Consider the following 72089-nt stretch of genomic DNA (forward strand, 5'->3'; position numbering starts at 1 on the left):
TTTACAGCAGCAATCGGGTGATAAATTAATCAAACTGCTGAGAAAGTCACTTTGATTCATTCAAATGGATGTTATCAAGAGTCAGGCTGTGAACTTCTTTAAACATCATTCACGCGATTTCCATTTAAATTGTTTAGATCCGTGGAAAATGTTAATTAGGTAAAAACAACATCTGAGAATAACATCATCATGAATCAAAACCATTGAACCGCTCCATTTGATTGACATCCAAATTCCTTAAGACATACCCTATATTAATTTATTTACAATGTCTATTACATAAATAGTGTACATATTTTTTTGTTAAATGATCAACCAAAACCACAGTGCCATGCAAATCAAGCTGCAAAAGACCAATGACATCTTGTCATGCATCATGATGCACCAACACCTCAGTTAACCACATTTTCGGAGGCAGTAAATTAAGCCCAACCTATGGGGAGGAGCTTCCCTTTGTTTTTCACATATGCTATATACGAATTATCATTTACACATGCAGATGCAAGCACATGCAATATATGAACAAGTATCTTGAATGAATGCCAAAATATGTTTCTGATTCCTGTGATGCTGCTTTTACAATTAGGATTCCAAGGTAATGTCACTGGAAATGCTATATATTATTTTTATGATAATGATTAAATTATCTATATCTAATGTGGTAAATCAGATATTTCCTTAAATTCTTATATATTCACTTAAATACTAATATAAGTGTAATTTCTAGTTGCTGTTAACTTTATGGCTCTTCACAGATGCTGTAAGAAGTACGAATTCTGAAATCCAGCGTGAAATTAAGAATGCAAGACTCCACGAACCGGTTACTTTAAATTGTACCTACAACTGTTCCAGTGGATTCGCTCGTGGTTACTGGAAATGGGAAGAAACTCCAGTATGTAGCAAGTGCCACTGGAAGGTTCATAAAACGTTAAAATTAGGAGACGTGTGCACTGAGAGCATATACACAGCTCATCTAATTATGGAGCAAACGCGATATAACTATTCTTGCTTTTCTGAAGAGAACGACAAACCGGGCATTCCTTTGAAAACAGAGCTTCTGGTAACGCTGCAAGTTATCGGTAAGATGCGTTTGAGTTTATCGTTTATGAATAACATGAATGAATTCATCCCAGGCCTTTTCTCACTTTATGTGCATTTATGCTTCATATAGATGAATCCAAAGAACAAGTAACACCTCCTAAAGGACTAGCTGGTGAGTCTGTAAGTTGTGTATCTGTAAGGATAGTTCTACTTACTGTGCTATTTTTAAGACTATTGGTTTATATTATTTTTGTGTCCTTGTGTCTTTCTGGTCTAGATCTGGGTCCATCTTTGAGAGTAAAGTCGTATAGGGGTCAGGCAGAGTCAGATGAAGTACTTACATCCTTTTCCACTATCGAAGTGATGGCAGGAGCCTCACTCATACTTCACTGTGTTGCCATTGACATCAAACACTGTGAGGTCCAGTGGGTCAGAGAAAACAGCACCCTCCCTTTGACCCCAAAAAATGACAGTGTAATCCAGTGGAGTGAAATCAAAGGAGAGGATGGTGGACGATACAGGTGCCAATCTAAAGGGACTTGCACACACCAGGCTTTCACTGTGGATATAGAGGTTAACACAATAGGTGAGTGTTTTACACTTCCAAAAATATATCAACACATTTTCAGATTCACATACAATACAGTCCATCAAGTCAGCATTTTGCCATACAGATGGATTCACCTGGGCCAAGGTCTTCGCAGCTTTTGCAGTGTCTGCAGTGGTTGTCCTGACGGCCCATCTGGTGTATCTGTGCTACAGAAGAGGGTGTAAGATAATGGATTCCACTAACATGGTCCATGAAAGGTAATGCACAATTGCATATGTAAAATTAATCTTTACGAAGTAGCAAAACATATCAAATCTCTTTAACCAGCAGTATCTGGTCTCTTGCAGGGATCCATCTAGAAATGCTGTGGTGATGAGGCCAATTGCTCAAGGTCTCTCTCAATTTATAAACATTAATAAATAAATAAAATACACATATATAATGTACACACATACATACACAACACTACCATTCAAAAATGTTATATAAGCTTTATAAATGAATACTTTTATTCAGCAAGGATGCATTAAAATGATCAAAAGTTACAGTAAAGAAAGATAAAAATAAATGCTTTTCTGATTTTCAATTCATCAAAGAATCCTGAAAAATCAGTTTAACAACTGTATTCAACATTGATAACAATAAAGAATGTTTCTTGGGCACCAAATCATCATATTCTAATAATTTCTGAAGGATCATGTGAGACTGAAGACTGGAGTAATGATGCTGAATCTTTCCATCACAGGAATAAATTACATTTTAAAATATATATTTAAATAGAAACAGTTGTTTTAAATTGTAATAATATTTCACAATATGACTTTATTTTTGTTCGAATAAATGCAGCCTTGGTGAGCAGAATTGACTTCTTTCATAAACATAAAATCTTACCAACCCCAAACTTACACTCATCTGGAGAAAGTTTGAACGGCAGTATGATTCTAAAGTTAACTTCTTTTTTTATTCCCAGACAGCCAGAGTGATCATGAAGTCCCTTACGCTGATATTGTGATCTCTGTGAGGGGATCCAGCAATCCGGATCTATCTGACACCTTTACCCAGAGCTCAAAAAACCAAAGACCGGTGACAAAAATATATTATAAATAAATACAATTATGTATAATTGCATGGTGCATGGGACCTGATGAGTGACAGTGTGAATGTGTTTTGCAGAGATGGAGAGATGAGGCCAGAGCAGGACTACTGCATGCTTCAGCTGACAGACTGCACATCCACTCTAAAGAGGTCACTAGAAAATTAAGCACAACGTCTGAATATGCTGTAATTACCTACTCCTCTGAGGCTCTTAGTTAGTTACTTCAAAACACTGCATCTCTAATAAAGAAGACAAAATGTGAAAATCTTGAATAGCTGTCTTCACAATTGATGTTAACTGCAATTAAAACCTATTAAGCTTTGAATGCTTGTGTAAACTTATTTGTGTTTCATGCATTTCAAAGCATGCTTTTATATTCTTGAAGGAAATTATTTTTGTATTACATTTGTTTTGTACGGTGACGCATTGCTGCCACATACATATTATTTTTCCATTAATTATGTCGTAATAACGAGATGTTATGTCGTTAAAACGGCATATTTTCTCGTAATAACGAGATGTTATGTCGTTAAAACGACATATTTTCTCGTAATAACGAGATCTAATGTTGTTAAAACGAAATATTTTTCTCGTAATAACGCGATGTTATGTCGTTTTAACGACAAATTTTCTCGTAATAACGCGATGTTATGTCGTTTTAACGAAAACTTTTCTCGTAATAACCAGATGTTATGTCGTTAAAACGACATCTTTTTCTCGTAATAACGAGATGTTATGTCGTTTTAACGAAAACTTTTCTCGTAATAACGAGATGTTATGTCTTTAAAACAACATCTTTTTCTCGTAATAACGAGATGTTATGTCGTTAAAACGACAAATGTTCCCCCAGCAAACACAGAACGTTGGCACAACGTAGCCAACCTTCTAACAACGTTTTATCAACATGGCCAAAAGGTTGCTATAAATACGTTGTGTGGTGAAGGTTGTTACAGCGGTGTCACAATGTTGACATTAAACCACCATTCAGGGCCATTGCTTAAGGTTGTGCCAACGGTGTCTTGACAACCACTGCATATGTACTCGTCACTGCCCTGAAGCGCGAAAATCAGCCTTTTGAATTTCAACCGCCCGTTTGGCTCATTGTGTTGTCTTGTTCTTCATCGAGCAAGGATACATGAGTATTGCGTTTTATTTACCTCAGCTAAATAAGATACGTAATTATTCAAACACGACCTAAACTTCATTTTCTAATGTGACTAATGCAGCCTCGCTTGCACTGTTTAGTTTTTCATTTCATTTGTCTGCTATTTAGTCTCATCCGTTTCTTTGCTTTCCTGGACTGATTCCGGTTACCGAACTTTATCGTCCGGCTTTCGACTACTGTCTGCCATGTACAGATCCGGTTTTGTTCATTAAATGTTCTGATCTTTGCTTTTTATGTTTTATTTATTATACTTAAAATACATTTATATATTCATTTATTTAGTTTTTTTCTTTTTTCACAAATGTATGAATTTTGGAAGTGCAATTTGATTACCATATATGCAGTTAGTTTTAATAAAGTTGAATTAATGTAACCTTCTGTCATTTTTACTCTTCAAAGTGTACACTTGCAGGTGTTGATTATAATTAATCTAATTTACTGATAGCCCCATTAAATAATAATAAGGATAAACAATATTTAAAAAAAACAATATAATTGTCTAACATCTGACTAATTAAAAATCAACCTCAAAACATAAAATGCTAAATGGGGGATATACTACACTGATTTAGAAAACACTAGTTTATTAATAAACAATTAAAATGCTTCGTTATTTTTTCAGACACATTTATTCTTATTCATCATTAGCCTACTTTTGCTGGTGCTTTGCGGCAAGTTTTATGCATGCACTTGAGCACGGAATATAGCCTATATGCACCCAGGATTGAATATTAACGTGCGATTAGTCCTAATTGCTTAAATGAATGACTACTAGTCTAGAAAAATCAGAGGTGGACAAAGTACACAACTTCCTTACTTGAGTGAAAGTACAGATACTACTGGTCAAATATTACTCCATTACAAGTAAAAGTTGTAAAGACCGATTTTTACTTAAGTAGGCCTACAGAAGTAGCCTGACTACGTCAGACTTTGATACTTCCACTCAATTTCAGTTCGCTTCTGTACTCAGTCTGAGATATTGACCTGTCTTTCAATTTTCATCCGGCCTCAAAACAGCCGGCCAATCAACGAACAGAGGGCGGGCTGAGAGCCGTGACGTAGACGCTGATTGTACCGTGGATGCGTAGTTTTTACTTCACATAATCTGCAAAAGTCGTTCACAGCCATGTTCAGTCCGGTATTTCGCTCGATGGTTTTGTTTTCGCATCATACATGTGTTTACAGTTGAAGTTCAATGCGGCTGAGTCGGCACATAACACACTTCTTAACCAAACGTTATGTGATTGGCTTACGGGTAACCAAGGCATAAAGGCATATTTTGTACATGACTACACATGTCCTTATAAGGCCAAGAAAATTTGTCGTTTTAAGGACATAGCATCTAGTTATTACGAGAAAAGGTGTCGTTAAAACGACATAAGATCTCGTTATTCCGAGAAAAATATGTAATTTTAACGACATAAGATCTCGTTATTACGAGAAAATATGTCGTTTTAACGACATAAGATCTCGTTATTACAACATAATTGAGGGGAAAAAATAATATGTATGTGGCAGCAATCCGTCACCGTAGTTTGTAACTTTGTAATTTTTTTTTGCTTTGTTGGCATCTTTGCCTTTTTTGACCAGGAAGATCTATATGACTTTAAGGCGAAATGAAATGGAAGTTGCGATAGCCTTAATTCACCCCACCGATTGTGACACAAGTAAAACAGCTTCTTGAACAAGAAAAAATGTAGGGCGGAACCATAGACGGTAAAAAAAATATGGACGTAGTGTCCGTGACGTCACCCGTAGGTTTCTGAAGACCGTTTTTGAAGCCTAAAGTGGGCGTGGCCGACCGTCTCCATCTTGGCAGCGCGTCACTCCCGAATTTATTTATTTTTACAGTCAGACAATGAGCTGAGGTAATGTGACGGCTAACAGACAGCAGACAAACGGCTAATGATGACTAATGACCACAGCAGCGGGAATCCACCTGTCACTCAAAAGTGGACACACCCTTAACTATGCAGAAATTTAAGGCATAATATAATTTAAACGAATGAGTTATAAAAAAATTCACCCCCCTCACGAGGGGCAAAATTAGCTGTATAGACCAAAGCCACTTTTTGCTCCAGGCTGTAAACATGTTTTTTTCTGCTGTAAAGTTGGGCATTTCAACATGGGGGATTTGACGCAGATTTGACTCACTTTTGCAGCCAGCCTCAAGCGGCCAGTTGATGAATTGCCGTTTAATTCACTTCCGTGTTGGTTTCAAGAGAGAGACAGGGGGTGCTTCTCAATTCTTATTTGTGCATCCTCGTTCCCTTTCCTCGCGTCTCAGCTCCACCCCCTGTAGGATGCGAGGAAAGGCTGCAAGGAAAAGACGCGAAGACGGAGGGATCGAATGAAAGCTTTTTTTAATACATTGGAATACTTGATCACTCGAGCGTCACTTCACCGCGTCATCAGCAGCGCTCAAAGGATCTGCCCTTATGTTGTTGAAGTTTGTTTATTTAAGAAATTCATAATAAATATTAATAAAGCAAGATACCCTGTTGAAACATGTGAGATGTGTGGTTTATAAACTGCAAAGGTAAAGTATAAATCAAAATTATTGTGACCGATGTGAAGGGGGAGGAGAATTTATATTGTTATATTTATATCATGTTTTAGTCAATAAAACTCTTCCGCATAGGATACACCCATCATGTATCCTCGCTTTTGACTCCTCAAGAAGCCTCCTCACTCCTTGATCCTCGCCTCCTCGCGGTGCAATTAGAGAATTGAGATGTCCTTCAAGATGGCTGTGATCGATCGGTTTCCGGGTCATAGGATGGAGGACGGAGGAGAGAGGAGACGAGGAGGGATATTGAGAAGCACCCAGGGAGGTTGCCGGCTTGCCGCTTGGGCGGGACTTAATTATGGTTGTGGTTCGCCCTCATGCCAGTAAACACATCATCAGAGAAGACAAGACAAGACAAGACACATGAATTAAAAAAATAATACTAATGATGTGCACAGATAAGTCATGTTTAATAAATACTAACATATACCATCATTTATATATATATATATATATATATAATTTTGATTTCATGGTGACTTCAAAAGAATGGTTAAAGTAATTTATAGTTTAAATTCCAATTACACAAATCTGTTTTTTTCCCCCAATAGTAGGCTACAAAAAAATAAATTGTGAATTCCAGGGGTAACGTGCCCCAAACCATCCTACACCCTATGGGTAGCCTTGTTGCAGGGAACTGTGCCCTACTAACGTTATTACCGATGAAGGAAAGGTTAGAAAACTTAGAAATGCCTTTGAATTCGTTCACACATTCAGCGGGGTTAGGACAATGAAAGGTGTTTGAGATATGGTCAAAAACATTAGCATATTAACTGTACTGTTAGCTATTGTATTGGAAAATGTCTTTACCTGCAGTATGCGTTGCTGCAAACGCTGCCAGGTGTTGAATTTCATGAACTTCATCGATGAACGACAGAATGCATTTGCAGTTTTGGTTTTAATTGATTTTTGGGAAATATCAACTTCAACCTTTGTTTTTGTTCTTTATAAGAAACCGCTTCTAACGGTGTTGGGAACTGTTTGAATGATTCAGACTGAATTGTGAATCGCTTTAGAAGTTAAGAACATTTAATTGACTCGCGATTCGCGAATCGAGCATGCAAGAGCAGACAGAAAATATGAGGCACATAGCTGAAATATTGTGAGGGGAAATGTTTCCCCCAAAAGGGGAAGTGACCTGAGTAGAATCACCTAGCTGTTACATTAATGCTACCGAATACCCAGCAATTCGATTCTTAAATTCTACTGAAAGCTTTTTAATGGTTTGTTTAATGTTTGGCAATAAATAAATGAATGTTTCTGTGGTTTTGTATAGTTGTTGTTGTATTTTATTGCTAAAATTGTATATGGCGTGTTTAAATATCTATATTGGTTTACTACTAATATTACTGACATTTTTAACATGAATACTAGGTTTAAATACTAAGCCTGCGTCCCAATGTGCATACTATCCATCCTAAATAGTATGTGACATTAGTAATTGTCAATACTATTTAGGGCAGATAGGGTGGATAGTATGCACATTGGGACGCAGGGCAGGTTTCTTGAATCTGAATCGTTTTGACCCTCTCCGCTTTCGGTAGTTGGAACCACGTGTTGGTTGCCGTTGCATAGCAACGGTTGACAACATTCAGCTCGTTTTAACTGGTAAGATACATCACGCCAGTCCACCTTGCAAAATTATTAAATATATAATTATTGTGACTATCGATTTAACCAAACAAGAAAATGTGGGTTTGACAGAACAATTGTTAGAATATGTCGTTCATTTTACTGATAAAAAACCCGCCTGTTTGTCTTTCATCTTGATGACTTTCAGCACAAATATGTCAGTGCCAATATGTGTATGTTATGCAGTAAAACTAAACATCTTGATGAAATTAAACTAAATAATTGTATTACATTATTTTGTGGGAAATTAATAGTAAATTAGCCTGTCAACAACATTAATGGTTAATGAATGTGTCTTTTCCCTATTTTTTTTTTTTACTTATTAATCAGACTTGAGGTGCTGTACAAGATGTCTGTTCCCTTCTCCAACACAAACCTGCGGATCCCTAAAGGTTTTGGGAATTTATTGGAGGGTCTGGCCAGAGAAGTGTTGAGAGACCAGCCTGGAGACATCCCTACCTTTGCTGCTCTCTACTTCGCAGAGCTTCTTAAAGCCAGAGAAGGTGACTGAGATGGTTTCCTTTGATCCTGATGTTTAATAGTGTTTGATAATATATGAGTTACTCATATACAGTATGAGTTAGTCATTGCTGGCTTACACAGTATGTCTTTGTCCTAGGCAGAAATAATTTTGTTTGCAATGGCTACTTTTATTAAATCTATATAGTCAATGCATGCTTGAACATAATGAATGTGTTTTGTTCCAGAAAGTGGCCTCGATCCAGCAGAGTGGGGTGCAAAGATGGAAGATAGGTTCTACAATAATCACTCGTTTAAGGTATCTAAAAAATAGGACAAAACAATGAACCTTTAGATTATTTTACTGTTATTCCTTCTAACATGCATGTGTTGTATGTTCCTCTCAAAACAGGGCACATCAATACAAGGAAACTCCATTTTACCTCAAATAAATACAAGGTGTGTGGATGAGAAAATGTGATTTCACTCTTTCACTCTCCCTAACAGTTATCCAGATGAGAGAAGAAACGAAATGAAGACAGACTTAAGTGAAGACAGAGTGAGATTTTAGATGAAAATTTAGACAGTAAAACTTGTAGTTTTGGTTTGATTTCCTTTATTCTGGTTGTACATTCTTGCAGTGCAGCAGGTTTAAAATATTTTATAGCAGGATGAAGCTCTGCGGGTGGCTCTCCATCTCTGAGGCAGGGCTTCGATCATTTGATCAAGCCGAGGGCGGCTTTCGGACGATTGATTGTAGTGTCAGAGCACAGATATGCATCTGGGTTGTACATAAGGATTCATTTATTACTCCTGTTGTACTTGTTTGTGCTTTTATTTACTTGTATTATTAATCACTGTTGCATATAAAATTACCTTCTTACATGTCAATTTTCAGAAACAACACTGGCCGTTCTGAAACTTTTGGAAACAATGAAACCCAACGTTCTGCATTAAAAGACCCCAACACGAATAATTCAGAGGACACTGAAGTAAAGCAAAAATATGAGTTAGAAAAGAAGCTCGATGAGGAATCCAGTGAGAGGGAACACAAACCTGCTGCAGATATTCCCTATGTGGGAACAGCAGATGTTGATATATGTGCTCAAGAGCTGAAGGACCCCAGCGGTATTCCAGAACAAACATCAGAGGTAGGCCTAATGAAAGATGAAGAGGTCGCAAAAGAAGCTGCAGGTATTGATATCTGCGGATCCGAACTTGAGCCTACACCTGGTCTAGCAAATGTGGATGTCTGTGCTGAAGAGATAAGCCACCCATCTGAATCTACTGAGGCCAACAGAGTCCTGGGAAGTCCAAATCCATCGCCTCCGAATGGAGAACAGTCGGAATCACAAGATGAATCTTTTGTTGAAACCCCTTCACATATTGAGCAAGATGTAGGCAAACCACCAAATGAAATGTCTGATGATGATGATGATGATGGTGGCCATATTGAAGATGCTGAACAGGGAGTCTCAGAAATGGTTGATACTTTATTAGAAGACACTGACTCTGAGAAAAAGAGCACTGAGCAGGTTTATGTAGAGGATTCATCAAAAAGTACACTTGAAAAAGATGTTACTGAAAGTGCAGCTGAAGCAGGGCAGGAATCAGAGGAACATATTGAAGAAAATGATGACTTACCAGACAATGAAGATCAGGAAGAGACCAATCATGAGTACAGCAGCACCAATGACTTTGTAGAAGATGTAGCTGATTCCACATCTGATATCAATAGTAAATCACTGATGGAAATGAAAGACGCATATATTGACTACGGTGATGAAACAAATGACAGTAAAAGTGAAGTCATAGATGTTCTAGATGAAGCTGACCATCAGGTTCCTGATGAACAGAGTGCATCTAAATATATTGATGCAATTGAGGAAGACCTTTTAGAAACCCCAAAGCCAGTTTCCCAACTAAACAACAGTGAATCGGAAGTAACAGAGGATATGACGAGCAATGAAATTTTAAACACTGATGTAATGGAAGCTTCTGAGAAAGATCTAAACACAGAGAATGTAAATGAAGGGAGTGATCTTGACAATGATGGCTGTGATGCTGAAGAGATGGATCCAGACATTTCAAACATACCTCAGCAAAATATGGTGAAAACTGAGGATGAGGAGGAGGATGGAACCCATGATACTGAACCAAAGAAAGCTGAAGAAGCTGAGCCCAGGCCTTTAGAGAGAGAAACGGAGGTTATCGGTGAAGAACATCCTACAGAGTTACAAGAACAGACTGAGAATGATGCAGATCAGGATGATCAGTTGGAGGAGCAAAGAGATAAAAGCCAGGAATCAACACTTGAAAGTGAGAACCTGGAGAATACTGACAGCAGTGAACCAAAGGTACGTTTTTTTTATTTTCTTTTACTCCCTTCCCATTTGATAAAAAAAAAAAAAATGGGTTGCATAATTTCAGAGCCGGACAGTAACGGAGTACATTTACTTGAGTACAGTACTTAAGTACAATTTTGAGGGATCTGTACTTTACTCGAGTATCATTTTTGGGGAGTACTCATGACTTTACTCAAGTACATTTGAGAGGCAAATATTGTACTCTTTACTCTTTACTCCACTACATTTCTATCCATAACCGTGAGTACCCGTTGCTTCTTCTAAAAAAAAAATTTTAAAAAGGAAAAAAGAAAATTCTCGGAAACCCTCAATTTGTTGTTTCCCTCTCAAACGTGATTGGATTGTGCAGGCGCCACTGATTGGGACAGCCTATCAGCAATCACCTTCAGCTTTCTGCCAAAGTCAACTCCATGGTCAGATTTAGATAAGAGATGAAACCATGGACGAAACAATGGATGAAGGTCCATCCCGGGAATGTGCCAACCCGTGGCCCCACCTCGCCAGACTATTTCAATTTTCTGAACAAGTTAATGATAGTTTTCGCTTCAAGTGTTTGCTGTGTTTACCAATGTAAGCACTGTGGCAGTAGTAATGCAATATTTAGAAAATGTACTCTTGTACTCTTGATACTCAAGTACTTTTAAAAACAAGTACTTCAGTACTTTTACTTAAGTAGACATCTGACTGTAGTACTTTTACTTGTACTTGAGTAAAATTTAGCAGTATCTGTACTTTTACTCAAGTAATGAAGCTGTGTACTCTGTCCGCCTCTGCATAATTTATATTTTATGTTGTGATAGAAGCCTCATCCTAAGGTTGGCCGAATAATTATACTTTATTTTGAATTACGTTTTTTGGCGTAAAACATCTGAGAGATACAACATTATTGTGCATTATTGTGCCACATTCCATTTTGCAATGATGCTCTCGATCTGTCTTGTTTAATAAATCCAGCACACCCCTTTGATTTACAGCTGTGTGCTTTCGCTCCTCCCTAAATGTTTAGTAGTTTTCAGTAGGCTGTGGAAGTGCACTCCAACAACAATGATCTTGTTTATTTTTATCTAATTTATTTTTATTTTATTCATTATTTTATTTCATTTTTACATTTTTTTTCTTCTGTTTTTCTGTTTTTCTAGATTTAAAGTTTGAGGAAAGCCACTCTCAATAAGACTTAAATAATACAATTAAAACTTTTTTTCCAATAAATGCAGGTTGTTTCAATCACTGAGTAATAGTGTTAAATCAACATGATCTTAAGGCTCCAAAAAGCGCATACATCCATCCATCCATACTATTCCAGCGGGTTAATAAATGCCTTCTGAAGTGAAGCAATGGGTTTTTGTAAGAAAAATATCCATATTTAAATCTTTATAAACTATAATCACTGTTTTTCGGCAAAGGCTTGGATTACTTTTATGATGGATGGATGGATGCGCTATTCAATGCCATTACAATGCTATAATATACCTCAGATAGTGTTTGGCTGAAAGAAGAAAGGCATATACACCTAGGAGCGCTTGAGAGTGAATAAAGTATGGGATAAATTTCATTTTTTGGTGAACTAGGCCTATTCCTTTAATATTTACCAAAATAATCATGATTATGATTTTTGCCACAATCAAACAGTCCTACGTCATCCTTAACTTGGATGCAGACTGTTCCTTTTATTGTCCCAAGTTAATAAGTAAAAATAAAATCTTCAAGGACATGTCTGATCAACAGCATGGCTCTGTTCCTCTCTGGAGAACAGTGATTGAAGATGTCCTGAAATAGTCCAGCTGGTGAGTACAAGACCGCAAGAGTAAAAAAAAAAGCTCAAACTATACATACATCATACATCATATAAACACTATGCATAAACTTAAAGAAATGTTTGCAACATTTCATAAAGAGATGTTCAAAAAGGAGTTTAGATCTTTTACCAAGAGGTCAGAACAAAATCCATATGCTTATTTAAAGGGGTTCGAAGGAGACAGATTTGGTGGTGTTTCCATGGAAACATTTTACCGACCAGTTATCTGAGGGAGAAACTGATCTAGATTTTGGAGTTGTGTGATATGTTTCCAAAGAAACATAATACTGTATGCACCCAATTAGCTGCTTCACTTTTCAATCCTCGGTCCGAAGTGCAATGTTTCAAGTTCTGTAGGGGTTAATTAGAGACACGCACTAAAGCAACGCTCTCTTCCGCTCACTCCAATGTAGGTCATCTAACCTGACCTATATCAACTCTTGTCCAATGACTTTATATGCTGTAGGAGGGGCAAGGGAATCATGTAGTTTCTATTTTCAGGAACAATATTCATGGCTATCATCAATCTCTGGCACGACTGTAAAGTCACCTCATCTTCTTCTAGGAAACTCTGTTTTAACACTTCCATGCTCTGTGAACCGACTTTATTAGCTCCCAGCCTTACACATCCAACAGATGCCAAGAAAAGAGAAGTGATACCATTACAGCGCAGAGCTGCATGTTCTCTCTTTAATCTTGGTAGGGTAGGAGGCAGGAGATGGAGCACTGTTCTAGAGAAATAAAGGGCAATGGATTTACTGTCTGTTTGTCTTACTCTACAGTAAATTGCCACAGGGTGGAGGAGGCACGGACTGTGTGGGACTGACTGAGATGTGGAGGGGCTGCTTCTAGCATTTTCTCAGTTTATGATGATAGCCCTCAGCAATATTTTGGACTGTGCATGTTAGAAGTAATGTAATAAAATTGGTGTAGACCATGGTGTGTCCCTTTTCTATCTCATTTTTCTCCACTGCAAGGCTAAACCAAGAATCTCTGATCCTTTTGGTAGCAGGTTACAGGAAAGTGAGAATAATGGCGCTGTAAACGTAAACATTAAACAAAATATTTGCAATGAGTAAAGACCGACCTGTCAGTGGTGTCAAAATGATGATGCTCGCGCGCTCTCTCGCTCTCTAGCGCGCGCACGCGTTATCTCTCTCTCTCTCTCTCTCTCTCTCTCTCTCTTTCCTCCCACCCTAAAAGACAAATTATAAGGATAGTTGGAGGAGAGGAGTATTCGACCAAGGTATTTTGCCCTGTGAGGAGGTTTACGCTCTGTTGCACTTGCACGAGACGAAAACACGTTTATCAGCGTCTGTAATTGCGCGTCATGGATTGTCATGTCGTAAGTACTGACAACTTTCTTTCTTTTTTTAAAAGTATTTAATAAATATTAAACATCCTTTTTTTAAAACTGAACCAGTTTGATAATGAATGAGTGGTACATTGAAACATCCTTTAACCTTTTCCGTGCTTGTTTTGGAAATAGTAACGTTAAACTTATTTTGCAGAGACTTGTTTGTTTTGGAACTTTATTCAATGGCGGTAAATTTCATGTCCAGTAAATTTATGAACGGTTTTGTGGGTTTATGTCTTTATGCATATTTTGTGCTCATTATCATTTCACATTTTTTAACCGTTTACATTTCATGCCTTGAAAAGTAGGCTATAAGCATATGAATAGCTCTATACAGTTTTATGCTTTAGCTATTAGGGTTCAAAAGATCCCAAATTTTCTCTGTTTTGTTATTATTATGGTGGCGCTATAGCTATCCATATTTATTTATTTCAATTTATTTTATTTCCAACGGCTCTATTGGATTTGCCATAAAAAAAAAGTAGTCGTATCACCAATATTAATCAAAACTATGTTGAACTTTCAATTAAACATGGTTGCCTAAAGCTAGTAAAGAACGTAGGGTGTGGCTATAATCTCATAATAGAGTAAGTCATTTTAATGAATTTTAGTAGGCTAAATGTATGTATAATTTTTCTTGTTTTGTATGCCATGTTTGGTCGTGACTCGTGAGTGACTACATTTGCATATTTTAAAATGTGTCTGTCATCTGCTGCCAATCAGCTTTCAGCAGCCTTTAATGAGGCTAACTGCCAATTGTCACAAAAGTTTATTAATCCTATTTAAGCATGCAAAGTTTTATCCTGTTTAGACAGAAAGTGGCATTAGTGCCATTATTATAATAGTGAAAAACAAAATTAATTTAGTTATTGTGCATGGATTGGTGTCAACAATTAACAAATATGTGATCTCATGGGCTTAAGAGGTCCTTGTGCTGAGACCTCAATAATTTCTGCTTGCTGTTTAAGCATATGACAAATCTTTCATCATATCATTTAAACGGACTGGTATAGACATGGGAAAGGCTTGTGACTGCACAGTTTCATTAGAGGTGATCCAGGGTAATCATACACAGTCATGAGGAAGCAGTAAAATGAACAGATGCTTATTTATAGGGGATTGCGGAACGCCTCTGCATGTGGCCATGTAAGAGCATTTTGGCAAAATGCTTGGTTAATATGAAAAGAGGCTGATTCTTAGTTCAAAAGTGGGTGGACAGGGTTTTACAATGGACTTCTGCTCATCTTCTTCACACAAGCTGTTTAAAGACTGCCAACCAGCCTCTGCTGAGCCATTTTACATATGCTATGTTGGTTGTTGTGGGAGAAAGCATGTGGTTTCACAGCTTCAGGAAGACATAAAGAGACAAATAACATCACAACCCACCACACACTCTTTAATGATGTGTGATTACATGCTTCACAGAGCGCAGGAAGCTGGTCACAGTTGGTCTTTGCGTCAAGGTGGTTAGGTTTTAGTACATTTCTGTTCATTTTATTTTCATTAGGTACAGGTAATAGGTTTCTCACAGGTTCTTTGTTGGCATCTGTATGGTTCCATGAACAACTTTCTGTTTAACAAAAATGTATGGACCCTTTCCGTTTCACAAAAGGTGCTTTATAGTGGAAGAGGGTTCTTCAGATTATTAAAATGTTCTTCTCATTAAGAAAAAAAATGGTTCTTTTAAAAACTGGTCACTGGAAGGTTATTTTGATAATCCAACATGATCATTCAGTTGGTGATTGTAGATGTGCAGGAGAAGCTGGTCCTAAAAAAGTTTAGAGCTGATGGATAGTGATTCATTGCAAGGGGGCTTAGATGGGCATGAGATACATCATGCTAAACCCACTAGGGTGGTATATAAGATCTCAGTGGATTCTGATTCATATTATGAAAGAGCAAAATCAATATGCAATACACCCCTGCTGAAATTATTGTTCATCCCTGGTAGGAGGAATGCAGCCAGCCACAAGAGGAAGAGGACATCATGGACATCCCATTGGATGACCCAGAGGCCAATAAGGCGGCCGCCAAAATCCAGGCCGGCTTCCGTGGTCATATGACCCGGAAGAAGATGAAACCTGGGGAAAAGCCCAATGAGGAGGTGAGCAGCAGTGGTGAGGCCCTCAACGGCAGCCAAGGGGACTCAGGTCAGTCCCCAACAGTCAAAGAGCCATCCCACCATCCCACATGGTGCAGAGGTCGCCAGCTATCTTGATCCAACTCAGCTTGGCAAAACACATAAAAACCCACACAGATCCTTGCAGAATTTGGCTTTGAGATCTGAAGTAAACAATTAGAGCTTTGAACTTTAATGAGAGTTCAAGAGTATGTTGGTTAACCCTTTTACTGTAATGTGTACCAAAGATTTAGAATAAAAAAAGATGAAAATATTGTGACCAGACCACTAGCATATGAAAAAAAGAAGAAAAAAAAAACATCAAATCAAAAATGAAATGAAAAATCCATCAGTTATGTTTAATGAGTCATATCTTTATACGAAGTAAATATAAGACATGCACAAGTGTGCTTTTTAATTACCCTCTGAGTGCTTTGGATAATAATTTTCTTAGTCAAGTAATTATTAATGAGCACATCTATCATTTTCCGTGAGTGTTAAAAGATTGCGGCCGTTTCACCGATTTACAGACGGCCAATAGAGTCCACAGAGTCACTCTGTATTCTCTATTATCTCAGTTTGTTGAGACAGATCTTTCAAATCTAATTTCTTTTGTGGGTGGCTTAAGCCTCCACAATTCCAGGACTCAATATTAAAGCCTTGTGCAGATTTATCCCCCTTTCAATTTTCTTTCGGGTAATGTGTTTTGTTCTGCACAAAATGTTTCCCTCCGCTCAGTAAATATGCAAATAGTTCTCGATTGGTTGATCCCCAGAGATGTGTTGAGATTCTAATTTGAAGCAACAAATAGGCCAGCGCTGATGGAAAGACCGTTGATATTCTCACACCAAAGCTTCCATCTGAACTATCATCATCTGCGTCATCCTTTGAGGAGGAACCAAGCAAATCTGGTCATTTGATGAAAAAAGTGGGGCAAGCAATGAGAATGAAGGTGTCCTTCCAAACTCCAGCCGGGCCCAAATATCTCTCCTTCAGCTGTGCCGCTCCACTCTACCCCACCTCTGTGCCGAATTTAGGCCTTTCCCGAGCAACATCAACCCAGTTCTCGGTTGCTAAGCATTTTATGTATGGAAGTGTTATTTATATCCTCAGGTGCATCTGCATCGCCGAAATGAGGCTGTGCTCTGTTTTACTCCGACAAAAAGACCGGCTAAGATCCACTCATATTCTGGCAAAAATAAATCAATAAGTAAAGCTTTGTCACATATATTTTGTGATGAATGGCAAGCTATCATTTTGTCTTGTTTTCCAGTATTGATATCTAAACATTCTTAAATCAAGATACATTTACTTGAGAAGCAAAATGACTTACGATATTAAATCTTGCTTTCTTCTCAAAATTAACTGAGTTTATGCTCAAAACAAGAAAAACATCTTTTAAGATCTGTTCACTGAAAGGTTCTTTGGGGAAGCGAAAATGGTTCTTCTGTGCCATCACTGCGTAAACCCCTCTTTTGGAACCTTTATAGTTATGAGTGTATTCTTTTAGATACTTATTTTTTTTAGATATTTGTAATGGAAATCTACAAAAAAAATATTGCAGCGAGTGATGTTACATCATCACCCTGTTACTTCACAGTTGACTAGACAGCTGTTTGTTGACAAACTGAAATATTCAAGTACTGTAAACCTAATAAAAGTGTGTGTTTTGCAAGCAGGGGGAACAGACGGAGTAGAGACAGATGCCACATCTGGTCCAGAGCAATGAAGACCTTTCTCAAGGTGGATGACATATAGGACGCTTTCTCCAGGGAATTTTTTTTTTTTTTTTGTCGACAAAAGTAGTGAAATTAGGCTGGATATGTCTGATGTGTGAACTCTTTCTCTATTTTCTGCTTCTTATCCAGTCTGGGTGAATTTCTGCTCTAGCATGATTTTGCATCCCACAAAAGGCATCTGTATACTGTATATCTGATATTTGTACGAGAATTTAACACAGGCTTCTTCAGTCAGACAGTCAAGTAGACTTAAAATAATGCATCATGATTGAGTTTTGTCATTTTTTGTTACTTGATATTCCTTTTCTGTGGTAGTATGTTTATGATTGCCTTGATTTGACCATGTAGCCACTATCACGATAAGTTATGTCACGATAAGTTCAATTAGTTTATTGTCATGAAATGGAATGTTATCGGTTGTTTATAACTGTGTTGACTGTTTGTTTGGTTTGCACCCTGTAATATGTTGAAATCAGAGCTTCCAAAGCAGCATATGGCATGGCTAGATCGACTTATTTCAATTTACTTTCATTTGTAAAATGATTTATTCTTCCTTTAAGGTAGTGCATATCATTAGAAGTATAGAAATTGAGTTAACAGCTTAATGAGTGATAGCTAAGATCACCTTGCATGTTGACATCAGCATCGAGCTCTGTATCAGTTGAAAAGCGAATAAAAGCTCAGAAATGTGTGTTGCATGCATTGAAAATGATTTGCAGTCAGGGGCTGATCATTAGTCTTTTGAGGAGTCTGATAACAAACAGACAGTTATATATAAACAGCAGAAATTGAAATATGAACCTACACATCAGTCTCATTAGTCCTGCTGGAGCATCTCGCTGGAGGGCTCACAGCTGGAAGGCTGTGCTAATGAGACCTGGACAGTCATTTATCAAGGTCAAAATGCCACATTCCCAAGCAAATCAGCATTTAGTCTTATAGCTATAATAGCATTAACTTTACATTAACATTGCAGTATACTTTTATCTTCTGATAAATGTGCATGTAGCAAAGCTATAACGAAAGAACTCTCAAAGAAATATTGTTTGATAACATCATTTGATATATATAATAAGTAAACAGTAAGATATGTGAGATGGTGCTATAGTAGCCTATGTTGTGATTATACTCGCGACTAAAGGCCATCTCGATAAAATGTTTAGTTACAAAAATATTTATAATACACATTTTCTTTAAAGCATTATTTTAGTAAGAAAATAATACAAAAAGGTCAAAAAAAAAAAAAGGTTAATACTAAAAATGAATCAGTGTCAGAATGAATCAGAATCAGTGGATATGCAATTTGGTCAGTTTCTCTCACGAATTGTGCATTTCTATACTTAAGAATCAACCATACAATATTAGGGTGTTTTTTTTTTTTGAATAATCTTATATTTTTTGGTCTGTTATTTTTATTATTCTTCATATTTTTAGTTTTAGTAATTTTACTACTTCAGTGTAAACCTATTTTATTTCAGTTAGTTTAGGAGGCAACTTTACATGTAAGATTATATTTGATCTAATATTTATCATTTTCAGTTTAGTTTTATTTCAATCAACAACAAAAAATTATTTATTTTATTTTGTAAGTTTATGAAAAAATATCTTATTTTGTGTCACACAGAATTAACTCATACAGTTATAAAATGACATAAGGGTGAGTAAATGACCACATTTGAATTTAAGGTGAACAATCCCTTTAAGATTAAGAGGTTTGAGAACATAAATAGTGAATCTATTTCTCCATGACAATGTTAATCACTCAGCCATTACATAAAGAGCTGCACTTAATTAGACTGTGTACTGCGCTTCATAATTAAAGACACCGTTAATCTTGTGTCTCAGCTGATGTGGACATTTATCACACACAAGTGACTTCATAAATCTTGCTTTGAATGTTTTAAAGGGGGACCTGTTATGCCCCTTTTTACAATATGTAGGCTAATATAAGTCTCAGGTGTCCCCAGAATGTGTCTGAAGTTTCAGCTCAAAATACCCCATAGATTATTTATTATACCATGTTGTAAATGCCCATTTTTGAGTGGGAAAGAAAAACATGTTGTTTTCGTGCATGTATCTTTAAATGCAAATGAGCTGCGGCTTCCACCCTGCTTTCCAGAATTGTGCTGTGCCTTTAGCTCGTGCCTTGGATACTCTGCCAACAACAAAAAAAAACATCTGTTTGGTTTTGATTATTATTTATATTGTAGAATAATTATCTCTATCGCGGTCACGCTCATGTGACATTGCAGTTCTTCAATATCATGAAAGTTTATTATCTGCATGCGCTTTAAAGCCATATCAGTCTAACTTCTGATATATGGTTTCCTGAAGCACGCTCACAGAAAGCTAGATGTTAAACTAAGTTCTCTTTCACGTCTTATTGCTCTTAAACTGTCAAATACACACAAGGTTGTGTCAAAAACACACAAAGTTCACATAAACAGTTATGTCTGTGAACGTTGACGTAAACAGCAAGTAAAGAAATCACATGTGTAGCCTATATTAGATCTGTGTATTAAAGTGAAAGTGGCGTAATATACAGTACCTTCTGCTTATATATGCTGTTAATGTAAATAAAACAACAAAAGAAAAACAGAAAATCACTCAGTGCTCTTGATTGAATAACTTTAGTAGCTTTAATGAGAATACATTTCTTACTTAAATGCTGCTGTTTAATGCTCCGGCAAGCAGATAAACATGGCATACTGTGTACAGCTCACTCAATCATGTGTGGGACCTGTGTAATGTGACGTCACATTGCAAAGAAACTGCAAACGGCTTATTCGGAGACACTGCTTATGATTTATGTGGATTAAAAAAGGAGTGGGTGGATTTTTCCCATAATATGGTGGTTGTGCACACACACTGGGGACAGACATTTATGTTCAAGCACCATGTAAAAGTGAATTTTGCATAATAGGTCCCCTCCCCTTTAATATTTCACAGTGACTGATTACATTATGTTGTGTGGCCTAACTTAATGAAGTTGATTTCCTCAAATCAAGTGGCTTTCGATAAATGTTCGTAGGCTACTGACTTTTAACATTTCTAAACTTGGATAGGCAGGAGGAAAAACTGGACAAGATGTCCTCCGCACAGCAACAAAGACCTGCCATAATTGTCATTTCTTTGTGTGGCTCAACTTTTCTTCCTCCCCGAGTGAGAAATGATCGCTTGAACTCAGTCGCCCACATTCCCTCCTCCGCGCGCAGGCCTCAGCTTTATGGGGCTCCAATGTAACCTCCCCAGAATTAATTCTGTCACTGGCTCCAGGACTTACAGTCTCCTAACAGGATTTTTACAGGTTGCCTATGGCAACACAAAGTGCCATAAGACAGTTCTCTCTCAGACTGCTGCTGTGTGTCCCATGATTCCTGCCCTCAACAGACTGCTGCTGACAACGCCGACCTGACAGCTGCCATACCGCCAAAAACTTTCAGCTAACCTGCACAACACACACATATTATGTATTTATAGCCTGTGAAAGATCGAATTACACTTGAAAATGTGTGCGTGTGTGTTTTAACACAAAAAAGGAGAGTGGATTTGCATAATTGTTAAAGCCAGTTACTGTTTTGCCTCACAGAAACATTCTCAGTTAGCATTAGCACCGGCTGGCTGCTACATCTGTAGAATCTCATAGCATATCAGTCGTGGATTGACGCTGAAATTAGACTACTCTCCACATCTGAAAAATCTGTTTTAATCTCAAAACTCTTTGAACGGTTCGGTTTTCGTGGCTCTTTTGTATTTCACAGTAGCATTACATTCAAACCTCCAGTAGAGGGAGCCTGTGTATAACAAGTTTACCATGCAGCAACAAACGCATATAAATGCTTAATCTACTGTATCTATATATATATATATATATATATTTTTTTTTTTTTACTTAACTGAAAATTATCTCCTGGTTTCACAGACAAGACTTAAGCCTATTCCTGGACTAAAATGCATGTTTGAGCTGTTTTAACTGAAAGCAACTTGCACTGATATATCTTAAAAAATGTCACTGCCATTGTTTTGTCTCAAGAATTGTTTTTTTTTTTTTTCTAAGGCACATTTATAAAAGCTACTGAAATGTCCTAATTGAACTAAAGCCTAATCCTGGCTTAATCTAAGCCCTGTCTGTGAAACCAGGCTTATAAATATTAGATCAAATATCATCTTAAATGTAAAGTTGCCTTCCAAAATAAGTTGAAGCCCTAAAATTATTCAAATGCAAACTGAAATAAGAATAATAAAAATACAAAAGCACATACAATTACTAAAAGGAACTAAAATTAAAATTAAAATGAAAACTGAAAATATAAAAATAAAAGCTAATTATTAATAAATACCATAATAGTATATAATATAATATAATATAATATAATAAAAAAACACTTGTGATTATTCTTAACAGGAAATGATACAGAAATAGTTAAAACTTATAATTGAGTAATAATTAAAACTTTTGTCATCATTTACTGACCCTTTTGCACAAAATTAGATGTAGCTTAATGCTGTTTTTTCTTTTTTTATAACAAAAGCATATGGTCCAGGAGGTGGCAAGCATCAAAAAGCACCACAAATATCTCATTAAAATTTGCAAATGTTTTACGAGTGAATGCAAAGTTTCTCGGGGGAACTTAAAAGTTATTTTCTCGTTAAATGTTCTCATGTGTCATGAAGTCCAGTGCATGTGCACTATAGCTTCAAGAGGATATTCTCCAGCGGAGACGTGTGCGAGGATCTTTCATGCTTTCCGTGCACTATTGACCTTGGATGTTCCCACTGACTCTACTTGACAGATTTCCTCACAAGATGAGAGAGTCCGGGAAAGACTTTTATCCTCTAGAGGACAAAGGCTAATTCCAAGCTTTGTGTGAGTATGTTTGTGTCTCAGAGGCGTACTAAAGCTTTGATCACCAAGAACAGAGGAGGCCCTTGAGGATAACAGACTGTATGTTCCATTAAAAAGCTTTTTCGTTCTGACATTCTTTGCCATTTTGCATACATAATGTGCTCTTCTTCTTTTTGCTACGTGGGAGGCTAACATTTCAAATACCCAGTTTGGATCATCAATTTTAGCTCTCCTATTATCAGAAACGCCATCTGTTGTAATTGAAATGTTTTCATTGTGTGCTATACAATAGCTGTGTTTGCTACTAGCATCACTATTGCTCATAATCGGCATTAACAAGCTCCTTTTAAAACTTTAAGCATTCATACTAAAGCCTTTCATTTTTTCTATATTTATGTAGGCTGCTACTCTCATTGTGAATATTTCTTTCTGTCTGTGGGGTCTGTGACCACCGCAGCTGCTGACCTCTGCAAGACATGACATCAGCTCCCAGACAGACATGTGATGGCTAGGCCACAGTTCCTGGCACATTTTTTCTTTTCAGCAGTGGAAATAATCTATTGTTACAACGAAGAGTTAAACCACAAACAAATACAATTATTAAATAAATAAAAATAATTAAGTTTAAACGGTTAGAATTCACCCAAAATGAAAACTCTGCAAATACTCACCCTCATGTCATTCCAAACCCTATCTGAGCTGTCTCCCCTTCCACTTATAGTCATTTTCAAGGCACAGAAAGGTAGACATCAAAGTAATTCATGATGTCACTCCAGTGGTTTAGCCTCAATTTTATGTAGCGACGCAAGTGCTTTGTTTGCGAATATATATTATATATAATTTATTTTAATTTAATTTTTTTACTTTATTTACTAAATATTAATCTCTGTTCACGTGTCAACACAACACGCATGCGTCGTGATGCTCTCGTGAACACGTGTGCATGCGTTGTGTTGAGGCGAGACGAGAGTGCGTTGTAGATTAATATTTAGTAAATAAAGTGGTAAATTATGTTTTTGTGCGCAAACAAAGCATGTTTAGGATTTTACCTTTATGATGTCTTTACTACCTGATGTCTAATGATACAGCACTGATGTGGCAGTTGCGTAGCTGTCAATGGAGGGACAGAAAGCTAAATAAAAACTAAATAAAAAATATCTCCATGTGTTCCGATGATGAACGAATGTCTTACGCATTTGGAACGACACGAGGGTAATTAATCACAGAATTTTCTTATTAAGAAACTAACTAACCCTTTAAAATATACTTTTAATAAAATTAATTGAATATTGGAACATATTATTATATTGTATTGCTCTAATTATTTAATTATTAAAATAAATACATTTGAAACTGGCAATCTAGATCCATTTTGAAATGTCTCTAGGAATTGTTTTAAACAAAAAAACCATCCAACTCTTGTGCATAAAGCCCTTTTCGCTGAAGACTGATGCCTTAGCAACCTGTAGGTCCTCTTTTCATCCGTTATGGCCTGTGGTGGGTCAAAGATATATGGGGCTTACAATGTGCTCATGTGGGAGGGCCTGGTTAGGGGTTGGTGAAGTTTTTTTTTTTTTAAGTGCTCAATCTGAGCACTTGTCCTTGAGTAGTTGTATAGCAGCTTCAAAAAAGTTCTCCTTTAATTCATTTTGTAAACTATGCGTCAAGTGTTTGAATCAGCCCTCCTTGAACCCTCATTAAAATTAAGGACTGGAGACCATATCTTTGTTAAATTTTATATTGACTGATTTGACTTGTTGGCTGCCACTGAAATGTCTACTGAATTATCTACCAATGACTTGGACTTAACAGTTTTAAAATCTGATCATAGCTACATACATTTATTTTCTATTAAGTGGACACTGTATCTTTTTTATATTTCCCATTGAGTGCTTTTAGATGTATAAACCGGAATATAAATATAAATTAAAGGCCGTCAATAAAATAAACTTTTACACTCTTCTCCTAGCAGCTCCTTGCAGCTATTTTAAAATCCCCTGGTCTAAGAGCCCCAATTTCATTCGCAACTCAATTTTGACAAAATATGTCATTGCATCTTGCTTTTGAACGCCACTGTGGATGCTCATCATGTCACACAAATACGCTCTAATACTTGACTGCTCACGTAACAGATATAACTACAAAACACATGTCTCCAACCATCTCACACTCATCCTAGTGTCTTTACTGAGGAGACAAGCACACACATGCACAAATGCACAGACACAAAGGGGCCCTGAAAATAATCACTGTGGAGATTGAAGCTTATAAAGCGAGCAAAGCACACACACACACACACAAGATCACACATAGAGCTGTTGTTCAGGCTGGGGTCCTGAGAGTGGGGTTCAGAGCAGCCAGTGTCCCGTCTGGCAGGAAGCACTCTGCATTCTCAGCGACGTGCCTTGAGTGGACAAATCATGCTGATTGTGTGGGAGAGAAACCCAAGATGAAGGCAGAGAGGGAGGCATCATGCAAAAAGACAGCCGTTCCTTCACTGTTTCTTCTCATATGGCTTCTCATCTTTTCCGTGGCAGGTAAGACAACATCATGACTTTTCTACGGTTCATGTTGGGGGAAAACTTTCTAAAGAGAAAGAAGAAAAAAAGTGTACGCTGTTGTCAGTTTCACTTTTCAGTGTGTTTTGTTTGTGGGTGGCTGGGTGACACATATCGCAAATAGAGCGACCAGTCAAGTTAAATTAGGGCACTCAATCAAACTATATTTAAAATGTGTGTTTTGCTTTTTTTAGAAACATTGTCTAAAAGGTATGGATTGTAATAGTAAGGAAATTAAAAGACAAATTGAATTATTACAATATTACGCAAACGCTCAAAAATGAATATTGCGAAATTGTATTTTTTTTAAATGATCACATCACAGACCTGTTTTTTGCATTTTGGCAAAAAAAAGAAAAAGAAATCATGCTATCTTTCATCTCCATCCATGCATTAGATTCATTTTTAATGACGCATTTGTGCAAAAAGTTCAAACAGCAAGTTCAGAACAATCACAATGGCATGAGTGAGTTGACTATAGCTTGATGAAATCACATTCTCTTAAAATCAGGTAAAGATGTGCCAGGAAAGGGAACGAATGCAAGAACGTGTCCTAAACTAAAGCCTAGTCTTCCTCAGAGAGCTTTGATTAGCAGAATCACTGGGCCTCACTGTCTACATCCCCCCATCCACAAAAGAGCATGTCTCTTGCACAGCTGCCCCTGATTGGAGGAGAGCGAGCCCACAATCCAGACCTTTGTTAGCTCATCCTGGCAAGACCTCAGCACTGAGAATTGTTACCACAGCGATTGAGCCATGCCACGCTGACTCGCGCTGCCCTGGCAAAGCGGGCAAGGACATGTTGGCTCACACAGAAGCAATAAGCACAAAGATGTTTACCAGCAGGTATCTCACTGGAGAGTTCAGGCAATGTGTTTTTGCACTTCATGCTGCAAAAAAAAAAAAAATGCAGCCAAAAATAAGATGTTTTATAAATATTATAAATGAATATAGAAATAATTGTATAGAAGTATTTTATCAAATTTTAGTTAAATTGTATTTTATATATATATATATATAAATAAAATATTATAATTAATTAGATATTGATATATTTGATTCAATGTATATCCTATAAATATATAATATAAATATTTTATATATAGACACACACACATCGAATACTACTATAATTTATATGAAATAATTCTTTAAATTATTATTAAAAATCTATTTATATTTAAACCCTTGAGGTACCATTTCAAATGTATTAAATTATCATAAAATATTCAATATCTTAGTTTTAGACGGCATACTTCCATCTTCCACAACATAGCTACGCAATTTTAAATACTTAAAGGGATACTCCACTTTTTTTGGAAATAGGCTCATTTTACAACTCCCCCAGAGTTAAACAGTTGAGTTTTACCGTTTTCGAATCCATTCAGCCGATCTCCGGGTCTGGCGGTACCACTTTTAGCATAGCTTAGCATAGATCATTGAATCGGACAAGACCATTAGCATCTCTCTCAAAAAAGCCGTAATGATATGACGCAGCGCCTGAAAATAGGTCTAATAGGTTAGACAAACTTAGTCCCAGTCACGTTGGAAGTTACAGAGCTGGGGACTATTTTTAGGCGCTGCGTCATATCATTACGCCTGCTGGACTCATGGTATGGCAGCAAAGTTTCTTGATTATTACGGGGGAATGAGAGTATAGTTCCTAGCCATATCAGCCTAGAAAATCACAACTTTTCATTTTCCGTCGGTCTTAGTACACAATGTAACTACAGAAGAGTCAAGTTTTAAATAGGAAAAATATCGAAACTCTTTGGTCATTTTTTTTGAGAGAGATGCTAATGGTCTTGTCCGATTCAATGATCTATGCTAAGCTATGCTAAAAGTGGTACCGCCAGACCCGGAGATCGGCTGAATGGATTCGAAAACGGTAAAACTCAACTGTTTAACTCTGGGGGAGTTGTAAAATGAGCCTATTTCCAAAAAAAGTGGAGTATCCCTTTAAAACAATATTTTGACTTGAGTCAGAGAGACTCATTTTATTATCAATAATATTATTAATAAAGTAAGCATACTTAAATCAAATGTAGGCCTATATTTATTAATTTGTCAGAAATGTTCATCCAAAGCTACTTACAGTGCATTCAGGGTAATTTGTCAGTATGTAAGTGTATGTAGGGTAAACTGCGGGGCAACTTGTCACATGCTTTACTCTAGTGAATATTGTTTCAGAGTGGGTTTACAGGAATGTACAGTTCATTTAACACACACACTGACCTTTTCCGACAACGAGCTTTAGCTCCACTCTAATGTGTCTGTTTGTGGATGTATTTACAGGTGGGGTGAACATCAGCAGCCCGTCTCCTATAGTGCGAGGAACACTCGGAGGCTCAGCTCTTCTCTCTGTGACCTACACCAGCACCAGCTCTGACCAGCCCGTTATTAAGTGGCAGCTGAAGAAAGACAAACCCGTCACTGTGGTCCAGTCCATTGGCACGGAAATCATTGGGAACCTTAGGCCCGAGTACCGTGGTCGAATCCTCCTGTACGAGAACGGCTCCCTGCTCCTGCATAACCTGCAGCTGTCTGATGAGGGTGTGTATGAGGTGGAGATCTCCATCACTGATGATACCTTCACTGGGGAGCGATGCATCAACCTAACCGTGGATGGTAAGACAGGCATGGACATTTCATCTACAGTGTGTGAAGAGCAACTTTCCTTATTCATGTTGTCCTGTTCTATCACAGTTCCAGTGTCCAGGCCTTTTGTTCACATGGTGGCCTCATCCGTCCTGGAGCTGACTGAGTTCTTCATTCTCAACTGCACTCACGATAGTGGCACCAAACCCACTTATAGCTGGCTGAAGGGCGGGAAATCCTTGACCAATGACTCGCGTCTGCTCCTGTCACATGACCAGAAGGTCCTGACCATCTCCCGTGTTGTGATGTCAGATGATGACATCTACAGCTGCAGGGTGGAAAACCCCATTAGCAGTATGAAGAGCCTGACGGTCAAACTCACTGTTTACAGTAGGTGTTGAGACTGCAATGTCACATTCATGCATGAACCATGACCTGAAATGTCAAGTTAAATTTTGCTATGTTACATAAAGGATGAAAACACAAACAACTTGTAAAGGATTATAGAAAAAAAGTCATGGAGAGATGAAGAGCTGCATGGAATGTGTCACAATTACGCTGTGTAGTGTAAGCCACAAAAGAAAGAGATGAAGAATTAGAAAAAGAACACATTAAACACTGACGACAATGAACACAGAACTGGGGAAATTAAGGGCTTAAATACACAGTGAATGATAATTAACAAAACAAGGAACAGGTGTGAAACTACTTGGCAATAGTTACAAACAAGAATGGGAACTCTGCCAATCAGAACAGTGAAAATAAAACCAAAACAGAACATCACCTTTACAACATGATTTCTTTTTTCTTTCTTTTTTTTGTAACATTAATTATAAGCATTAGGTACAGTATGTGAACAATCTTTAAAGAAGTGCAGCCAAGAAGTGCACACATATTAGCCGAGCATGCCTGCTTAGTAAGGAAAAAAAATCATAATACAGTGCAATGCATAAGTGAATACACCCATGCTAAAGTTGACTAAAAAGAGGAATAAAAAATCATATTTTGGAAATTGAACTTAATGCCTTAATTTAAAAAATTAGGAAAAATCCAACCTTTAAAGACACCAATTTTCTTTGTGAATGAATAATGTATCGTAAATAAATAAATGTTCTTCCTTAAAATACATGGTGCATAAGTGAGTACACCCCTATGTTAAATTCCCATAGAGGCAGGCAGATTTTTATTTTTAAGTATTTTTTTTAATTTATTTTTTAGGATACTATGCATCCTGATAAAGTTCCCTTGGCCTTTGGAATTAAAATAGCCCCACATCATCACATAGCCTTCACCATACCTAGAGATTGGCATGATTTTATTTCAGTTAGCCTAAAAGCTAGTTTGATTTGCATTGAGAGATGATCTTATGGAAAGTACCCCATGCCAATCTCTAGGTATGGTGAAGGCTATGTGATGATGTGGGGCTATTTTAATTCCAAAGGCCAAGGGAACTTTATCAGGATGCATAGTATCCTAACAAAAAAAAATTTTTAAATACTTAAAAATAAAAATCTGCCTGCCTCTATGGGAATTTAACATAGGGGTGTACTCACTTATGCACCATGTATTTTAAGGAAGAACATTTATTTATTTACGATACATTATTCATTCACAAAGAAAATTGGTGTCCTTAAAGGTTGGATTTTTCCTAATTTTTTAAATTAAGGCATTAAGTTCAATTTCCAAAATATGATTTTTTATTCCTCTTTTTAGTCAACTTTAGCATGGGTGTATTCACTTATGCATTGCACTGTATATAAATATATTTGAAAAAGACATAAATAAATAAATAGAGGCGTTTCATCCTGTTCCAAAAAGGTTCTTTGGACCGCAAAGGAAAACCTTTGGAGAATCTTTTTGTAGCTCTTTTCCATACAACAATAGTTCACAGAGACTACAAGTGTCAAACGCCACATGGAACTAAAATAAATAAATAATTGAATAAATAAAATGGTCCATATGTCTTGTGCACTATTCCAAGTCTTGCGAAGCAGTGTTGATATTGTTAACTACAACTAAAAGTATAGGTTTCAGTAATTGAAATAAAGCTGAAATAAAATAAAGTATAACTAGAAAATGTACAGATAGAAATGTACTATTATTTAAGTACTAAAATTGCAAAACCTAAAATAAATTTCATAAATCTTTATTGAAATATTTCAATGAAAGGCAAAAATCACAATAACTAAATAATTCTAGTTTAAGTTTTAGTCATTTTGTTAAATTTAAATGAAAACTGAATATATATAAATCAAATCTATTATAAAATATAAATAAATATTACAGTAGTATATAAATCATACAAAAATAAAACAAACTACCAAAGTCACATGAGTCACTTTAATAGTGTTTTTGAAGACTGACCAGTCATAGTCACCATGAAAAAGAGCAACACATTTTTCACAAAAAAAAAGAAAAGAAACACAGACAAAAAGCAGCACACGGCTCTGAAACAACATGAGTGTATATGTAAATCATTCATTTTGGATGAACTGTCTGTTAATTCTGGCTGGTTGTGAGTGTTTTATGAAAAGGGCTGATGAAGGAGAGTGTTTACGAACAAGAGTTTTGCTCCACTGGAGCTCAGCTGATCCTTTCCTCCATCTACATCTCCGCTTGCACACATTTCTGTCAGAACACTGAGCTCAGCGGGGTCCTGCATTCCCTCTGCACAGTCTACCCTTTAAAAAAAGTCCCCAAGTTGCCCCATTCATTCTTGCACTTGGTATTCCTGGCAACCTGTGCAATCAATCTTCCATTTGAGGTCTCCTTAATTTGGACATTGTCTACAAAGTAGTTTGGTGTTTCAGAGCACTGTTGTTTTTTTTTTTTTTTTAGAGAGAGGGAGGAAAGATGTACTATGTCAACCTGTTTTCTCCTTTAAAATTTTGCAGGACGGAGTTCTCTATATATCATCCTCTCCATGGGAGGCATTTTCTTACTCATCACCTTGGTGACTGTTTGCGCCTGTTGGAAACCCTCCAAAAAGTACCAGCTCTACTATTCCTATATCCATTCTCTTTGATAAATCTAAAGCAAGCCACAATAAATCTCAGCAGCTCGTACTGTTCTTGTAAGAAAAGTCTTTGTGCTTCAAATGTTAGGAGGCCAAAGTTCCACAGATCAGATGAAAACAAAGACCAAAGCAACTGATTAAATTGGAAAGAACTCGTCTTATACACATTTCGGTTTCTGTTTGTGCACTAAGTTAACATGATATTGCATTTGATATTTCTAGATATTTTGATATTTCACAGTCAGATATGTTGCTAACAAAAATACATTGTTATTCTTTCTACAGAAAAAGGCAACAGCTTGCCAGACAGAGCAGACAAAATTTAGCAGAGCAGAGTAACGACAATCATGATGGTAATTTCGTTAATTGTTGCAGAATAACTCTGTTGCAGATAAATCTCCTATTTTAATATTTTAAAGGTGCACTCAGTAATTTTTCCCTCATTAATTTTTTTTTTCACTTATAATAGTAAAAATGTTTAAAATTATCTAAGTTATTTTATTTAGAGTATTTATTTATTATTTATTTATAGTATAATATTTTGAATTGGCTTTTTATTTGTATATTTTCAGTTTTCGTTTTAATTTTACTTTAAGTTTTAGTAATTTTGTTTCGAGCTATTGCTATTTGTATTCGTTATAAAAAAATAAATAAAAAAAATTAGCTTTAATGTATTTTTAAATTTAGTTTTGGTTTTAGTAATTTTAGTACTTTTTTTAAATTTACATTAATTGCCAAGGCAAGATCTCTTGCCAAGGCAAAGTTTCAGATTTTTTGTTTTTTAAGTTTAAGTTTTTCATTTAATATTCATATTTTATTTTATTTCAGATTTATTTTAATTACCAAAAACGATTTTATTCGTTTTAGTTTTAGTTAACATTAGCAACAATAGAGTAATATCAGTTGCCAAATACTTTTATTTTGGAGTGGGTCGCCTCATGGAGGCAGCTAGCCTGGCAAGCCAGACCTATATCAAGACATGTTAGGTCTGGCAACTCACTATTGGCAGGGCTCAATCCGAGGGGCGGGATAAACGGTTGTCTCTCAAAATCCCTCTGCACGCAATAGGATAGCGCTACAACCAATCAGAGCAACGAAGAAGGCTAGTTGGTATATTAAACTTTTGCCGTATCCAGTCGGCAAAACTCCGAACACATCTTCCTTTTTTTTAAATGACTTAAGTGCCGTTCTTTGCTCTTTTCTCTTTACTCCAAGTCCTCCAGCGTCGCGGCCAAAGCCGATTCGAAAGACCGCTGTTCGCCAGCAGGAGCAGCCATTCTTTGTTTTCAAGTAGCAGGGAACCGTCGCAACTCTGTCGTCATTATGTTAAGCCCGCCCCGCCGACTCTATACATGATGTGATTGGCCTGACCTGAGTTTGGTTTTTCCAGCTCAAAAGTCAACGGAGAGTTGCTAGACCACCCTGGCTGCCGCTAGGGTGCGTCTAGATTTCTAGGCTAGGAGGCAGCCATTTTGAGATCACATAACAGCAGAATAAAACTACTCTGTTTACCTCTGTAACCTCCGTAATTGAACATAAATGAATGTCGTGACTGACTGTAAATATTTAAATCCTACAATGGCATTAGTTATTAGTTACATCAAATACTTGCTTTATGCTGCATCCACACTAGGTGTCAGTCCAAGGCCACTTTCATATCAAACAGAGCAACATTAAAAGTTACTGAGTGCACTTTTACACTTATTTTTTCAAATCAGTGTATAATACAAAGGAATTATTTGCTTTTTTTAAATTATAAAAAAAATATATTTTTATTAAATATTGAGTGTTCTCTTTACTGTAGTTGATATCGTGCCTGCTAGAAACTACTATAACCGTCGGAACCCAGGTGGACTATATGTCCTCAAAGAAACGGTAAGACATTATTATTCATTTTATTATTGCTATTGTTGTTGTTTTAATTTTTTCATTATTTTTACTTTTTATTATTATTATTATTTCCAGGATTTCCCTGAGGGAACAGATGAGTCTTCCTGTAATTATATCAATCCTACTGATCCCATCAGCCCACCTTGTTATCCCAACATGGCTCCACCTTCTGCACACTCTCCAGATGCTTATATGCATTCAGGAAGAAGATACCCCCGTACGCCCGTCCCCTCTCCTCCATCAACCCCTCATCCGACTCTCACTCCACCCCTCCCCTGTCCCCAACACCTGGGCAGCCTAACACGCAAGCCCCGCCCTCCAAGACTAAGCCCCTCCCCTCCACACGCAGAAGAGCTTCCAGTTGAACCAGAAAACAATATGCACTACCACAGCCTTCCCCAATGAGCAGGATGGATGGATAGTTTTAATAAATAGCTGTGGTTTCAATAAATAGCTTAAACTAAACTAAACCAAAAAAATACTATAAATAGAAGAATATAGCGTTTAATTTCAGCTATAATTGAGCATTATTGTGATCTGTTAGGGGTTACTGTAAATATGATTTCTTTATGCCAGTATTAAAATGATTTTATTCTTTTTGTCTCTTTTTTAATTTATTTTTGTACTGAAAACAAAAGTAAATCTCTCAAATAATATAAAATTCTGTCTGAATGTCTAAAACGACATAAGGACATAAAGGCTGCATAAGTATGTTACTTAATTATCCCTAGTCTGAGTTTTATGCAACACTTAACGCTTTTTAAGGGATTACTTAAGTGAAAAAACAGCATTTAATGGAAATTCTAAGTGTTTATGACGTTTCACTTAAAGAAACCCTTAAATAACACTTAAGGGTTTTTTTCTGCAACACCCTTAGGTTTAAGGGAAACATAAGGGCGAACTTAAGGGAAAATTACACTTAAGGTGCTTTATGCAACCGGGCACTGGTTTCTTCTTGAGACAAAACAATGGCACTGGCATATTTTAAGATATGTCAGTGCAAGTTGCTTTCAGTTAAAACAGCTCAAACATGCATTTTAGTCTGGGATTAGGCTTCAGCCTTGTCTGTGAAACCAGGGTGAAAGACACCAGCATTTATGTACACACTTGTCAAATTACACGTTTCAACCACCAGAGGCTCCCACATTACTATCAATAAAACATCTGCGTCAGCCTAGACCACAAATAGCCAGAAAGTGTTGTTTAACTAGGCTACTCTTCAGCCTTTCTTTCCTTGCTTTTTTTTCTGTAGAACAATAGAAATAGTTTTTAACGGAGTCACTTCATCTTGATTTACCGAGTAGGCGACACAAATTTTGACATTTTCTCCTTAATGACAAACAGTTTTACTCAGGTTTTGTTAGCTAAATACAATTTAAAAGATAATTTAAATAAAGACGTTGAATTAGTCAGCTACATTATATCTTAATGTTTAATCCACATGTTTAGAAACGCTGGTGACGTCATGAGATAAACAGCGCGCCACACGAGTGATACGACACGATAGTTCGAGTTAAGGTTATAGGCTGCGTCCGAAATCACATACACTCTTGAGTAAGTGATTACTCAAATACTTGTACTGTTTGTACCCTGCCACATATAGTATATGTCATTTCAGCTAAAATGAATCTCGGGCATGAACATTTGTTTTGCTTAACCTATTTATGTACAATTTATTTCTAAAAAGTGTAAACCTGTGTTGTTTACCTTTAACGTTACTACCTCTATTACCCTTTACAGCCCAGTTTTCAAAATTCTCTGTAATATGTGTAATTAAGTGCCATATATTCTTTCTTTTTAGACTTTAATTGTACATAAAAAGGTTATGCGACACTATGTGGCACAGTGCAAATATTTTGAGTGTCCCTTATTTTTCTATAAAGAACCAAGATCTTACCTTCCTTTGGTGGAAGTTGAAAACCCTTTTTACCACTGTCCAGCATTTCATGGACAGGTGAGCTAAGATATAAAGTAGGCCTATTTAGATGTAACAATTGGATTGTATTTGTAACCAAGTTTTTTTGTACTTTTAAAATGTTTTATTATTATTATTATTATTACTACATGCTTTTTTATGGGGGAAGGGAGGATCATAAAAATGAAATTGATGGTTATAAACACAAAATATAATATATTTATTGTGTATGCCTGAAGTTACATATTTATATGGGATTAATGGTTTTGGTGACATTTTATGAAGTGATGAGTGTGTTATATCTTTTAGTCTGCTGTCACCAATGGAACATGTGCATTTGATAAAATTTACATTAGGGCATTTTACATTCGCTCTGGCTTCGATTTAAATATAGGATGTTGACAAATTTGAGAAACCATGAATACAATACAGCCAAATATAATAGTGAGCAATTTATGAGTTAATAATGAATTGTTAATTTGTTGAGCACGTCTAACATGCAGTTAGTCAACTAGTCACAGTGTCAAACATTAACTGTGTGATCAGTCAACAAATCAGATGTCAGGCTTTGTAATGCTTAAGACTTTCTTTTCACAATAACAAAACAGAAAATAGAATAGCTCCATAAATAGCACATTCACATTGTTTTCAAATGCATAAGGATGAGTATGAATGTGCAGCAGTTATCTGAGATACAGAATCTGTCACACCTCAGTATGATGTTATTAATATCTGAGTTATATTTTATTAACTCCACCAAAGCTCTTAACTGATTTATTTAAATGACTGGCATTCGATTTGCTTTATCTTACACTCAAGGGTTAGCAGCTCTAGCACTCTTCTTTTGCCTATGTACGCTAGTACTTGACTTGGTGAAAAGTGTTGTGTGTAAGTGGTGATTATGCAGAATGGTGCAATCAAAAGGCTCATGGGAACATTTTGGAGTAGATACTCTAATCAGACCAGAAAAAGAAAAAAATCAGAATGTCTGATTTTAAATGCAGTTGGATTAAAAAAAAAATATTTCCACTTACTCTTTAACCTTTTCTGTACTTAGTAAAGAATATTGTGAAATCATGTGCTTAAAACCAACAGGACCGACTTCAACATCATTAGGCAGCCGGCCTTTGGAGGAAAAATGCTTCACTCTGCTCAATTATTAGTCGTTCGTCATGTTTTGTGTGGATTTTGAGTCAGTACAGTGTGGGTTTGTTTTTCTCAGATAATATGAATCCTTCAAGAAGACTTTCCAGCAGTTCCAAAAACAGAGAGTGGGTGAAACATTAAGGATGCTGAAAAGCAAAAGGAGAAGATGAAAGGACCCTAATGGAGGAGTTTTCCATATTCCAGCCCAGATCTTCCCCGGACACACACATCCATAAACTGAACAACCGTAAAGCCTTTTATTATTAGGATAATGCCTTCCCCTTAGATCCTTTATTATTGAAATATGACTGGACTCCTCTCCTTTGTCCCATGATTAGCAGAGAGCCCATGCATTTCTGATTACCTGAGGTGTGATTTTCTTTCTCACCTAGTTGCGTAAGCTTTTAAATGCATGCCTTTTTGCGCAGGTCCCTTTTAACCTGCCTTTTGTAAAAGTTAGACATGAACTAACCCTAACCATAGGCCAAATGGTTTAGAAAAGCAATTTTGATTTCTTATCAACAACATTAGCCCTGTCCAGTCTCCTGTTCTGATCAAAATCGTGCCCCTGTGTCAGCAGTAAAACAGCCCCTCTGGGCGGCCCATGCTGCTAATCTGTTTCCGCTGTGGAGAGTAGTCAACGGCACATGAGACTCAGAGAATTAAGACGTTGGAAGCTTTTCTGGCCCCTCGGGGATGAGATCAAACAGCAAGGAGGCTGAGAACAGGTTTGCGCTTGTCTCTACTGTTCACACTTCCATCCCTAGTTTGTTAGGGCTGTTAATGATCCAACCACACATGCCAACAACGTCACTTCTTCATTGCAAACCTGACCGAGCCAGAAATTTTCATTGTGTTATGCGTGTTAAAAATGTCTGTCTTTAAGTGTTTCAAGTGATTACGTACAAGCCCTTTGTCCTTTCCTCAGCTGACCAGAACATATGTTGCTCTGAGTGGACACAGGAGGCTGTAAGGCACATTACGATGACAGAAATGTCATTGTATTCACCACCAGTTACGTCCGCACATTCTCGATTTTATAGTAATTGCTACAGCTTGACCTCAAAGATCTTAGTTTTCTATAAGCGTTTCCAATTTTTTTTCCACTAAAGACTCAGGCATCTCATCATGTTCAAGCGTTAAAGCTGGATTTTACACAATGGGCCATCATCAGACGTAAATATAGACTCTGGGGTGGGCTGCTAAATTAAGCGAGATGGACAATGAATGGACTAAATTAAATGATTACAACAGACATCAAGGGGGTTGGGCACTTTTTCGCCGTAGTAACTGTTCCCCCTGACAACAGTGAGAGTGACAATTATATTCAGGTCCTTCAATGCCCACAGGTTTCTCTTGCTCACTTGCTGTATTTGGCTCCATTGAGCACCTGGGACGTCTGGGAACGCTGCCTTGTACGCGGGGAGAAGCGGGAGCTGCTGACGGCGCACAGGCAAGAACATTCTATCTCAAACATTCTATCTGCAATGCTACAAATAGAACATTTCATTACGTACAGATGAATAAACGTGGCCTGCCATACTTCAAGAAAGTTTCCAAGAAAGTCTCAGGTGACACTATGTCTGTTCGCCATGATAATTGAGGTGTAGAGTAAATGTAAAATTGTATTTATGTACTGATGTGCACTATAAAGTGTGTTCTGTGAACTTTTTTAGTCAAAGAATATTAAATGGCTTTTAATTGGATAATTCCCCCCAAAATTAAAGTCCTGTCTTCATTTACTCATCCTCATGTTGCGCCAAACCAATTTTCTTTCTTCTGTTTCAGCATTTTTGGTCTATATTTTGAAAGTCAATGTTGGTCATAACAAATTTTTTTTTAATTGTTTGATCCTTGGTTAAGCAAAGTATCACACTGCTTTTTGACCCTGTAGCTCCTCACTAGAGGAGGGTTAGCACAATATGAAGGGTTAACTGATGCTTCGATCACTGTTTATTTGTTTGGTTGGAAGTACTAGACTAAAGGGGTAAAGACTTAAAAGACTCTTCTGTAGATGTGAAAGTCATTCTTTATATGTTTATTTGCAGAGGACATTTCGTTGTGGAACTTTTGAGAGCTTGGTCTTGGTGGTTCTGCTTCTGGTTAGGGGTACCCGGACAGGTGGATCTCACAGTTCATTCGGTCAGCATGGGGTCTGGATCCTCCTCCTACACTTCCAAAACCATCTATTTGGATGTAGATGGCAAAGTGCAGAAGGTGAGTGTCTTCAATGTTTTAAGGAACTCATGTTTATCTGAATTTAAACTCAAGGATGCAAGTTAGTGGTTGTCATGAGATTATGGATTAGGTGGCTGACCAATATGGGGTATATTCACTGACAACAGTAATACCAATATAGTGTTGACTATTCAGTGCTATTGAAATTTAATTCAATGAAATGTACACACAATTACTAAAATTAATGAACACTTATTTTATAAAATATTTACTAAATATTTTGTGAAAAAATACAGAAAAGAAAAATTGCTCGAAAAGGCCAAATGGGCCTGGCTGGTGTATCGGTCTGTCTCTATCTGTCTCTAAAATGCTGACTCTAGACCTTTAAACAAGATGTTTAGCAGTTTATCATGGTACTAGTTCATCTGTCAAGAGGAGTGCTGGGAGATCAGTGTGCACAGGTTAAAAATAAAGCTGAAGAGCTGTTCCGCAGGTGTGACTGACATTGCATGCTGTTGTGACACTTTGTTTTCTCCTGTTGTTTCCAAGAGAATGGCTGAAGTGCTGTTGTGTTTAAGTCCAATTTACAGAGTGTTGTTCCTCACAGATGGTCAATCATACTCTGAAGCATAGTTCGAATTACAGGGGGTACTGTACCCCCAAAGGGACAGAAATATCAGTTTTGGGGGGGTCAGATCATTTTTCTGATATTGTGAAAAAATATAATTACAGTTACAATACAAGTCAACTCCTATTTTCACTGTAGGAACATTTTAATGTAAAGCGATTTCAGACACCCCTATTGTGGACCGTACCATTTTTAACCACCGTGGCTATAAGCAACGGAGATAGAGAACTAATTCAACTTCTCAAGCAAGTGTCAACGTTGAATGACAAAACGCTAGTTTCATAAAGTATCATTCTTTTCAACATTCCTTATTTGTATATTCAAAAATATTTAAAATAATCTAATTTAATACAGTTATAATTTTTCAATGTAAATTATTTAATTTTATTGGTACTGTAACAGCCTAGTGTCTAATTATTTTAATTGAATATATTTATCAAATTTAAGAATTTGAAATGAAAGATGGAGCATACATTTAATAAAATTAGGGGAAAATGCCCTTTATAAAGGTACAAAAAATTATTCTGAGTGTTTTCAAATGAAACATTGACAATTTAAGCTTGAAGGGAGTAAAGCCTCTGTTTAGGCTATTAAGGAAATGTAATTTTGCCAAAAGAAGAACTTTTATTTTAAATAAATGTTCATTTTAAAGCAGCTTACTTCAGTGTGATATGTTACCATATTATCATGCTTAACAAGAATTTGAATAATTGTAATGTGATGATCAGATGCAGATATCTAAATATTTTTTTAGGGCGGTTTTGCGGGTGGATTATTTATTTTTAATAGTGGATTCGGGTGACTCAAAGTGCACCAGATTAATGAATTTATCTTTAAAATGTACAAAATTTTCTTCCTAGATCTAGAGATACCAAGCTCCACCAAAAAAAAAATTGAATGGTAGGCTATTTCAGTGCACTTAACTTCGAACTTTTGGGAGTTGATCAAAACAGTTCTCTTTTGTATATATAATAACAATGAGATATTCTGTAGCCTACTGATTATCAGTTTGTCGCATGCTTAGACCTTGTATGTGTGTTGCACAACACATGTTGCACTTGGCGATCACGGTGGGGATTGATATGGTAGTGGACCATGATGGTCATAGAAGAAGTGAAGGAGCAGTACCCCCCAATTATGGTGGGGTAATTCGCACTTTGCTCTGAAGTACTCACATTATTATCCATGATTGATGACATTTTTTTTTACATATTCTAGAAACTCATTAAGGTTATTTTTGTCACAAAATGCAGGAGGTTTGTACAGTATGAAAAGGGAATATGGCAGAAGATGCATGTTTCAGATTCAGCACTTCATTTTGAAGCTTATACAACCTCCTAAGAGCTCAGAGAGACCAAGTGGACATTGAGAACATTTAGAATGGCATGGTTTACTGTAATACAGGATTTATTGGGGATCTGAGCCTTCCTCTTTCACAATGTGTTATTCTCTTAGTCAAATTTCTGTTCAATAATAGATTCATTTAAATGAACCTATCAGTACCAAAAGCAAAAATTTTCAGTTATTTTTAGATGAATGTTTACACTACAGTTTTAGGGTCTGTAAAATATTTTAAAAATGTTTTTGAAATGAGTCTCTTATGCTCACGGAGGCTGCATTTATTTGTTCAAAAAGCGATTACTCAAGTCTTCGGTGTCACGTGATCCTTCAGAAATCATAATAATATATATTTGGTGCTCAAGAAACATTTCTTATTATTTACAGTGTTGAAAAAAGTTGTGCTGCTTAATGCTTTCGTATAAACCGAGATACATTTTTTCAGGATTCTTTTATTAAATATAACTAAATTAAATATTATTTCAAATGAAATTTTTTTGTAACATTATAAATGTCTTTTACTGCCACTTTTGATCAATTTAATGTGTCCTTTCTGAATAAAAATATTAATTTCTTTAAATAAAAGTCTTAATGACCCCAAACTGTTGAACGGCAGTGGGTAAATTCTAACATATATTTTAAATCTCTCATAATTTGTTTAACCCCAGAGGAACATTTCATTGCTCAGAGGTGGCTATACCATAGTTCGGGAGATTTGGAGTTCTGAATGAAGTTTTGTTTTAGTATTGACATAAAAAAAAGACTGATTATGATTATGTGGATAGCAAAATTGAAGCATATGATGTTTGATTATATTTTATAGGCTCTGACTTTTTATTGCAAACTGGTGTCTTTGCAAATCGAGGAGACGCGTGTCAGATTACTTACTTACTTACTTTCGCCAAAGTTTCAATTTATCTCATGCTGCCTATTAAGATTTTTTTCTTTCCAATGGGTTGACACCACACTTTTATTTTAAAGTTCTTTGCTTTAAAATCCCACAACATTTTCAATGACATTTCACAATTTTTATTTCAGGATACATATTAGAGTTGGGTTGCAGTGTTTCTCATTGTAGTACAGGTATGACGACAAATACAGACATAATATTGCTAATGCTAACACACCCTTATTTGTCCCTCATAGGTGCTTTTCAGTCGTCACTGCAGCCCATGTGATATCAAAGAACTGCTGTGTTCCTCCTCCAACATCCCTAGGTCTGTATATCACTGATATCACCACTAATCAACACCGCAATCCATTTTGCAAACCTGTAGTGGTTGAGAATGAAGTTCTCTGTAGTGGACAACATGTTCAGTGGTTAACATCATAAATCCATCTAATTTCACTTTTTATTTCTTCTATCTGTAGGAACACTGCTATAATGATGGTGAACCCTGAAGGTGCTTTCGTGTCTATCGATCCCACAATGCCCACCAACACCCCCAAGTAAAATGCAGCCTGGCCCTTGTTGTTTGTATATGCAGTTATGATAATTTTCAGTTTGATCTGTCAGTTAATGAGCCCATTTTGTCCTTTTAGCTCCCTGTACAAAGTCATTCCTTTGTCTACCGGCCAGCTGGGAGGTAACATGCATCATTTTTCACTGTTTGTCACAGTGTTTGACTCTTACTCGTATCCTAGATCTACATTCACTCATTATATATTATGTTTCGAGCCAAGATTTGTTCTGCCCTGATTTATAGCCTGTGTATTTAACTCCACAGAAAAGGAAGATATGTTTCAGAATGTGATCTCCCAGATAGCAGAGCAGTTCAGCAGGTAACGGACATGTTTGTTTTCCCATGGACTGGAGATGAGTCTCTATTAACGTAATGTTTCTGTACTAAAACCAGCCAAAACTTTTTGTTCTTCTCTCTACAGAGCGTTCAGGATTAACGAACTGAAAACGGAAGTGACCAACAGACTGGCTATGCTGGAGAAGAGAGTAGAACGTATGTAATGACAATGTTACGGTTTGCTGGCTGTCTTATTTTTTTATCTGGTTTTATTGTTGCTCAGATTTAGAGTTAAGTCTGGAATACACTACATGACTTTTAACATCTAAACAGATTTTAAAACACTAAGGGCCAGATTTACTAAGAGCTTGCGCCAGCGCAAATCCTCTTTTGGCATTAAAAAACTTGAACTTAAAAAACGTAAAAAAAAAATTAGCATTGAAAACGCATGGACATGGTTATTTTTGCGGCTGACCTTATTGCATATGGATTTGTAGGAGTTTCCCTTTCAGATTTCAGTATTTAAATGAATCATGCAAGGTGATTTACTAAGGTTTGCACTAGTCAATTTACTGGCATTTGCACCATTATTTACCGCCCCCAAAAAAGCATGTCTTAAACCAGACGCTAAGTTGCGCTGCTCTTGGTAGATTGCATTGGTCATTATGGAAATTATCCGACTGTATCTGTGTTCTTTAATTTGCGTGTCGCCAGTAGATCATGCACAGAACTTTCCACTCCCATGAGCGCTGTTTTGGAACTGCGTTCTCATGCTAATTTGCTCATGCTAATTTCAGGGAGAGCAGCAATAACCCCCCTTAGGGTAAACAGAACAGAACCAACATGAATGTATTGCAGATATCATGAATTAATTTTAATGTACAACATAATTAGAGAATTTTAGTCTGATTCAGGGGGAATCAGAATGCCAAATCCTGACTGACGAGAGGAGGAGCTGGGGATGGAGGAGGGTAATTGGCTCCTGAGAAACGCGATAGCTGTTGGTAATACTGAAGGAGCTTATATATGTATACAGTGATAGATGTTGCATTCCTATAGGTAGACGTGGAGACGTGAGAGTCAGCTGATGCGAGTTGACTAACGTGACCTGCCAGAACTGACGCTACGCTTAATATAGATGCCTCATTAGCGGCTGTTTCTTTGGGCAGCTATATGTACACTGTTAGACTTTTCAAGGGTTTTTTACAGTAACTTACTGGCAACACTGTTGCCAGTAAGTTACTGTAATTAAGAGTTACAGTACCAAACCGTATTTCAGTTTTGTGTAATACAGTGCATTACTGTAAAAACGAAGCTAATCAGTACAGTGCATTACTGTAAAAACTAAGCTAATCAGTACACTACTGTAATTATTTTTATTTGTACTAAATATAAATTAGATTTGATAATTTTGATATATGATTAATTTTATTTTTATCCTACATAAGTACTACTTTCATACAAACCAATTAGACAAAGTTATCACAAAATACCATTTTTTTATTTAAAACATTTCATATATATCACAAAATAAACATGCCAATGCTGAAAATGATGTGTGAAATTTGTACACATTAATGGGTGAGTTTAGAGACAACATTTTTTGTGTTAATTTGAACTCATTCATTGTGTTAATGATTTTAACAAAGTAAATATGTCAGAGAGGTTAGCACAAAGATGTGTAAACGTGTTAAATTAACACATTATGTGCTGTCCTTCATTGCAAACATTTTTGAAAACATACATAAAACCATAAACAAAACATTAGCATTTGACTAAATGAATGTAGAGTCATTGGCTGTTTATCTTATACAAGTATTATAATGAAATATCAACCATTACATTCATAAAACTGCAGAATATAAATACATTTTTAAGCATTCAAAAAGGAAATGTCCAAAACAGGACAAAACACAGTTCTTTTCACAATACAAGACACATAACCCCACCTTAAAAATAATTTCACTTATTTCCAAAAATGTGTTGGATTCATGTGCACTGGTGGCCAAAAGAAGTATTTAAGTGTCGTAATGTTTTTGAAAGAAGTCTCTTTGATGCTCAAGAAACATTTCTTATTATTATCAATGTCTGACTGTCTACTCCATCTTTTCTACAGCATAGGAGTAAAAGTCATCATCAAAATAATCTTTAAAAAGCCAACACAATGTTTTTGTCCACCTTTGTGAATAAATGAACTTCTCCAAAGATTGGTTCCTGTTCAGAACTTGATTGACAACATCAGAGTGTTCCCTGGTCTGCATGCGTGCCCACAAACACAAATGTACTCAGTCCTTCAGAGGAGATCCCGGTTCCAAAACTATATGAGAGAGAGAGAGAGAGAGAGAGAGAGAATATTAGTGTCACATTATTTTTAACCTCCATTTTTGTTAATTTTTATTATTATTTTCACAAAAACTTAAGAATATATATTTGTAAACAGCTTTTGTCAATAAATAGCATACAAAAGAACTAAATTAAATTATGCCAGATTAAATTTTAATACTTACAAATCCTAAATTCTGTCCAAAAATGCTGAGATCCATAGAAAGAACGACTGAAATAGATGATTTTAGCCCATTTCAGCTTGTCTGCAGTGAAGGAGTACCTGTTTGAGACAAATACACAGTAAGATACATGCAAGAAATCACTGTGTGATGATCGTTCTCCTTCCTACAGTAGTTAACCCACCTGTGCGCTGATATTAGGACCTTCCTAGTCAGGTGGAACTGCAATGGTAGAGTCTTCTGGCTAATAAAATATAAAAATAATGCAAAAATATAAACTTAAGTTGTTTAGAATGCTAGATTTGGTCTGGATGAATTAGTGAGAGTTTTACTGCAGTGCTTACCTGGATACATTTAATCTGGTGAGACTGAACAAAGACAATGGTCCATCTTCTGATTGGTTCATTTTCTGTGTAATAAATATAAAGTTAGACATGATGCAAAGGTCACTTATTTGATATAAAGTTAGCCAATTTTATAGAGATTTTATAAGATATTGTAAGCTACCTAGTCTGCACCAGTGGCTCAAAAGCAATTTTCACATAGCGTATGCAAATCATTTCAGCAAACTTATCTCAAAATATATCACAAATGGGCTGGCCTACCTCTGGAATCTTGCTAAGTCACTGGCGCGAATTGGCGCTTTGTTGCAGTTGCCTTTAAACACAAAAATGAAAGTAAATATTAAATTTCATTAAAAAAAAAAAAACTATAATATGGTATAGTTTGCAAACTAATGCTAAAACTATAAAGGTTCTCATCAGTAGGCCAACATTAGGCTATAAACAGAATTTCACATTAGTTTATTCACATTTATTGTTAATGTAAACGCGTTGCTCGTTGGCATATTTTAACTCGACAATTCAATAATCTAACAAAGTGTGTAAAATGAAACGTACGTTAGCTCAGTTTACCATGGTAAAGTTCGTTACCGCCATGTTGACGACGAGTAACATTAGGCTAACGTTAACGTTATAACATACGTTAAACTGGGCACAATCCTGTCAACACCCAGTCTATGGTCAACATACACAGAATGTTTTTTTTTTCTTGTTTTTTTACCTTGCTTGTTGATCTCTCTCTCGGTGAAGTGAATTCCGTCTCTTCCCCGGGCCAGACACGACCGTCGCGATCCAACAAAAGACAGACCCCATTACCTACACTGGATGTCTGTCTGACGCGACACACAAATCCCAGACAGTGTAGTGATGCGCCGCGGCCGTTATATTTCAGACGTAGTCCGATACGAGTCCAAGCACTCGCGCTAGTTCTTACAAGGGATAAACAGGTTTGCATTTAAAGGTCCGGTCGCTTCAATGTGTCCAATATGCCTCTGGCTATTATAGCGTTGTAGACAGGCGGTGAAAGGCAAAAATTAGGAAATAAAAAGCACGGTGGAATGGTGCCAGCCAGAGAGGCAGTTACGTCAAATACAGTAGTATACAGCAAATTTAAAAAATACAGTAAGTCTCTGTATGTGGTGTTGATTTTGCTAAAGTAACACAATACAACAAGACGAAGGCGAATTTAAATCTCTGCGGTTTCACAACCACAAGCTGTACAATGTTGTGGCATCATTGATTCTTACTGTGAGTGATGACATGCTGGCCGTTCCAAGAAATGGTCGAATGTGGCATACGTATACATATCTACAGTATGATAAAAACACCCAGAACACCCTAGCAACTGCATAGCAATGCAAAAAAAAAAAACAGCTTCGCTACAAACACTCAGAATACCATAGCAACACAATTAAAAAACACCATTTTGATTAATTTGATTTTCTATACAGTGGAAGGTTTGAAGGTCGTGGAGATTGAAAGGTGCAAAAACGACCTGAAGAAACTGAGAGATGAGATGACATCCAGAGCAGGAGGAAGGTAAATGAAAGAAAACATTTTCCAAAGAAAATCAAAGCAAGCGTGACAATCTATCTGCTTATCCATCTAGAGCCGCCATCATGCGGCTGTTTTCAAAACTAGAAACATAAATGTATCAAAATGACTAATCCACCACTCTCCTTTTAGAGTGAATTGTCCATGCAAATACAATTTCTTAGACGATGGAATGAAATTAACTCCTAGACGTGACGTCCCCAGCTACCCAAAGGTGCTTTAAAGTTTTAGGACATGCTTTGATTGAATAATGGGCCCTGCGGGAGAACATTTTGTCTCTCTTTATGTGAATTAATCTCTATTAGTCTTGATTTCCTCAGTACACACTTTCTCAGGAGACCATTGAAGCGCTGAAGAAACCAACCTTTGATGTTTGGCACTGGGAGCACAATGAAGTAAGTCTAACTTGGTGAGATATACAGTGCATTTAGAGATGAAATGTAGCATACATGCTCTTTTTTCATGGTTTACCGTTTATTCATCAGATGTTGAGCTGCCTGGAGTACATGTACCATGACTTAGGCCTTGTAAAGGAGTTTAATATGAACCCGATTACTCTCAAACGCTGGCTGGTAAGAAAATTAGTATAATTGTAGAAATTAAAATGATTTCCGCTGAATTTTCCAGTTTAACAGCTCTGATGTTCCCCAATCTTTTTATATGTTCTCAGCTGGGCATTCAGGAAAATTACCGTAGCAACCCGTTCCATAATTTCCGCCATTGTTTCTGCGTGAGTCAGATGATGTATGGCATGATCCACCTCTGCAACCTCCAGGTGAGTTACGTAAGTAGCAATTAGTACAGCAATTACTGTGGAAGAGTAAAAGTGGAAACCGTGTGTGTGTGTGGCCCACAGGAAAAGCTGACACTGACAGATCTGGGCATTTTAATGACTGCTGCCGTGTGTCACGACTTAGACCACCCTGGATACAACAACACGTAAGATCTTTGCTCCTGTATAATTAAGCTCTCGAGTCAGTTCTCATAAAAAACACACAGGTGTACCCAGGTATTTGCCTGCACGTTCGTGATGACAATTTTACAGTCCTATATCTGTGCTGTTTATCTTAGTAACCATTTCACATGACATATGAAGAGATAATCTAGCGCATTAATTTATTATGCAGGTATCAAATCAATGCTCGCACTGAGTTGGCAGTGCGCTACAATGACATCTCGCCTCTAGAGAATCACCATTGCGCCGTGGCCTTCCAGATACTCTCCTTGCCGGAGTGTAACATATTTGCCAACGTGGACCCAGAGGCCTTTAAACAGATCCGACAGGTATAGCATTAAAATATCAGCTCACATTTAAGGAATCTAAGGGTCAGTTCACACAGAATGCATTTTTTTTTTTTGCATTTAAAAATGTGAGACAGGGCAGTGAAATGAAGAGAGAAAAAAGTCTCAAGATTATTTTTTATTTAAAAAGAGGAACCTCTTTTAACTTGAGCTTTGTGTTTTTAGAACACCGGAAGATTAGTGCTGTCACAATATCAGATTTTTACTGCATGATTTTCGTAGTAAAAACAATTTGCAATAATGACATTATCGCAAAATTGAAAGAACATTTTGAAAAAAGGAAATAATATTATCGGTCAAATTCATCTTTAACTTTGTCTATTTTGTTTTTTCTCTTTTTTGGCCAATGATTCGCACTCAAAATTGTGTAGGGAGGTGGAAATAATTGTAACCAAAACTGTACATAAGCGTACAAAAATAACTTCCTGTTGATCTGCACTTCCTGCAGAAGACTGGGGAGTCTGGCATCCCGTCTTTTTTACAGAATCCAAAAAACTCCCATACTGGCGAGCTAACTTTTTTCCGGGCGGCTAGAGTGTCTCGCTTTCCTCTCATATCCTCCAACATGATTTTGTGTGACAGTAGCAGCCATACTGTGTTGTCGTCTTCTTTTTTAAATGTTATGATGGTATCATATTGTTAAGGTGCACTACTGCCACCTACTATGATAGATTGTCAACCAGATAATTACTGCCGTGGATTATCGTATGTGTAGTATTAACACAATATCAAAATATATATTTTTAAATATCATTGTTATCGTCAGTATCAATATATTGCGACTCCTCTACGCTAATTGTGCAAAAGACGTAAGCACAACCATCAAAGACGACTGTCTAGCACCTGTTAAAAGCACATAGAAAAAACAATGGAAAAGCATTGGAACACAAAAACACATTCTGCGTGAATGGCCCCAAGGTCATTGTTTTGCAGTAAACATTCTTATATTTTAAAGAAATTTCTATATATGTATATGTGTTTATTATATGACAATGTATTGGCAGGCTATCATCACACTGATTTTGGCCACGGATATGGCCAGGCATGGCGAGATTCTGGACTCGTTCAAGCTCAAAGTGGACAGTTTTGACTTCACCAATGAGGAGCATGTGACTTGTGTATGTACCGTACACCCTCCCTGCCAAAAACACATCTTAAACCAGTCTATGATGGTTTGCTGGTCTTTATATGGTCGGTTTAAGAGGGGTTTGGTGCACATTTTTGCTGTTTAGACTTTAGAGAGCTGCTTGTCAAAAAGTTACACCAGCATAACAGCAGTTTGGCAAGACTGGTAGACCCGTTTTAAAAAAGCTAAGACCAGCCTAGACCTGCTAAGACCAGTAGAAAAATGTGTTTTTCAGCAGGGATTTGGCATGAATTTGACAAGTTAAGTTTGACAAGTAAAGATTTGTTGTTTGTCACGTGTTCAGCTGAAGATGGTCCTTATCAAATGTTGTGACATTTCCAATGAAGTCCGGCCTACAGAGGTGGCAGAGCCGTGGGTGGATTGTCTGCTGGAGGAATACTTCATGCAGGTTTGCTGACTCTCCAACTTGTGTTGTAATTGCTCTACAGTGACAGGTGGGTTTGTTTATGCTGTCTTGTCTTTGTTCAGAGTGATAGAGAGAAATCTGAGGGGCTTCCTGTGGCAGCCTTCATGGACAGAGAAAAAGTCACCAAGCCCACAGCCCAGATTGGCTTCATTAAGTTTGTCCTCATCCCCATGTTTGAAACTGTCATGAAGGTGAGTGAAATAAGTCATCTTTGCTGTTCGTTCAAATGTTACTTTTACTTTTTACACCATTTACTCACCCTCATATGTTCCTCTCAGCTGTTCCCTCAGATTGAAGAGATTATGGTGCAGCCTCTCAGAGACTCGCGGGACCACTATGAGGAGCTGAAGCAAATTGATGACGCCATGACCGAGGTAAATGCTCCTCAGCTCATGGTCATAGTTTGTCATGTATTGTATGCAATTCAAATGTCATTTATTCCTTATACTCCAGTCTTCATAGTCACTTGACCCTTCATAAATCATTCTAATATGCTGCTTTGGTGCTCAAAAAAAAAAAAAATTTGTTATCAAAATTTTTTTTGATCAATTTAACGCAGTATTAGGTAACTTTTGAACATTAATCTGTGTGTTTGTGTGTGTGTGTGTGTGTGTGTGTGTGTGTGTGTGTGTGTGTGTGTGTACATCTATCTGAGATCATAGAGTCCCATCTTGCTAACATAAAGGTGTGTTTTTTGTTCAATGAGGCACAGAAGAAAAAAACAGAAAATATGTCATTAGGAGGGAAGAAGAAATAAGCACTTCTGCGATTGTAATGATACTGTGTAAGTATTTAATATAGTTTTGATGTATCTGACTTGATACATTATACACTGAGTGCGGTGTTTTGTCCTTTCCAAAAGCCATTCATTTTACTTTTATGCGCTTGAAGTTTTTTCCTTTACTTGCATCTTACTGGTATTTTCTTAATCTGTACTTTTTATAGTGGCACTTGATGCTATGTTTGATGTGTTTTCTTGTGTAATTTCAGGAGGCCTGTGCCCGTCTGCACTGTGTGGACAGAGTTCCGGTGTGAGGATCTGAAAGACACTGGGCTGGTGTTGACGACGGCTGGTTTGAATCCACTGAATCTAAAAGGTCACCTGATCAACTCATGAAATCACAAGTCGCTTCCTCTTACCAACAGGCTACTAGGCCAGTCTGATTCTTTCTTTTTGGCATCAATCAGTTAAAAAGCCTTTTCGGCTGATATGGGCATAGAGTCATCACTTCAGTTTTGATCTGCTTGTTTGGTTTTTTGTTCTATTTACAGTGTTCAACAACAAAAACATGCATTTCTATTGCATGTACGTAGTATGTAGTCATCTGAACGTTTTGTGGTCCCAAAGCAATTAAGATAACAGATTACAGCATGACGTATAACCATAACTAGAGCCTTTTAAAAATGTTTTGATGATTATTAAAAGGTCAGCATAATATGATGCTGTTCCTCTATCAACTATTTCTCTCCTGAGTTCCTTTTAGAACATATCAGTTCACATTTTAGGCGGTTTTGTGGTGAGCACAATACCACTGTAAACCATAATATCAGATTTTAAGGATACCCGAGAACTCCTTTTGCAGTGTTTTGGTTGGGTTTCCAAACTAGATGTGTTTTGCATTGTTTATTTGGTTATTGAGGTTTGAAATCAATGCATTTCCACTATAACATCCGGATAAATGATAGGATTAAACAGAAAATGTTATCATAATTTGCTTAATGTCACAACTTTCTTTTTTCTACATAACACAAAATAAGATGTTTTGAAAAATGCCTCAGAAAATGGGGTCTAATGTTTTTTTGGACCCTATTGACTTTTATTGTACGGACAAAAATAGTTGAAACCTTTTTCAAAATGTCTTCTTTTGTGTTCTGCAGAAGAAAAATGTCATACAGATTTGGAACGACATGAGGGGGAGTAAACTGCAGAAGTCATACCTTCTAACCACACTCAGTATTTCTACCCTGTGGCCCCATGTTCTCACCGTTCTCTGTATCCTATTTACTCTGGTTTGCTTCTAATACTTCCTCAAAATAAGATAATAAAGTCTGTGGGAGTTCTGCCTCCTGGCTGTTCTTTTCTCCTTTTATCAATGTGGTAATAAAAACTCTCGCCAGGAGGTCACATGTGTTTGCTATTATGACAAGGTTAGGCCTGTACGCATCATATCATTCATATGTTTTACTGTCAGTGTTTGGCGTCTTCCTCTATAGATCAGCAAATTTTGATTGATGAAGATCACGGCACATTTCCTTCGCTAAGGGCTCCGAAGGAACTTGTTGAAACAGGACTGGGGTGCAAAAGTTTGTCATTGCAAGCTATCAATTAAAGCGGATTTTAAGAGGTGAATGGAAAGTGGTATGTAAATAGGCTTGGTTTTGAGTCACATGACCCAAAACGCAGGGCTAAAGCACATGCACAAATTACATAGTGCTGTTCGTCTGTCATTGTTCCCGGTGCACAGACTGGAACATGTACGTCTGAACCTGTTCTTAAAGTCACGCTTTTTCCATCCTGGCTGGAGGAGACGCTGGATATGTTTGTGCCTTCGGCTTGTTTTCATGATAAATGGCATCATTTGATTTGAATTTCTTCCTCTTGTTCCCTCTATTAGATAATGAGCCTCAATTTAAGCTTTCAGTTATCCATCTGCTGGCATGTCTTGCTTTGTCTTCACTCGACTGTGACATATTGAGTTCACAGATTATCAAAGCCTGCTTCATCACCCACTTCAGAGAAATGAAAAAAAGTATTTGAATCAAAACAACGCTCATTCTGATTCCAATGCATCCAGAGTCTAGACACACCCTTGCTTTTAGCTAGATACGAGATATATTTTTACTTTGATTGCATTTTTTAACCGCTCTTGAGTGGAAGAGGTGTTCTTTACGTCTCTGAAGTGTTTCAAAAAGTCCCAACATTACTTTCATCCTTCCCATACTAATTAAGAATCAACAAAACGGGGTTTAAAATAATCTCAAGTTGTTTTGTACCCAGAAGGCACAGACTGACCTATTAAGATGTGTTTTTTTGTGTGTGTTCTGACACTTTCAGGTTCTGTGTCGCCTGTGCTTTACTGACTGGTCACAGGGTGGCAATATTTCTGTAAAGAGCTCTTTTGTGCTTTCCACTCAGAGGACTAAAAGAAGAGCAATTAGTTGACAAAAGAAAAATTCTCAAGAGTGGAAACTGAAAACGATAAAGAAAGTCACACCCAGACATATAAAAGCCTGGTTTTTGGTCATATTACAAACCTACCTGTACTTTGTTGGTATTGTAGAATTTGACACCATTTTCTACATTTACTGTCTTTTTTGACAGATCACTTTGAACTTTTTACTATCTTTGTATATTTTCAACATTTGAATTTACACCTGAAATGTACACTTCCTCAAAAGTATGAAGCAGTACAGCTGTTTTCAGCGTTGATGATAGTAAGAAATGTTTCTTGAGCACCAAATCAGCATATCAGAATGATTTCTGAAGGATCATGTGACACTGAAAACTGGAGTAATGATGCTGAAAATTCAGTTTTGCCATCACAGATATAAATTACATTTTAACTATAGAAAACAGTTATTTTAAATTGTACTGTTTTAACTGTAGCCTTGGTAAGCAAAATAAATTAAACCATTTCCAAACTTTTGAATGATAAATGTTCATTCATTAAATGTTGAAGAGAAATATATTTTGGTGACTGGTGCACATCAATTCTGGTTTTCTAGAGAAAACACAAGCACGATTGAAACCAGCACACATTATCTGTGTGAAGAACGGCCCCCTGGGTAATTTGACTCGAGTAAAATTCTCTCTGTACTCCTTATCAGTATAATTTATCAGTTCAGCGTCAAACTTGAAGCCATGTTTGTCAGTGAAAGTGTTTTGGAGATAAGTTCCCTGGAACGTTTCTCCAAAACAGATTAAATCTGCTTTGTGTCACTGCGGTCGATGTGGTGTAAACTGTAAAGTCAAATTAAAAGTGATTTGGAGGGCCACGCTGTTGTGCTTTCCTTTATTGTCATTACTTTCCAAAACCCTCTTGCTAATTAGGGGTATTTCCACCAATGAATCCCATTTGAAGTTTTATGTTTTTCAGGATAGTGTGACAACAACTATGTGTCATATTTCAAAAAGTTAATTTAAATGGAATCATTTTATGTCAATTTGTCATATGTGCAACAACTCAGAAGTATATGTATGTGTGTATGTGTATATATATAAACTAGCAATAAATCCAAATAAAATATAATTGCATACATTAGCAAAAATAAAAGATTTAAAAACTAAACGTGGTATGTCTATTTGTAATTTAGAAGCATAACTCAGTAATGGACAGCAGTGGAGCTTTAATGACATTCCTCATCCAGACTCTATTAAACTTCAAAGCTGCAGACCTCTTCCCTCTTACTGTATTTCCTCTCCAGATAGTATCTTTCTCTAAACACATATGTCTCCACCGGTCTGCGTCTCCTCTCTGTGTTTTCTTAGAGGGGCCCAGAGCTAAGGGTCAGTGTTTGGGCTGTCAGAGGCCTCTCCTTTGGAGGGGTGTCTAGATTTCAGTTCACCACAGATGCATGAATCATTTTCCTTTAGTGGAAGAAACAGTGCAGAGCAGAATGTTTCATTTCCTTTGTTCACAAACTTTTTCACCATCTTGAGACCCACCAAAAGCTTTGTACTGAAATTGAATGGGGAAAATGCATTTATTCTCTTTTAGTTAACTTTTATTTTTAATGCAGTAAAGATTCATTAACATGATGGAACTTGCAGTAAGTGAGTCATATGATGATTCAGTGAGTGCCATTCAATGAAGTGTTTGTCAGACTGATTCAAACCATTAACTCGTAAAGAGTTCAGTAAGTTGATTCACGAACTGTTTTGATGGATTCTGTCAGTTAATTCAGTGAAGGCTTTGTCGGAAGGAGTCGTCAGACTTATTCAAACCGCCGTTTGTGAGGATAATTCGTTAAAAGAACCGGCTCATTTGTTTGTGAGTTGGGTGGGACCCATTTATTCCCTAAAACCCGCAAAAAAATGCATTCAGGCTGTTCAGATTAACACCTTTTTATTCGCCTTGAACTAATGCAATTGAACTATAGCAGCCTGAATCACATGCTGATTCGTAAGCTCTCCTGGCAGATTCAGTGAGTTTGTCCAGTGAAAGGATTCAACAGGCTGATTCCTGAGTTTGTGAGTCGTTTGTAAGGATTAATTTAAAAAGCTGCTAATTTGGGTGGGACTACTTGTTCCCACATGACCCACAGCTTAAAAGCCACTGTTCTAAACTGGTAATAACTATGTTACTATAATTATGTTATATAATATAGAAATGTATTAAAGATAAGAATATCAGAAGGCAAAATGAGAATTCTCTTCCTGTGAGGTCCGCACGGCTTCAGGGGCATTCCTTAGATAAAGTCAAAGCGCAATCTCCTCGACAGACAGCTTTTACAGGACACCTCACACTTTCCAGACAGGGAACACCTGTAGTGCTCATCGGGTCATTTGCAGTCTAAACGGTGAAGCGTTCAGGATAGGCTAGCCATACTACAAAAACCAACTGTCCGTTTGCGAACCAGACTATGGATATCATGGGACAAGATCTGTGGATATCTCAAGACTCATCAACAACCCGACGGTTAAGTCCGGATAATATGTGGCGATAAATATTTTGTTTAAAAAAAAAAGAGGAAAAAACAACATGCCTCAGGGCCAGGGAGATGGAACAGACAAGCTAGTTTCCTTGAAAAGTCTGGAGGACTCCTCACAGGAACGACCCATAAGCCTCCCTTTGCATGAGATCATACTGCTCATAACATCACAAATTACACTGTGTCCATAATTTATGCCTGAGGAATCCTGCATAGCACCCACACATGCCTCGGCCATGATTTAGGAGAGCAAAGTTTATATTTTGGCAGCAATGTCCTTGGAGAATTGCCTTATCTCAGCATTTGACTGCTACATTTTTTTCACCCCTATCAACCTCGGCTGTTCTGTATTTTGAAGATGTTACTGTTTGAAGTGACTTCAGTAGACTATTCATCAGCATATTCAAAACAACTGGGTCAAGCTGATTTGGGATGAATTTGAAATCTTAGTATCATCTTAAAAACAATTGCACAATGATTGGTGTGTTTCTCAAGACAGCATTGTAGTCTCTGGCTAGTCTTTATTCTTTTCCCCTACATTAAAGTAGTTCTTTATACTGTGATGAAACATTTATTTTGCTTGCACGTGTCCCACAAGAGTTCATAACTTTTTATGTACAAGGTTCCAAAGGTTTTATTTGTCTGCTACCATGGACACTTTAATTGGTGGTTCTTTAAATAAACCAAAAAATAAAGGCTTCAATGGTTATTTTGCACCAGAAAAAAACCCCAACAACCAACCATGCACTTCTGTTTTTATATGAATCTAAAAATAGTATTTACTTTTAAAATATTTCTCTGACATAATAATCAAAACCCACCCTGTAGAGATGTTATTGAAGATTTAACCCTGAAAATGGCTTAACTTATTTTGATGAGTTGTGTAAAAGCACAGCCTATGTTGTCATAAATTATTGATAGTATTTTTTTTTTTTCAACAGTGTACTTTGCTCTTGTTTGGGTCAGTTTGAACCCAAAAGCACATTGGAAGAAATAAAACAACTAATACTATATATTCTATTAACAGGAAAGCCAATTTGATTCTTAAATCTTAAGTGTGATTTTGCTAATATTTGTATTTAGCATGCCTTGGGACCCCAAACAAACCTTGAGGGTTAAAAAAGTAAAAGAAAAACTCAAGTTGTCTGGGAGAGATTGGGCCAGATGTGTTTACCTCTCCCTATTCTGCATTTATCTCCAGAAGGCATCTTGATTGCAGTTTGGCAGCAGATCAACAGCTGTATGTTGGCTTCGTTTTAAGACAGCACATAGGACTGCGATTATCCACGCCTACTCTGAACATAGTGCTGATTTTTAACCCTAACTCTCTTTACTGATGTGCTAAAGAAGTCCTCCCAAGATCCATTGCATCGGAACACACACAGGTTTTTATTCAGCACATTGTTATCACCTGGGCTTCAGTTTGTTCTTTATTGCTTGGTAATAAAAAAATAAGTGTGGAAACAAAGAGGGTTGAGGGTTGCAGAGTGTAATCACCCACTGTAAAATAATATAGGTAAATTCTGTGTGATTTCCCAGGATTGTTGCAACCTAACGTGGAAATGCCATACTTTTTCCATCCATTTAATAAGATGCATCTTCTCTTGCCACAAATAGCCAGGGGTCTTGTGTCTCCAAAGGACTCAACAGCACCTGATCAGGACCCATGATCCTGCAGCACAAAAACCGCACCACTGGAAGAATTTTCCGAGGAATACATGGCAAATTGATGGTTGCAGCAATGACTTCACATGCCGCAGATGACTATTCCTTCAAACTCAGCAGGGAGTTCTTATTTATAACCAGAGTGTCAGTAGATATAATCATTTACAGACCAACGTGATAGAGCGCCAGCCAGATGTGTACGCACAGGCCTGCGACATTCAGTTCTGTAATTATGAAAAGACGAAGTCTCACTCATGGTATTGTAAAGACAGGCTTGGAGTGGAGCACCAGCCATTCCATTATGCAGTTTAAATGTGGATATTCTTTCATCTTTCATTTCGATCTGAGCTACTTCTGAGGTTCCTAATGCTTTCCTAGGATGAGTCCAAACATGTTTGTTTGTTTTGTCATCTAAAGACCCTCTTCTTGCTTCCCACACTTTGGGAATTTCCACAAAGAAGACTGTGTGGAAAGACCGTTTCCATTAGGAGAGGAGTTAAATAATCACACTAGCTGCTCAATGCTCTCTCTTCAAACAAGCTTTGGAACGTAACACAGGTTTTGCTGGAACAGTCCCATCTGGAAGCCACTCGTTTGGGTCAAGAGACAAATGAGAGCTGGGGGAGGGGCCTGTCACGTAGGTGAACCTTTGGGGTGTCCAAACAGACTAATAAATTCACCGCTATTTGTTTACCACAAGCGAGTGACTGCATGGTTGTCTTGTATAGTTTCTTGTATAATGTGTTTAATTAAATGTTTCATTTCCAGCTGTTATTGCACATTTTTATTTTTTAAAGTTTTAAAATAAATTATAATAATAATGGTTAATATTTATACTATATACAAAAATTAATTGATGATTTATATATAAAAAATATGCATAATACGAATATGCATAACATATAAAGGACACTGTATTAAAACTCCTGTAGGTGGTGCTGGGGAGGAAGAAGGGTAAACAGAAGTTTTTATTATCGCGCAGCAGGGCGATCACAGGCTACACTGAACAGTTGGATCAACTTAAAAAAATTACTTCAATTGGTAACACCTAAAGAAATTAAGTTTTCTTGTGAAAAACATGATAATTTAAGTTGAGAAAACTTAATTTCTTTAGGTGTTACCAATTGAAGTAATTTTTTTAAGTTGATCCAACTGTTCACTTTTTACAGTGCAGGGTACAAAATATATGGTTACTTGGATTAGGAAGCAGTGGCTGGTTGACTAATGCCACAGACGTTCAAGGGACCTTACTTATTCTTAATGCTCCTGAGCTTTGAAACCCAGCAAAAGTCCTTGGGATAGAGTTTCATCTCTGTTTTGAAGGTCTTGCACAGTTGTCACGGTTTGCTGAAACAGGGAATGTGACGTGCATGTGCGGTGCAGATGTTGGATTCTTGGTGGAGATGAAAGTGTGGTGGCATTGGATTGGCATTCTGTGCCCACTCAGACCTCCCTGAGCTGTTTACTCACACACCCACCCGACGGATCCAATCCTCATTATAGTATCACACAATGAGAGTGGGTCTACAGTTGCTTATGGATTGAGTCCTGTTCTCCATTTGTGCTTTTACTCCAGGGGGTGAAGTGCTCTCACAGAAGCACACATGTAATGGGATACCCACCCCCCCATCCAGGATCCACAGACCAAAGCTGTGCAGACAGATATTTCCACCATATGCAAGTGAATCAAACCAAGCCAAAATGACTTTTTAATATATAAATCCCTCTTTATGTTGCTCTGAAATAATGATCAAGCTCCAGAATTCAAATCTCATCCATATTGTATGCAGCTTGTGGAATGAGCCGTCATTCAAACATTCTTTTTCCGTTTTTCTGCCAAGTTCTGTAAACGGAGTTCTTGAATCGTGCTAATTCTGTGATTTCACACATAATCCACTGAAAAGTTATTCAAAGAATATGATTTATAACCAGGGGACATCTTTTTTCAAATGTTATTTTTTTAATCTGAAACAGATTTGCTGATGTTTGAAACAGGAGTAGGATATGTTTTCGAGAGCTGAAGAACTCAATGTCCGTACTTTCATCATATCTTACCACCACCAGGAAGAGGATTTGAACGCTTAATTATAGAATTAATCAAGTTTAAAACACAATTCAGTGTCACAGTTGTAGTCATTTGCAAACAGGGCTCAACAAGGATGTCCGAAATCTTATGACACTATTTGCTCTCAGTATGGCACTTGTTAACCTTAAATCTTCCTGAACCAGTGCAAAATCTCCTTTGTGGTGTAAATCCTCTCTGAGGAATTCTGCATTAGCAATCTTCGGACACATGTTTAACCCAAATACCACACAAGCATTACTATAGGAAAACTTTCTCAGGATATTTTCTTAGACAAACATTTCTTTGTTGTTGGAAGTGGAAGTGGCAGAATGCTTTATTTTTATATTGTTTGCTAAGTTATTGTGTCATTGCAACACCTCATTGTGAATGTTTAGAGGAATTCAGTTTGAATGAATGCACCTGCAGACCTTTCATTCTTTCAGGCTCATTAGACGAGCACATCCGTTAAGAGGCAGTCTGGGGGAAAACATACAAGATGTCTTTATGTGAAGGGTTACCTGGTTGTCATCTCATTATGCCTACATGCCTGTATTACATACATGTGTATGTGTGAGCTCTAAATCTTTGAATAGGGACGAATGCACACAGCAGGGGATGATGATTCTAAGATGGCATAGATGACGATTACAATGGAACAAAAACAGTGGCTAGACTCGTCGGTGCATGTCCTACTCATCGTATTTCTGTCATTGCTCTAAGTATTGAGACAACAAGCCTCACACTCACTCACGATCAAACACACCAAATGCCTGGCACGCAACGGCATTTGATTGGCACAAAATTGGGGAACTGTACTTTGAAACGGCAGTTTCTGAAGTTATACTTCAAGTGAAGCTAACCTTTTGAAAAAGTGAGAACTTTATAAACTATAATCACTGGCTTCCGGTACAAACTCAAGCTCCCCTTATATTGAAATCCTCTGACATTTCTTTTTTTAAATTCTCGTTTTTTTTAGACTTCTAATTCGTGACCGGTGTTTTGTTTTGCTCTATCCTCGCGCTTCTGCGTTCATCAATACATCACGTGTCGGGTCAGAGGTCACTCTTCCGCCAGAACTAGATTCACGTACGACTGTTACTGGAAGCCAGTGATTATAGTTCAAAGTTAGAAATAAGGATATTTTTCTTACAAAAAAGCATCGCTCCGCAGAAGGCCTTTATTAACCCCCTGGAGCCGTACGGATTACTTTTATGATGGATGGATGTGCTTTTTTTGGGCTTCAATACCATTCACTCCCATTATAAAGCTTGGAAGAGCGAGGATATTTGTTTATATAATTCTGATTATGTTTGGCTGAAAGAAGAAAGTCATATATCTAGAATAGCTTGAGGGTGAGTAAATTATGGGATCATTTTCATTATTGGGTGAACTTACTCTTTAAGTTTTGTTTACGAAACATCACAAAAAGATAATAAGTCACGGTACTGGAAAAAGTAGCTCTTTACTGAAAAAGCTACATACACAACTGAACTGAAATTGTTTAAAGAAGTCTTTTAAGAAACGCTTTTAAAGATTTTAAAGAAACATCCACCAATTTTAGTGGTATACGACAACAAATGTTGAACAAGACATATTTTTAATTTTGCTTAGCGGTGCCAATGTACCCAGTGAACAAAGGCCTGTTCCAGTGTATGTGTGTGTGTCTGTGTATGCCTAAAGAGCTAAATTAGTGAATGTCTTGTTAATGATTTACATAAGTATAAACTGTAACCTTACCACAGGACTCCAAATGACACTTTGTACTACGAAACTTGGAAAGACTGTACAGTAGATGCATGATTTCCTTTCTAAAGAAAGTTTTTTTTTTAAACTACGTAAAGCAAGAAAAAAAATCTGTCTGGTAGCAGATACAAAGATGTCAGGATAATTCTCATTTAAAATAGCACTAAACATGTTTTACAGCCAATGTTGATGCAAACATACAAAACAAAGTGAAGTAACAGCTGGTCAAACGGCAGTGACTAATATCTCTCTCTTTTACCTCCTCAAAAGCTGTAAATGCTTTAGTTTAGCCAGTCACAAAAGGACATGTTTACCTGAACTTCACTCCAATACATCACCTGTATTGACCAGTGTCCTGACCCAGCTGACAGTGTTTACTCAAGACCACAGGCTGTCTATTTGCTTTCTCCTCCGGTGAAGCTCTCCAGAGCATGTGCCCAGAGGTGATGTGCTCCCTGAGGAGGACACATACTTGGGCCACCCAGCAAGAAACACATCACCTGGAAATAAGCTCTGATGAGCCACAGCTGGAGGAACTTCTGCTCAAGAGGTAATTCACAGTGTAAAATTGCCACTTCTAGAACCGTGAACATTTCCAGGTCTGGTGTACGGAATTCATTACTCTATAGTTTTGTTAGAGTTCCGCTTCAGATCGTCAGCGTCAAATAAAAATTCACTATCTCTCTGGTGACGTATGCAGGAAATGCTATTAGAATATCATCTTACGTTTTGGCCACATAACAACATTTGCACAAAATTGCATATTTTTGTTTAGTGAATAAAAAGTGTTTTTTTTCCTCCTCAAGTAGCCTATATGCTCCATATTCTCACTATATTGTAAATGGGCCATAAAAGCTTGATGTATCAAATATGATACAATATAAACACATATACAAACCTTTTTGAGATTTTGTATAAAACTTAAACAAACTATTCTATTTCTGACAATTATTATATATGTAAAGCTTTATAGTAGGCTATTAAATACGCCGAAGGTGCTGGAACCCATATTGTGTTTGTACTTATTTTCTTCTTCTTCCTTATTTTTGTTTGGTGTATGGGCGTAAAAGTGTATGGGCATCAAAGACCGTAAATCACAGAGACCCCAGAATTGAGTGGATGTTCCCAATTGTGCACCCCTAATCAGACTCTAGGTGGTGCTATAATAAATCCACGAAGTTGAAAATTGGTATGCATCTTATTTGGTGGACGTCCTAATATATAGACCAGGATACTTTAAAAAAAACAAGGCCACCAGCAGTCAATCAAATTTCAGCAGCTAATAACAGCAAATCTGAATGGCATACTGTTACAAAAATGTATATTTGTACATTGTGTGAAAATGAATTTATGTACCAAATTTAGTTAAAATCGGCCTCAAGGTGGCGCTATAATAAGCTACTTTACATTTGAGCTATTAACTCCGCAATTGTGTGACGGAATCAAAATTCTTGTTTCTTCTGAATTTCTTGCTTTAAGCCACAACAAAAGCAAATCTAATTTTTATTATTAACGTGAAACTTTTTTTTTTTTAAACAAACTCCTAGGCCGTTTGTCAGACCTTCACCAAACTTTACACACATCAGCTTTAGACCATGCTGGTAAAAAGCTAACAAAAGAGTGTTGATTATAGCAGATTCTATTCTTTTTTTATTGTCGAATATGACTCATATGACTATTAGTCTGTCGTGTGTGCACAAAGTCCAAACTTCTCAAAGCTTTGTAAATATAGAAAACAAGTCATTCTGAGCAAACATGCTCTGTTTCGTGAATTTCTGATGCTGGCGAGGCTAACAGCTAATTCTAAATAGCCTAGGCTATCTATTTTTTATTATTAAAAAAGTTGCCTTTTTGAAATCCCAAACTTTAAGAACCACATAGTCCCACATTGATATTGGCACATGATAACTCTCTTGTAACTCTATAATTACATCAGATTAAGAAACAAATAAAACCGAGTGTGATTAATATTGTATTACGTTTAATAAGCATATAGGCTAATATTATCACATAGGATCAAATAATATTGCAAATGTACATAAATATACAAGTATTCTTTGTTAATGAATATGATATGTAAATGACCTACATTACATAAAGAGTTAAGTGCTAGAAATAAATCTAAAGAGTTGTTTATTAATCAGACGGTTATTTGAGAGGGCGCTACGCCTTTAAGAGTTTTCGAGCGCTGCCTGCGAAACTTTGGGAGCCCGCTGGACTGCTGCACTTTGGATAATGAAGGAAGTGACGAATCCGCAATGACTAGGAGAGAGAGGAAAAAACTCCAGAGGAGAAAAACAGAAACTAAGATTGAAGTCAGCGTGAAGCGCAGTCAACTGAATGAACGCGAGCGTCAGTGGCACGAGTCGGCAAGAGCTCACGAATCAAAGTTCCCTCAGTGAGAGGCGCGAGACGAGGGCAAACACCAGATGGATCCGTGTGTGACGCGGCTCTCTTAAATGTTTATTTACCAAACGTGAAAAGTCTCTAGACCTGTTTTTAAAAGACTTTATGAATTCATTTGTATATCCAGCTTCCAAAAAATATGGATGAAGTTGTGAAAGTGAAGCGGCTGTGATGTTTTGAGGAGATAGCGGAGTCTATCTGAAGACTTGTGGAATGAGTCGAACCGCATCAGCGACTGTAATTCCTGTGGATTCTCCTTCTGAGCCCGGAGTTTGACTTTTAGGATTGTCTGGCATGTTTGCGAGGTGGATTTCACCGGGTTCAGTTCGGTTTACTGTGTTGGTTTTGCTGCTCACTGTGACAGTAACTCTCGGGTCTGCTTCTGAGCTGAAGGTGAAGGTTCGTTTGGCCGATGGACAGATCACAGATGAACTTCTGGAGGCGGACAGTGAAAAAGACTCCATCACTGTGGAGTTTAAACAAGGAGATGGGACTCTTATAACTTTTGTGGCCGATTTCAAACAGGTAAGTTGAAAACTATGGCCAGGATAAATGTATGTTTGTTTAATATGATTGTTACATATCACTGAAGTGTGCTGGAATGCATTATGTTGCTTGACTTTTTTCATGAACCCGCCCCCTTTCACAGTATAGGTGAATTATTTTAGCATGTCTGAATATAAAGTCATTACATTTGAGGACTTTAACAGGCCTAAGTCTTATTAGTCTTATTTCATATTAAAGGGATACTCCACTTTTTTCGGAAATAAGCTCATTTTACATCTCCCCCAGAGTTAAACAGTTGAGTTTTACCGTTTTAGAATCCATTCAGCCGAACTCCGGGTCTGACGGTACCACTTTTAGCATAGCTTAGCACAGATCATTGATTCTGATTAGTCCAGTAGCATTTCTTTCAAAATGACCAAAGAGTTTCAATATTTTTCCTATTTAAAACTTGACTCTTCTGTAGTTAAACCGTGTACTAAGATCGACGGAAAATGAAAAGTTGCGATTTTCTAAGCCTATATGACTAGGAACTACTCTCATTCCGGCGTAATAATCAAGGAACTGTGCGGCTGTACCATGGGTGCAGCAGGCGTAGTGATATGACGCAGCGCCTGAAAATAGGTCTAATAGGTTAGACAAACTTAGTCCCGGTCACGTTGGAAGAAGTTACCGAGCTGGGGACTATTTTCAGGCGCTGCGTCATATCATTACGCCTGCTGCACCCATGGTACAGCCGCACAGTTCCTTGATTATTACGCTGGAATGAGAGTAGTTCCTAGTCATATAGGCTTAGAAAATCGCAACTTTTCATTTTCCGTCGATCTTAGTACACGGTTTAACTACAGAAGAGTCAAGTTTTAAATAGGAAAAATATTGAAACTTTTTGGTCATTTAGAAAGAAATGCTACTGGACTAATCAGAATCAATGATCTGTGCTAAGCTATGCTAAAAGTGGTACCGTCAGAACCGGAGTTCGGCTGAATGGATTCTAAAACGGTAAAACTCAACTGTTTAACTCTGGGGGAGATGTAAAATGAGCTTATTTCCGAAAAAAGTGGAGTATCCCTTTAAGTAACACTCTGAAGGACAAATGCTCTATCACTTTCAGACAAACTTGCTAAACAAAAAATATTTTAAAAATGCTATGTTTAATATATATATATATATATGTTCAATATAAAATGCTGTGTTCACTGTATAGGCTACATGTTCAATATAAACTACTTTAACTTATTTTAAGAAGCAGAAGTTGTGAATGTGATTTTGGAGTTCCACAAAACTAGGCTATTTACAGTACATTTGATTAGTTGACTTGCTAATCCAAAGCAAATTACAGTACATTCAAAGTATCTGCTCAACCTATTAGATTTGAATGATTTTACTTAAATCTCTAAGCTTTACTAAGAAACATTTTTAGTAAATGGTTACATTTATTTAGTTACATTTATATTTATTTATTTAGTTAGCTGGCACAGTACATTCAAAGTGTCTGCTTAAAAAAAAAAGAAGTTTGGATCATTTTACCTACATTTCTAGCCTTTACTATGTTTGTCATTTAGCCTACCAGATCATCTACAGTGATGAAGCCTCAAATATTGGTAATTTGAGAAGTGGTTACTTTTCCTTCCTCGTGCCATTAAAGTCCGTGTCTCTGAGTTAAATCATCCACATTAGTGATGAACTTCTGACCTGAGGTTAGATTCTTTCACTGGCGATCATACCATCAGGATTAGCAGTGGCACTGTCACTGGCCTCATCCGCCTCAGTTCAGTCACGTCAGCAGCCCTCTGCCCCTCACGTCCCCTGATCCTCCACAGATGTGGTCAGTGTGGGGGTTTGGCATCACATTTGGGAAGGCTTGAACTTTTCCTTTCCTCTTTTTATCAGTTCCACTGGCGGGCCTGTCTCCATAGATTCTTCTCACATGTGGTTCTCATCTGTTTCCCCTGTATCTCAGGGATTTATGGAAATTTGAATGAACGAGGACTTCCTGCTGCTTTACTGGATTTACTGCACTGAAAGGGCTTTAACAGGGATGGAGGAAGACAAATATTAATTTATATTACTAAATGAAGTATGGCTATACTGGTATCCGCCTAATCAGGTGCTAAGTGAACCCTCTGGATTTGATTTCCAAAACAAAAGCTGTGTAGTGTTTTTCTTTTCTTATCTTTTCTTTTCTTTTCTTTTCTTTTACATAGGCATTTGATTGCAAATTTGGCATAGCATAGCTCTAAATATCTTTCATTCATCAGAGTGAATGCTGCTTAGATTTAGTTTTCTGTTGTTGTGGAATTCACACGGATGAAATGCCAACCATGGCATATTTTAGACCAGATTCAGCAAATGAGAATTGTATTGTTGTTGATTATTAATTTATTTTCTTCTTTCTTACTTGGTTACACTTATACACAATAATAACAAAAAGGTTCCATTTGTTAACATTAGTTTGCTACATTAGTTAACAATCAAAATACTTCTAAAGCCTTTCCTTTTCTTGGTTAATGTTAATTTCAGCATTTACTAATACTTAATTAAAATTAAAAGTTGTATCTAATAATAATATATAAAGGGGCTGTGTGTAGAATTCAGAAACCCTTGATATTAGCGACACCGGTGGCCGTTATGTGAACTGCAGCCCGAAACGCACACGGTTAACATGGTTAATGCACACAAAACATAAAAAAAAAAAACTGAATGTGATTTAATGCCCCGATATATTAACGGCGAAGTTCTTTTTCATTCTTGGCTTAATAAGTCAAAAGAAGTTTGTGATACCTTTGCAGCGATATATTGTTAATGAACATTCAGACGATATCCGATGCACATAATCTACAATGGAAACACATTTACAGAATACATTTCTCAATGCGCATCAAAAAAGACATGTGACTTTGCGATGGGACGGCATAACTGGACCAACCAGTGGACTGATCTTATTGCACCGCATCTGAAATGCCTGAGCAAAGTCTGTCGTCAAAGTGGTTCGGTATAATTACCTTTCAGAACACGTGTTCCCAAACAGCAGCATCTGCCTCCGAAAGCAAAATAACATGACTGTTTATTGCGTTTCGTCGGCATGCTGCAAGTAATTTATTATATACAAAAAATATTATGGCTTCTACGGCTGCAGCTACTTCCATTTTTTTTTTGTGATATTTAGTGTTGGTTTATCAGGAAGTCACGATTTTGTTCTATTCGACTCACTGGATGGAAAAAATGGTGCTTTATTTGCAACTTTGGATGGAAACATAGCTAGTGTTATGATAGTTTGATTATTTGAGACTATATAAATCTGGCTATGTGAGACTATTATCCTGACCTGAACAGTGTAAAAACATCCATTTCATGTGTCATTTAACGGAAGAGAGGCTCTCGGGAGGGTGCGTAACCGCCACATCTTTTTGGTTTTCTGGGCAAAAACGTTCTCGAGTCCGTCACGTAAAAATCAGTCTAGAGGCTTTCATAGACAAGGAAGCCGGAGGAGGTCTCGTTTTTTAAGTTTCATTACAAGCTGTTCACACATTGGCAAATGAAAAAGCAATTAATAAATGAAAATCCTTACATATAGCCCCTTTAATTAACTTGAGCTAACTAACAATAAACAGTTGCATTTTTATTAGAGTCCCCCTGTGATCAATAATTTTATCCCTTGAAATAGCTTGAATGTAACTCTACATCCTTGTCTCATTTAGTAAACATGGTTCTATGAATATGTAAATTAGCCCCGCCTCCACTCACTCACACCAGCTCAGAGATCTAATCGTTGATGGTCACACGTTGACGTGATTGGTTACAAGGTAGTTTGTGATGTCAGAAACACCAGCGATTTCAAATCGGGTTTTTGAGACTGGAATGGTGTTGACTTATGCATTTGCACATGGTTTGTCTTAAAGCACATTAAAAACAACACATAAACAACATTAAAAACTTGATTTTCACCACAGGGGGACTTTAACATTAACCAAAATGAATAAATACTACAACAAATGTATTGCTCATTTTTAGTTAATGTTAGTTTCTGCATTAACCATTTACTAAGGTGACCTTAATGTAAAGTGTTACACCTTATATTTTAATTGTTTTAAAATGTTTTATTTTATTTACATGAAATCATTAAAGGGTACTTTTTTCTCACAAATGCAAGTTTGCATCTCACAATTCTGAAGTCCAGTTCTGAAGGGAAAAATACTTTTTTTTCTCCGACTTATATTCTGACTTTATTTCTCAGAAATGCAAGTAATCTGACAAGTGATTGTGACTTTATCACACAATTCTGAGAAAAAAGGGCAGATTTGCAAGTTTATATCACACAATGTCCGAATTGTCCACAATTACCTTTTTAGATTTTTATTTTATTTTATTCAGTGGCGGAAACAAGCTTCCATACTCAGATACAGTTTACCCATATATAACAGCATGTTGTTTTGTTACCGTTCAGTTCAAGTTTCAATGGAAATCAGATGAGATAGGAATATCATGCAAATCATGTGGTTGTGGCCCTTTTTAAGCATACATTTTCATAATATAAACAAACATATATCTGAGTTACAGATATATGGCCTTTTTTCCAGTTTGTGTGGAAAAAGTGTGGGCTGTATGAGATTCTTTTACAATTTGGCCTACTTGGACTGTTTCGGCTTGCAGGAATAAGAGTAACACATCACAATCCAGCGGCGACTGTTTGGTGGAAGAGATGCTACGTGTGATCACATTGATCTTTCATCTCTAACTCAAGCTTTTCTCTTAAACTGTTCCGTTGTCTTTCTAGTTGTATTATGTTTCTCAGCGCTCTGTCTCTGCCCATCGGCAGCATGTGCAGTGATGACGATGAATTCATCTCAGCTCGCATCCGCTGCCAACCGAGGAGCCGAGCGGTCTGCTTTTATGCTCATCTCCCTATTGGGATATCTGTGACCTGCTTGGACACAAGCCATCCCTCCTCTTCACTTTGAAATGTTATCGGCTCATAACGTTAGAGCCATCTGTAAACTTTATTGTATAAGATTCAACTTTGGGGCAATCATTTATTGTTGTTGACAACATGTTGTGTTGGCTCTGATTTTAGGAACTCATCATGAGCTCAGTGGAATTTTGAAGTTGTTTCACTTTTGAATTTGTCGTTTTGTCACTTGTGGGAACTTGTCTGCCTTTTAAGTCCTAGCTTTTCAATCAGTGATATATCAGTGTGAGTGTGTTTGGATGCCATCCAGGTGTGTGAACATGCCCACTTGAACCTAGCCAGTCCAACCTGTTTCAAAATGTCCCACTAATTCTGAGACATGTGACTGGGATGTGACCTTAACTACACCGCACAGGCTTGAACAACCGCTCTCACGATGACACAATATATGTTTAAAAGATTCATGTCAATATGAATGAAAGACCACACCCGTTGTGTAGACATGGCTATTTTACTGCTGTCATTACAATAAAGGAACTAATACACTGCATGACTGGTGCAGTATAAATATTGCATTGCAATGTGCTGGATCTAGAGGTGATTTTATTTATTAGAATGTAGAAACAGCACATTTCACCTTTTAAAATCACGTGTAAAATGGGGTTTTCACCACACTTCTTACAATACAGGAGGAAACTGTGTGCTGTCTCTGATAACTAGTTACAGTTCAGTTCACATTTTCATGTTCAAATGTGTCGGCAACCGGCAGGACATCTCTGGCAGCCCCTTGGCTACAAGCTGATGTCTTTATTCAAGCCAGAATAAGGCAGATGTTGACCCTTTGAGTGCCGCTGAGAAAGAAAGAAGAGGCCTCATTTGCCCACAGACACTGTTATGTGCTGAACTGTTCAAGTCCAGTTGATCCAGAGCACATTCGAGCAGTGTCAGTGTTCAAATATTTTGAACGCTGAGAAACTGAAATATGCTGATGTTTGAAGCTTAATTTTCTTGCACTTTCAAGTACATCTGTCTTCTTTTAGCACAGCAGTCTTTTACTGTTGCAATTTGCTAAAACTCTTGATTGCATTTTTAAAAATCCCTGTGTGAGCTTAAATGGACTCTATTCATGTTTCACAAATTGTCACGAGCATATTGCATATCATCAGTTTGATTGCTGAAGATTGCTTTCTTTGTACCATAGCAGCATATAGTATGTAATCAAGGTGGAAATTTCTTCTAGTTTAGTCACTGGTTTGAATGATACACAAGTTTACAAGATTTTGCCAGTGGTGGAAGAATTCAAACCATAAATATGTTTAAATTTATAATGTGAATATATACTATTTGAATATAATATATTTAAAGGTGCATTAAGCAACTTTTCATGTTAAAAATACCCGTTTTTCTAACCCATACATGCTTAAACAATTGCCTGATGGGCTGAATGAGCCCTTCTATGATCACTGCGATTGCCTCTATAATCCTGTACTAGTGTTGTCACGATACCAAAATTATTGTTTCGATACCGATACCAAGTCAAGTATTGCGATTTCGATACTTTTTCGATACTTTTCCTGAAAAGGGAGAAACACTCTCAAATATCATTGCTGTGCTTTATTTTAAAACCGGGACAACATTCTAATCATATAACACACTAATAAATGAACATATGAACAGCAGATATATTAAACATTTGAACAAAATATGAAATATAAAAATATAAAAAATAAATTAGAGCAATGACATTCAAGGTAAATTTTTTTTTATAAATTTAGCAGCATCTCATTTATCATAAGAAACATAAGAGCTTTATCTTGATTCTGAACTTTGAATAAAAATATGAACAGCGATTATATTAAACAATGTTTAATATTGGTAACATATGATAAGCCTCATTGGTGATATATTTGACATGTGGGGAGAGAGTTGTGGAAGGCCTATACTTCATGTTAAACATAAATATATAGCAGCAAAGACAACGTCGGCAGTGTTGACGGCAAAATAGGCTACAGAATAATTCGTTCTGTATTGAGAGGTGCAATATTTGAAAATCGATAATATTTTTTTTTAATTATATTTATATTGTATTTATGTCAAAACTTTCAAACATCAAAATGTCATTTATTAATATGTATTCGTGTCAAAATGACATAGAAACATCTTTTCCTATTCTATTTTGCCTGGGAACGCTTCCAACACGCTTGCGTGACGCGTGAAAAATAGGCGTCGGTTCTATTTATAGCATGCACGCGTTTTCCGCGCGTCTCGAGCTGCGCCCAGACGCGTGTGTCACGCAGGCAGTTAACATGGGAGCCGAAATAAAAACGGACACGACACGCAGCCAGTGTGTCGCCGGCCTTACAAATCTGGAACGCGGTCATTCTTAGAAGTATCGATACTAATAAATTAAGGAATCGTGATTCGTGACGTTGTTAATTTCCGATTTACTTTTGAAGTATTGGTGCACCGTGCAACAGAGCAAGGTAGGCAACGTAGGCTACTTCCATATGTCACTCCTCGCGTCATCTTTTTCTACGAGTCGTGGACCACTTGTGCTCGCACATGCAGCCATCTCGCTCACATTCTCTGATCTCGCTGTAGTGTTTTGTCACATGACACTGACAGCGGCAGGTTCTTTGCTGCGTGCGTCAGGAAAAAAACACAGACGTCCATAGGGAGGCGGGTTTTTTTTAAGTATCGATACTGATAAATTTAGGTATCGTGACGTTTTTAATTTCCGAGTATCACGATACTTTTGAAGTATCGGTACACCGTGCAACACTATCCTGTACAGTAAAATAAATAAGAGGGATTCGGGACGGAATCGACTGGGCGTGACGTCATGCGCGTTCACGCTCACCTGGCTATGTCTGGCAGGTTTGTGTATTCGCCGCCATTATCCGCATCAGCGAAGACAACTCAAGCGACTTTTGCAAAAGTAGAAGATGGATTCAAAGAGACCGGCTTCTAGTTCATCCCAAACCCCAACGCAAACTCCACGTAACCGCGTGCACAACTCTGTTTGCTGTTTCGCGTGTCGCCAGAAGGGGGCATAGTTCTGCAAAAACTCAGAGACTTGCGCAATGCACCTTTAAAATTGTCAATTAATATATATATTTTTTTTATTTTATTTTTTTACTAAAATGTGATATGTGATTTTATTCCTCATATTTCTATTTTGGTGGCATATTGCAAGCAGTATTCCATATTTTCCATTTGAGGAAAAAGAGAACGTGAGCATCGCAACATGTTTTACCATTCATATCACTTTGTTTTGAATCACTACTGAAGCATCAATCATTCTTTAATCATGTAATGTTGTAGTTCCTAATAGTTACTGTGCATCTGCCTTATTTACACACCAAAGCCGTTTTTATTTGCATTAGGCACATTTGGACCCTGAAGGTGGATGAAGAGCATTTTAATACTCATCATAATTCATTCACTATACTACTGGAATTAGTTTAGCATAGTTAAACATGCCTTTTATCGTTCAGGATCAGCTGTTTCCTTAAAGCCCCTCCAAAGTGACATGTCTTAACAGCCACAAGAGTTTGATCCTATGATCTGTTTGAGTCATTGCTTTATGAATCAAGCCTTGGGTTACATCAGTTCTTGCTAAGTCCAACTTCCCTGTGAAAGACATTGTATAACCTAGGGTTGCATTGTTGTTTTCTTGATGAGGCATATCTCAATGGAAATGAGATGTACTTCCCCCTTATAGTTTACAGGAACAGCATGATTTCTCCCTGCTGCGTTTTGGGCTTGTCTTTTCTTCTCCCACGCTCTGACGTCTCCCTCTGGGTCTTGTGCAATACCTTTGGCTTGGTAGGGGGTGTTGAAATATTGGCGTAACTGTTGTAAAGGGGCATCAGCTTTAAGATCTTGATTTATTGTTAAACGCATTGCCTAAGCTTTTGTTCTAAATCCAGATGTTTTGTTAGTTTTGAGATGGTTGTGGCAGAAGTTAACAGCCCATAGGGGGTAACGCCATGATGATCTTGACTAGAGCAGATGAACATATATCAGTGAGTGTGAAGCACATTAAGACAGCTGAAACAGGGTAAAGACGTCCCTGCTGTCCCGCAAGAGCTCAAGTTAGCCACATACCAAATAGGAGTCAAAGGTCACATGGAGACAACCCAGTGGAAGCA

The 72089-nt window shown here is 37.1% G+C and overlaps 6 protein-coding genes and 1 long non-coding RNA gene across 8 annotated transcripts in view; 6 read left to right on the top strand and 1 right to left on the bottom strand.

Moving 5' to 3' along the window:
• Positions 1-475: 475 nt before the first annotated feature.
• Positions 476-3012, top strand: LOC311297241 (uncharacterized protein). The gene is made up of 8 exons (XM_084419460.1): positions 476-595; positions 756-1079; positions 1172-1213; positions 1319-1627; positions 1716-1848; positions 1939-1982; positions 2562-2674; positions 2765-3012. The coding sequence occupies exons 1-8, from the start codon at positions 550-552 to the stop codon at positions 2903-2905; spliced, it is 1152 nt and encodes a 383-aa protein (XP_084275586.1). The 5' UTR covers positions 476-549; the 3' UTR covers positions 2906-3012.
• Positions 3013-8398: 5386 nt separating this feature from the next.
• LOC311296581 (uncharacterized protein) lies at positions 8399-13556 on the top strand. The gene is made up of 5 exons (XM_084418408.1): positions 8399-8556; positions 8761-8831; positions 8925-8971; positions 9411-10869; positions 13456-13556. The coding sequence occupies exons 1-5, from the start codon at positions 8403-8405 to the stop codon at positions 13456-13458; spliced, it is 1734 nt and encodes a 577-aa protein (XP_084274534.1). The 5' UTR covers positions 8399-8402; the 3' UTR covers positions 13459-13556.
• Positions 13557-13866: 310 nt separating this feature from the next.
• Positions 13867-18579, top strand: LOC311296582 (neurogranin-like). 2 transcript variants are annotated; one of them, XM_084418409.1, is made up of 3 exons: positions 13867-14018; positions 15982-16180; positions 17826-18579. In XM_084418409.1, the coding sequence occupies exons 1-3, from the start codon at positions 14004-14006 to the stop codon at positions 17876-17878; spliced, it is 267 nt and encodes an 88-aa protein (XP_084274535.1). In that variant the 5' UTR covers positions 13867-14003; the 3' UTR covers positions 17879-18579. The 2 variants fall into 2 exon arrangements, with proteins under 2 accessions (XP_084274535.1, XP_084274536.1); XM_084418410.1 differs by having other exon boundaries at positions 17829-18579.
• Positions 18580-25065: 6486 nt separating this feature from the next.
• On the top strand, positions 25066-33275 carry hepacama (hepatic and glial cell adhesion molecule a). Its single transcript, XM_084419076.1, has 7 exons — positions 25066-25271; positions 27588-27920; positions 27999-28280; positions 30785-30878; positions 31192-31259; positions 32711-32781; positions 32872-33275. Exons 1-7 carry the CDS (start codon positions 25184-25186, stop codon positions 33199-33201), a joined length of 1266 nt encoding a protein of 421 aa, XP_084275202.1. The 5' UTR covers positions 25066-25183; the 3' UTR covers positions 33202-33275.
• Positions 33276-38005: 4730 nt separating this feature from the next.
• Positions 38006-51953, top strand: pde9ac (phosphodiesterase 9ac; the record flags this gene model as incomplete). Its single annotated transcript, XM_084418046.1, has 18 exons — positions 38006-38074; positions 41148-41218; positions 41373-41450; positions 41544-41587; positions 41729-41783; positions 41886-41956; positions 46037-46124; positions 46272-46353; positions 46460-46534; positions 46625-46711; positions 46810-46914; positions 46996-47078; positions 47267-47423; positions 48446-48559; positions 48872-48976; positions 49057-49185; positions 49273-49368; positions 49985-51953. The coding sequence occupies 18 exons, from the start codon at positions 38006-38008 to the stop codon at positions 50027-50029; spliced, it is 1554 nt and encodes a 517-aa protein (XP_084274172.1). The 3' UTR covers positions 50030-51953.
• LOC311296343 lies at positions 43461-44652 on the bottom strand. Its single transcript, XR_014628568.1, has 4 exons — positions 44589-44652; positions 44429-44488; positions 44248-44345; positions 43461-44057 (listed from the first exon to the last, which is right to left on the bottom strand). It is a non-coding gene; the product is annotated as an uncharacterized lncRNA (long non-coding RNA).
• A 10381-nt stretch (positions 51954-62334) lies between the features above and the next one.
• oafa (OAF homolog a) overlaps positions 62335-72089 on the top strand; it is a 20244-nt gene continuing 10489 nt past the window's right edge. Inside the window, exon 1 of the mRNA XM_084420191.1 lies at positions 62335-63050. Within this exon, the coding sequence (XP_084276317.1) occupies positions 62820-63050 (231 nt within the window). The 5' untranslated portion in view covers positions 62335-62819. The remainder of the gene's footprint in view (positions 63051-72089) is intronic.

The sequence above is a fragment of the Rutilus rutilus genome (assembly GCF_951802725.1).
Source record: "Rutilus rutilus genome assembly, chromosome: 9".
In the NCBI taxonomy this organism is placed as follows: Eukaryota; Metazoa; Chordata; class Actinopteri; order Cypriniformes; family Leuciscidae; genus Rutilus; species Rutilus rutilus.

Excerpts from the sequence above, each read along its gene's own strand:
- LOC311297241 (XM_084419460.1), top strand. The coding sequence starts at position 550 with ATGTTTCTGATTCCTGTGATGCTGCTTTTACAATTAGGATTCCAAG. Across the intron at positions 1,080-1,171 it reads GGTAACGCTGCAAGTTATCG|ATGAATCCAAAGAACAAGTA; the intron begins GTAAGATGCGTT and ends TGCTTCATATAG. Across the intron at positions 2,675-2,764 it reads GCTCAAAAAACCAAAGACCG|AGATGGAGAGATGAGGCCAG; the intron begins GTGACAAAAATA and ends TGTGTTTTGCAG.
- LOC311296581 (XM_084418408.1), top strand. The coding sequence starts at position 8,403 with ATGTCTGTTCCCTTCTCCAACACAAACCTGCGGATCCCTAAAGGTTTT. Across the intron at positions 8,557-8,760 it reads GCTTCTTAAAGCCAGAGAAG|AAAGTGGCCTCGATCCAGCA; the intron begins GTGACTGAGATG and ends GTTTTGTTCCAG. Across the intron at positions 8,972-9,410 it reads TTACCTCAAATAAATACAAG|AAACAACACTGGCCGTTCTG; the intron begins GTGTGTGGATGA and ends GTCAATTTTCAG.
- LOC311296582 (XM_084418409.1), top strand. Across the intron at positions 16,181-17,825 it reads CGGCAGCCAAGGGGACTCAG|CAGGGGGAACAGACGGAGTA; the intron begins GTCAGTCCCCAA and ends GTGTTTTGCAAG.
- hepacama (XM_084419076.1), top strand. The coding sequence starts at position 25,184 with ATGAAGGCAGAGAGGGAGGCATCATGCAAAAAGACAGCCGTTCCTTCA. Across the intron at positions 25,272-27,587 it reads TCTCATCTTTTCCGTGGCAG|GTGGGGTGAACATCAGCAGC; the intron begins GTAAGACAACAT and ends ATGTATTTACAG. Across the intron at positions 30,879-31,191 it reads TGTTGGAAACCCTCCAAAAA|AAAAAGGCAACAGCTTGCCA; the intron begins GTACCAGCTCTA and ends TTCTTTCTACAG.